This window comes from Zingiber officinale, chromosome 4B (assembly GCF_018446385.1).
Source record: "Zingiber officinale cultivar Zhangliang chromosome 4B, Zo_v1.1, whole genome shotgun sequence".
Lineage (NCBI taxonomy): Eukaryota > Viridiplantae > Streptophyta > Magnoliopsida > Zingiberales > Zingiberaceae > Zingiber > Zingiber officinale.
The window spans coordinates 119984247-120048133 of record NC_055993.1 but is presented as its reverse complement, the minus strand read 5'-3'; the positions used below and the strand labels follow the sequence as shown (position 1 = coordinate 120048133).

Here is a 63887-nt window from a genome sequence, read left to right as displayed (position 1 = left end):
CGTTCATCATGATCTCAAATGAGACCGATGGTATGCCCGTGGCCACCTTATTGAAGCATTGAATGTAGGCTCGGAGTGTTTCTTTCGATCCCTGCTTTATGGAGAAGAGGTTGATGCTTGTCTTCTGATAGCGTCGGCTGTTGGCGAACTGATGTAAGAAGGCAGCCTGAAAGTCTTTGAAGCTGCGTATATATTCGTCCGGCAGTCTTCGGAACTATCTTTGCGCCGACCTAGAGAGGGTTGTGAGGAAGACTCGATACTTCACCCCATCTGTGTACTGGTGAAGCGTGGTCACATTGTCAAACTTATCTAGATAATCATCTCGATCAGTCGACCCGTTGCATTCTCCGATCACCAATGGAGTATAATGCTTCGACAGTGCGTCTTGTAAAATTTCCTCAGAGAATTACCAATTGATCTGTTCGGGCAACGCGGTGCCTCGGGGTGCCTTGCCTTTTTGCGCGTCCCGAATGGGAGCGTCGTCCGAGGATGATCCCCTCTCTTGGTTCGCCTAGGCTATCTCTGAGGGGGTTTGGAATAGGGTGCGATGGAAGGGGATTGGTCGGGCAACGCTTCCCTTGGCGTGTCGATTGCCCCTTCTATTCTATTCCCATACAGAGAGTTGTTCCACTCGGTCTTCATGCCCCGCTCGTCCTACTGCCGACGTCGCGGGTTGCGGTGCTAGCTAATTAGCTAACGCTTGTTGTCGTTGCTCGATCATTTTTGCTGCTCGACCTTGCATGAGCATGTCGAGCTCTTCTTGGGTGAGCATCACGGTGGTTAGTCGTCCAGCGTCCTCCATCTTCTCAGCTCGGATACAGGCTACGTTCCCACAGACGACGCCAAATATGATCCTGTACTAAAGTCTGTGAGATGGATGCTGGGGATGTGGCGCTCCCTCTGACCTCCTGTGGACTTCACTCCGACCTGCAATATAACTGATGTCAGTGCTGAGCCAGAGAAGGGGTCCCCGGCGATGACCCTCCGACGCTCAAGTCAGTCTTCGACGACGACGAAGAAGAAGAAGAAGAAGAAGTAAGCGGAGCAACAAGAAGACTATAGCGCAATAGTAAAATATCGCATACTTCCGCTGATGATTGGACCCCCCCCCCTTTATATAGAGCTTCGGTAGCGCGCGTGCATGCTTCCCAAGGCGAGCACAAATCTCAAAGCTTTCCTTGAAAAGACTTGTCAGTAAAGTGTCCCTGACACAGTACCTTAACAGGCCGAGCATATATCTGAAGTGACAGTAGAAGCGTCCGTCGTACGATCCTCTGTCTGACCATGCCGCCTGTCAGCGGCACTAGCTCCCAAAAGGATGTTGAAAGATAGTCTGCTGTATTTGTTGCTTGGCCGAGCGGAAGGGTCGCTCGGCCAGAATTCCACTGTCGACGTGTTGTCTATTGTCTGGCCGAGCGGGATAGGCGCTCAACCGGAAGTCCACAGTCCACATGCTCGGCTGATGTTGAGTCTACTGCTAGGTCGAGCAGAGGAGTCGCTCAGCTCGGTTTCTGCATACTATTATCCCCTTTGTCGTCCTCTTATTTGAGCGTCGGGTGCTCGGCGCATGGACGAGCCAAAGGTGATACTGGATCAGGCCTTTATCTTCCCGATCAGGCGATGACTTCTGAGCATTGACCGCCTTGATTTTGTCCTCCACGTGGTAACTATCCTTCGAGGGGTGGGGCCTCTCCTCATCACCGCATCACATGCCTCCCCCTCAAGTCTAGTCGAAGGAGGCTGCAAGTCTGACTGACTGGACAAGATTGTGTATGAAGTTTCTCGCCCGATCGGCCCCCGTGGTCGGCTGGATGACTGCTATTTGTCGGTCGGCCTGTTGAAGATCGTCGATCGACCATAGGTATGCTCCCTTAAGTCGATCGGAACAACAGGCCTTCGTACTTGAGCTCCTTTTCTAGGGCTTCTCTGGGCAAGTATGATTCGGTTGACGTCATCTAGATTTATGGGAAATCATGTAAATCCCTGCGCATTAAGGATGAGTGCGCCCCCATGCCCTCCTTAAATGTCGACCCGTGGCAAAGCACCACGTGTCATGCTCGCTGCTGCTGCACGCCTGATGTGATAGGGCACTGATGTGACATTTGGCGATTTAAATTCAACGGTCCAATCGCTGCCTTGGCTTCTGTGACCTAAATCGGACAACTCCGATCGGTCGAACATGAAGCTTATAAGCCCGCTGTGTCGCTTCCTTCACCCAGTCTTCCTCGAGTGCTTCCAGCGACGTGTTCTTTATTCTCCAGTGATCCTATTTTTGTTCCTGTGCATCCTTCATTCCCCGGCAACCTTCTTCCTAGTAAGCTTCCTTCCAATCGCGACCGCCTTCATGCTTTTCAGCCTTTCTTTCTGTTCCGGTGGTATTCCAGCAACCTTTTTCTCCTTCGATCGCCTTTTTGTTTTTGCGATGGCGAGTTCTTCGTAGCCGTCTGACTCCGTCCCTTGGCTCTGGTACACGTCCATGGAGTCTAGGTTTGATGGAGGCGACACTTAGAGCTTGAGAGATGTTTTCCGAATTCCTTTCGATCTTCGGATCGTTCTACCTTCCCCCTCTGATCGATCCAATTCTCCGCCGACTGGTTGTATCTGTTTCTTCCGTAATCAGTTTATCGCCGATTTGCGATTTCCGATCCACCCCTTTATTCCAGCCGTTTGTAAGTATTTCCACATTTCCCTTCCTCAATTAGTGTTGAACTCCTTTCAGCTGCTGTGTGAAGTCATTGTCCTATTCCGTTTGCACGACATTCCACTTACCCCCTGGATCTTTCATTATTTTTATTACCCTAAATTGTCCGATCCGGGGACTTTTCTCTTCCAGTCTCGGGTCGGTTTAGTATTCTTTGACAAGATGCTGACCTCCAACAAGCACTGGAAAGAATATTTTTTCTTCATGCGTCTTTCTGAACGGTCAGACTTCTCGACCCACTGGCAGCTCGAAGTGGCGCCTCAACCTCCCTTGAAAAGCTACAAGAGCTTATCAGACTACCTGAACGCAGCTTCAATGTTGGTCGGTTAGAAGTACGACATCCACAAGTTGTTGTTGGAAGGCGTCCTTTATATCTTCAGCTTAAGTCTGATCCACACTTGACTACCGACCAGCCTTGGTATGAAGCTTCTTTAATTCTTCCTTTGATGCTAACTGATTTCTCTTTCTTTTTTGGAGCCGAAGTCATGTTGCATGTGCATCTATCAGGCAAGGCAAAACTTAAGGATGCCGCGATCAATGCGGCAATTATTGAAGAACTGGTGAGCCATGGCTTGTAGCCGGTCGGCTCACACAAAGAGCCCCAGGATGTTAGCGATGCGACGCCCATCTTGGTGAGCAGAGGCGAGGCCAGCCATGCGCCGAGCGGAGGGGTGGCCGTGGGATCACAACCTCCATCTAAGCGACGCCCGATCATTCTGGTTAAGGAGCCATCGGGCTCGACCTCCTTTGATGTACCACTGAACAGGCGCAAGAGGCGTTGAGCAGAGCCTGCATCACACTCCACTACTTTAGGTGCACGGTCTGCCATGTGGGTCAAAACTTCAACCCCGACTTCACTTCAAACGGCGGCCTCCGTGTCGTCTGATCGGACGCCCTACTTGGCTGATTTGCCATAGGGGGCTCTTGTCGCACCACCAGTGGCCTTCATGCCACCACCTTCGAAGCCCTCGAAGGTAAAAAAAGTCCTGCATCCGTCCGACATCCTCTTTTCGATCGTCCGATCGAGCAACCTCAGCTCAATCGGCCCCGAGGGCCAAGGCCACACAATGGCGATCCTTCATCTGCCCATCGAAGACTACAGCGAGCCGAGAGTCGCATCTCGAGCCCCCGAACACCAGATCATCATCCAGGAGTCGCTTGCTAAGATCTAGGAGGATGCACGAGCCCGTGCAGCGATGATGCCTCTAGGCGCGCTCGCGAACAGCCACACCCAGATGTCTACTAGGGTAAGTTTCACCTTACATTTGCATAATTCACTCCCAATCGGCACTTATGTTTGCCTGTTGTCTGTAGTATTGGGTAGAGAGTCTAGTCATGTGCCAAAGGCTTACGTTTTTGGAGGAGGAAGTAAAGCAACTAAAGGCATCGAGTGGCCAATCCTCCGTCGCTCAAGAAAAAACAGACGCCAAGGTGGCCAAGCTGCGCGCCGCTCTAGAGAAGAGCGACAAACTACTTGAGGCCAAATGGGCCAAGAGCGCCGGCCAGGCCACAATGCTGGAGCGGCTCAATAAATAAGTCACCAATTTTAACAATAAGATCGAGTCAGCAAACGCGTGGAAGAATCGGGCCATCGTAGACCTCGAGGAGAAGAATAAGGAGGCCCGGGCTCTTGCCCAGAAACTCAAGGAGGCCGAAGACTTTTTGGTAGCCGAGCGGAACAGCTAGTCGCCCGAAGAAGCGGCTGTCCGAGGTTGACTTGTGGCCAAAGACAATGAGTTGCCCGTCATGAAGGACAAGCTAGAGGGCTCCCGAGCAGCTTTAAAGATTTACCAAGACGCCGAGTCGAGTAGGTTTGAGACCAAGAAGCAAGCCTACATCCGCTTGGATATTTTCAATGATAAAATCGCCGATCGGGCACTCTGATTATTCGATATAGCGATCGACGGAATGATCGGCCAGCTCCGAGAAGGAGGTCATTTACTAGGTGCTCTGACCAGCAACATCATCAGCCGGGACAAGCTCAACGTGTCTCTGCCGGACGACGTCTTAGATTATATAGAGTGAGCTTAGCTTGAGCGATGTTGTACTCCTCCCTTTTTTGTAATCTTCCAAATATCAATGCACTACCGCCCGTTCAACGTTACTTTCTTATGTGTTCATCTTGTTAAAATACGCTCGCTCGGCGGTATTTTCACTACCCCTAAGCGGTATCTTTTCGGTCGGTGATTGAAAGCTATAGCAGAACAACCATGTCGGTCGGTCAACATATCTCGAGTTGCTAAAGTACCGGGTTTAACGTCGTTGTTCGACGGTTTGATGTAGACTCGCGTTTAATGTCGCCGCTCGATGATTCGATGTAGACCCACATTTAACGTTGCCACTCGACAATTCGATGTAGACCTGCGTTTAACGTCACCGCTCGACGATTTAATGTGGACTCGGGTTTAAGGTCGCCGCTCAACCGTTAGTGAAGCCCCAAGTTTAAGGTCACCGCTCGACCGTTGATGAAGACATGCGTTTAACGTTGCCGCTCGACGATTTGACAAAGACTCGGATTTAAAGTCGCCGCTCGACTGTTGATGAAGATGCGCGTTTAACGTCGCCACTTGACGATTTGACGAAGACTCGGGTTTAAGGTTGTCGCTCGACCATCAGTGGAGACAAGAGTTTAAGGTCGCCGCTCAACCGTCGGTGGAGACAAGGGTTTAACGTCGCCACTCAACGATTTGATGTAGACCCGCGTTTAATGTCGCTGATCGACGATTCGATGTAGACTCGGGTTTAAGGTCGCCGCTCGACCGTCGGTGGAGACAAGGGTTTAATGTCGCCGCTCGACAGTTTGATGTAGACTCGGGTTTAAGGTCATTGCTCGACTGTCAGTGGAGGCAAGGGTTTAACGTCGCCACTCGACGGTTTGATGTAGACTCGGATTTCAGGTCGCCGCTCGACCATTGATGAAGACACGCGTTTAACGTCGCCACTCGACGATTTGATGAATACTCGGGTTTAAGGTCGCCGCTCGACCATCGGTGCAGACAAGAGTTTAAGGTCGTCACTCGACTATCGATGGAGACAAGGGTTTAACGTCGCCGCTCGATGATTTGACGAAGACTCGGGTTTAGGGTCGCCGCTCAACCGTCGATGTGAGATGGATGCTGGAGATGTGGCGCTCCCGCTAACCTCCTGTGGACTTCGCTCTGACTTGCAACACAACTGACTTCAGTGCCGAGCTAGGGAAGGGGTCCTTGGCGATCACCCTTCGACGCTCAAATTAGTCTCCGATGAAGAAAAAGAAGAAGAAGAAGCAGTAAGCGGAGCAACAACAAGACTGTAGCGCAATAGTAAAATATTACATACCTCCGCTGATACTTGGACCCCTCTTTATATAGAACTTCGGTAACGCACGTGCATGCTTCCCAAGGTGAGCACGCATCAAAGTTTTTCCTGAAAAAACTTATCAGTAAAGTGTCCCGACATAGTACCTTAACAGGCCGAGTATATCTCTTAAGTGACAGTGGAAGCTTCCGTCATACGATCCCCTGTCTGACCATGCCGCCTGTTAGTGGCACTAGCTCCCAAAAGGATATCGAAAGATAGCCTGTTGTAGACCTGACCACGGTTCCGAACCGACGGTTCGGAACCGCCGGTTCGATGGTTCCAGGCAGGTCGACCCTTAACCTTAACCGCCCAAGACAATTACGGTTCATGGTTCAGAACCGCTGGTTCACGGTTCGTCACGATTCGCCAAAGTTCAAGATTAATATGTTAAAAAAAATTTAAAATTAAACATTAAAAATTAGAAATTAAAATTTATTGAAAAAAGGGCTTACACTTATTTAAGTTGCCTACGTATCCCTTTAGGGGAATCAAAGCCCACGTAGTTCTTTTACATTTTTATCCTTTTACATTTTCATTCACTTCCATTTCCTGTTCCTGTCGTATTTGTTCCTTCAGTATCAAAATCTTCAACTTCGTCAACTGAAAGTTGCATTCCTTGGATTCTTTTCTCCGCTCTGGTCCAATCGCCCAGTAATGCTTGGGCTTCCAATGAGTCGGGAGACAAAGTTGATCGTCGTCCATCTAATATGTTGCCGCCGGCACTGAACGTCTGCTCCACATCAACAGTTGACACTAGACAAGCTAAAATTTCTTTTGCGATCACGGAGAGAACGGGAAAGCTTTGAGCCTTCTGTGACCACCACTTTAAGATATCGAAGTTTTCGCTATCTGCTTCATTAAAATCAAAAGAAGTCGTAAAATAATTCTCAAGTTCCTGTGTGGAACTTGAGGATCCTCGTGGACGTTTTGTCCATTCTTTTAATAAGAGTTGTGCTTTTGTAAGTTTTAAATTACTACTAGTAGTTTGTTGAATTTCAGAAATATTAATTTGTGTTCCATATTTTGCATAATATTGATTATAAATATCATATAAATAAATTCTAACATTATATATAATATTAACTAGATCAGGAGAAGAAGAATCTTTAATTGGAATTAAAGCGTCATAATATAAAGTTAACATTTCTTGTAAAACTTCTAATTTAAATCTAGAATCTAAATAAATTTCAGGAATTAAATAAAAATAGTTTTCCCATTTAGTTTTCATAGCTAAGATGCAAGGAGATAAAGATTCATTATTAATATGTTCATTTAAAACTAATACTATATTAGAAAAATTTTCTAAAACTAATTAAGCAGTGGGATAATAAACACCGGAAAGTTGTTCGATTGCATCATTAAATACTTTTAAAATTTCACAAATACTACTACAAATATTCCATTGTTGTGAAAATAAATATATATTAGTATTAGTGTTTTGTGCAAAAATTGAACATAATAATTCTTTATATTGAAATGAATCTTGTAATAATTGGTATGTTGAATTCCAACGTGTTGGTACATCACGTGGAAATTTTTTAGGTCTCATTCCATTAATTTTACAAAACCTACCCCATTGTTTCATTATAGATGGATGAGACCATAAATAAGAAATTACAATTCTAATTGGTTTAATATAACTTTCTAAAATTTTTAAACAATCTTGAACACATAAATTTAAAACATGGCATACACAACGAATATGAAAAAATAAACCTCTAATAATAGGTTGACAAACAAATTTTAGATCATCTATACAAGCGGTATTAGAACTAGCATTATCTAATGATATTGAAAATATTTTATGAGTTAAACCATATTCTTCTAAAATTAAACATAATAATTGTGCGATATTATGAGCATTATGTGATTCATCAAAAACTCTATAAGCTAATAATCTTTTTTGGAGATTCCAAGAGTTATCGATCCAATGGCAAGTCACACCCATATACGAATGTGTTTGCCAATGATCACTCCAAATATCGGAACATAAAGAAACTTTATTATCTAATTTACTAAATTCATCAATTAAATTCTTTTTTCCTTGTTTTACTAATTTTTTAATTGTACGAGTAAGTGTAGTCCTAGGAACACGTTTAGCACATGGATTAAGAGATTCTTTACAAAAATCTTCAAATGTGCATTTAGATCCAAAACTAAAAGAAAGATGTTCTACGGAAATAAATTTAGCTAATGATTCTCTTAATTTATTATCCGAATATAAAAATAAACCGGAATCGGTACTACCGCTAGTTGAAGAAAATCTTGATAATTGTGTTTGAGAATGGTCGAATCCATATTCCGTCGGGTGCTTCATTTCTACATGTCGTTTCAACGACACATAGCCGTCGCCGGCTTGGAATTTGTAGGAAGCATTGCAGTGCTTACATTTTGCACGCATTTCTCCCGACGGAAGAGTGACCTTCTCAAAATGTTTAGTGAAAATAGAAGACTTTAGAGGAGGAAGTTCCCGAACCTTAGAAGTAATTGCATCAGTACTTCTTTGTGTTTCGGGTGTTGGATTCTGAAGATGCTCAATCTCATCATCGGTGGATTAAATGTTAGGGTCCTCCTACCGCGGATTCATTATTTGCTTTCCCTTCCGAGCTCGAGATGATGCACCTCCGCGGCCTCCTTCCATTGTAATTGAAAATTGAAAACGAAAACGTGTAGAGCTTAGAGAATACGAAATGAGATTAAGAGTAGAGAAGATGTGTGTGAAAAATGATGAAATGAGCTTTCTATTTATAGAGTTTTGATAGTAACAGGCACTAAATCATAGCCATTGATAAAAAGACGGTCAAATGATCCTAACTGTTGAAAAAAAATACCCAAAAAACCCTCCCAACGGCTACGAACCGCCGGTTAACCGGCGGTTCAAGCCTTTTAAAAAAAAAAAATTTGCGGCTGAACCGCCGGTTCAACCCGCCGGTTAACCGGCGGTTCGCCGATTTTACAACCAATGAATCGGAACCGGCCCGACAACTTGCCGGGCCAGTTCTGGTTCGACCCGGCGAACCGGGTCAACGGGCAACCGACCCGTTGACCCAGTTACGGGCCCGGTCCGGGCTAGACCCGGCCGGGGGTCGGGTCTAGCCTGTTGTGCTTGTTGCTTGGCCGAGCGGAATAGCCGCTCTGTCGAAATTCCACTATCCACGTGTTGTCTGTTGTCGGGCCGAGCATGATAGCCGCTTGGCCGGAATTCCGCTGTCTGTGTGTTGTCTGTTGCTGGGCCGAGCAGGATAGCGGATCGGTCGGAATTCCACTGTCCGCATGTTCTATTGCTAGGCCAAGCGGGATAGCCGCTCGACCGGAATTCCACTGTCCGCATGTTCTATTGTGTATGATGTTTTTCGTCCAATCGACCCCCGTGGTCGGCTGGGTGATTGCTATCTGTCGGTCAGCCTGCTGAAGATCATCAATCGACCATAGGTATGCTCCCTTAAGTCGATCGACACAACAGGCCTTCGCACTTGAGCTCCTTTTCTAGGGCTTCTCTGTCCAAGCATGATTCGGCTGACGTCACCCAGATTTCTAGGAAATCATGCAAATCCCTGCGCATTAAGGCTGAGCACGCCCCTATGCCTTCATTAAATGTTGACCCATGGCGAAACGCCACGTGTCACACCCTGCCGCCGCACACTTGATGCTCCAGGGCACTGATGTGATGTTTGGCGGTTTGAATTCAACAACCTGATCACTACCTTGGTTTCCATGACCTAGATCGGACGATTCCGGTCGGCCGAACCTGAAGCTTATAAGTTCGTCACGTCGCTTCCTTCGCATTCCTCCTCGAGTGCTTCCGGCGACTACCTGTTCCCATGTGTTCTTCGTTCTCCGGCGATCCTCTTTCTGTTCATGTGCATCCTTCGTTCCCGGCGACCTTCTTCCTAATAAGCTTCCTTCCAATCGCGACCGCCTTCATGCTTTTCGGCCTTTCTTTCTATTCCGGTGGTATTCCAGCAACCTTTTTCCTCCTTCGATCGCCTATTTATTTTTGCGATGGAGAGTTCTTCGCAGTCGTCTGCCTCTGTCCCTGGACTCTGGTACACATCCATGCAGTCTAGGTTCAATGGAGGCTACGCTGAGAGCTTGAGAGATGTTTTCCAAATTCCTTCCGATCATCAGATCATTCTGCCTTCCCCCTACGATCGATCCAATTCTTCGCCGATCAGCTGTATCTGTTTCTTTTGGGATCAGTTTACCGCCGGTCAACGATTTTTGATCCACCCCTTTATTCCATCTGTTTGTAAGTATTTCTGCATTACCCTTCCTCAATTAGTGTTGAACTCCTTTCGGCTACTGTGTGGAGTCATTGTCATATTCCGTTTGCACGACATTCCTCTTACCCCCCAGATCTTTCATTATTTTTATTACCCTAAATTGTCCGATCCGAGGACTTTCCTCTTCCAGTCTCGGGTCGGTTTAGTATTCTTTGATAAGATGTCGACCTCCAACAAGAACTGGAAAGAATATTTTTTCTTCATGCGTCTTTCCGAGCAGCCAGACTTCTCGACCCACTGACAGTTCGAAGTGGCGCCTTAGCCTCCCTTGAAAAGCTACAAGAGCCGATTGGACTACCTGAATGCAGCTTCGATGTTGGTCGGTCAAAAGTACAACATCCACAAGTTGCTGCTGGAAGGCATCCTTTATATCTTCGGCTTAAGTCCGATCCGCACTCGGTTGTCGACCAGCCTAGGTATGAAGCTTCTTTAATTCTTCCTTTGTTGCTAACTGATTTCTCTTTCTCTTTTGCAGTCGAAGTCATGTTGCACGCGCGTCTGTCAGGTAAGGCGAAGCTCAAGGATGTCGTGATCAATGTGGCGGCTATTGAAGAACTGGCGAGTCGCGGCCTGCAGCCGGTTGGCTCACACAAAGAGCCCCAGGATGAGAGCGATGTGATGGGCATCTTGGTGAGCAGAGGCGAGGCCAGCCATGCGCTGAGCGGAGGAGTGGCCATGGGATCACAACCTCCCTCCAAGCGACGTCCAATCATCTCGGTCGAGGAGCCATCGAGCTCGGCTTCCTATGATGTACCACTGAACAGGAACAAGAGGCGTCGAGCAGAACCTTCATCGCACTCCGCTACTTCGGGTGCGCGGTCTGCCTAGCGGGTCGAAACTTTGACACCGACTCCGCTTCAAACGGCGACCTCCGTGTCATCTGATCGGACGCTCTCCTTGGCTGATATGCCACAGGGGACTCTTGTCGCGCCGCCAGTGGCCTTCATGCCACCGCCTTCAAAGCCCTTGGAGGTTTAGAAGTCAGGCATCCATGTCTTGCCCCTCGGGTCGGGCGACCTCAGTGCAATCGGCCCTGAGCGGGCAACGCCACATAACGGTGATCCTACATCTGCCCACCGAAGAATATAGTGAGCCAAGCGTCGGGTCTCGAGCCCCCGAGCATCAAATCATCATCCAGGGGTCGCTCGCTAAGATCTGGGAGGACGCACGAGCTCGTGCGACGATGATGACTCCGAGCGCGCTCGCGAACAACCACACCCAGATGCCCACTGGGATAAGTTTCACCACTTACATAATTCACTCCCGATCGGTGCTTATGTTTGCTTGTTGTCCGCAGTACTGGTGGAGAGCCTGGCTATATGCCAAAGGCTCGCATTTTTGGAGGAGGAGGTTAAGAAGCTAAAGGCTTCGAGCGACCAATCCCCAGCCAAGCTGCAAGAAGTGGCCAAATTGAAGGCCGATCTGGAGAAGGGCACTAAGTTTCTTGAGGCCAAATGGGCCAAGAGCGCCGGGCAGACCACGATGTTGGAGCGGCTCAATAAATAGGTCGCCACTTTTGATAATAAAATCAAGTCAGCCAACACGCAAAAGAACCATACCATCACCGACCTTGAGGAGTAGAATAAGGAGGTTCGAGCTCTCGCCCAAAAACTTAAGAAAGCTGAGGACTTCCTGGTGGCCGAGCGGAACAGTCGATCGGCCAAAGAAGTGGCTCTCTGAGGTCAACTTGTGGCCAAAGATAATGAGTTGGCCACCGCGAATGACGATCTAGAGGGCTCTAGAGCGATTTTGAAGATTTACCCAGACGCCGAGTCGAGTAGGTTTGAGACCAGGAAGCAAGCCTATATTCGCTCGAATACTTTCAACGATAAAATCACCGATCGAGCACTCCAGCTATTCGATCTAGCGATTGACGGGACGATCGGCCAGCTCCGAGAAGGAGGTCATTTACCAGCTGCTCTGACCAGCAACATCATCAGCCGGGACAAGCTCACCGTGTCTCTGTCGGATGACGAATTAGATTACATAGAGTGAGCTTAGCTTGAGCGATGTTGTACTCCTTCGTTTTTTGTAATCTTCCAAGTATCAATGCACTACCGCCCGTTCAGTGTTACTTTCTTATGTGTTCTTCTATTAAAATATGCTCGCTCGGCGGTATTCTCACTACCCCGAAGTGGTATCTTTTCGGTCGGCGATGGAAAGCTATAGCAGAACAGTCGAGCCGGTCGGTCAACATATCTCGAGTTGCTAAAGTCCCGGGTTTAATGTCGCTGCTCGACGGTTTGATATAGACTCACATTTAACGTCGTCGCTCGATGATTCGATGTAGACCCGCGTTTAACGTCGTTGCTCAATGATTCGATGTAGACCCGCGTTTAACGTTGCCACTCGACGATTTAATGTGGACTTGGGTGTAAGGTCACTGCTCGACCGTTGGTGAAGACCTGAGTTTAAGATCGCCGCTCGACCGTTGATGAAGACACGCGTTTAACATCGCGCGCTCGATGATTTGACGAAGACTCGGGTTTAAGGTCGCCGCTTGACTGTTGATGAAGACACACATTTAACGTCACCACTCGACAATTTGACGAAGACTCGAGTTTAGAGTCACCTCTCGACCGTTGGTGAAGACCCGAATTTAAGGTCGCCGCTCAACCGTTGATGAAGACACGCGTTTAACGTCGCCGCTCGATGATTTGACGAACACTCGGGTTTAAGGTCGCCACTCGACCGTTGATGAAGACACGCATTTAACGTCGCCGCTCGACGATTTGACGAAGACTCGGGTTTAGGATCACTGCTCGATCGTTGGTGAAGACTCGAGTTTAAGGTCGCCGCTCGATCGTTGATGAAGACACGTATTTAACGTCGCCGCTCGACGATTTGACGAAAACTCGGGTTTAAGGTCGCCGTTCGACCGTCGGTAGAGACAAAAGTTTAAGGTCGCCGCTCGACCATCGGTGGAGACAAGGGTTTAACGTCGCCGCTCGACGATTTGATGAAGACTCGGGTTTAGGATCACCACTCGACCATCGGTGGAGATAAGAGTTTAAGGTCACCACTCGACCGTTAATGGAGACAAGAGTTTAAGGTCGCCACTCGACCGTCGATGGAGATAAGGGTTTAAGGTCGCTGCTCGACCGTCGATGGAGACAAGGGTTTAAGGTCGCCGCTCGACCGTTGGTGGAGACAAGGGTTTAACGTTGCTTCTCGACGGTTGATGAAGACAAGAGTTTAAGGTCGCCGCTCAACCGTCGGTGGATACAAGGGTTTAAGGTCGCCACTCAACCGTTGATGAAGACAAGGGTTTAAGGTCGCCACTCGACCGTCGGTGGAGACAAGGGTTTAAGGTGTCGCTCGACCGTTGATGGAGGCAAGGGTTTAACATTGTCGCTCGACGATTTGATGTAGATTCACATTTAACGTCGTCGCTCAACGGTTGGTGGAGACAAGGGTTTAAGGTCATCGCTCGACCGTCGGTAGAGACAAGGGTTTAAGGTCGCCGCTCAATCGTCGGTGGAAACAAGGGTTTAAAGTCGCCGCTCGACCGTTGATGAAGACACACGTTTAAGGTTGTCGCTCGACGATTTGATGAAGACTCAAGTTTAAGGTCGTCGCTCGACCGTCGGTGGAGACAAGGGTTTAAGGTCGCCATTCAACGATTTGATGTAGACCCCTGTTTAACGTCGTTGTTCGACGGTTCGATGTAGAATCGAGTTTAAGGTCGCCGCTGGACTGTCGGTGGAGACAAGAGTTTAATGTCGCTGCTCGATGGTTTGACAAAGACTCGAGTTTAAGGTCGTCGCTCAACCGTCGGTGAAGACAAGAGTTTAAGGTCGCCGTTCGATCATTGATGTAGACACGCGTTTAAAGTCACCGCTCGACCGTCGGTGGAAACAAGGGTTTAAGGTCACCGCTCGACCATTGATGAAGACACGCGTTTAACGTCGATGCTCAACGATTTGACGAAGACTCGGGTTTAAGGTCGCCGCTCGACCGTCCGTGGAGACAAGGGTTTAACGTCGTCGCTCGACGATTTGATGTAGACCTGCGATTAACATCGCCGCTAGACTGTTCGATGTAGACTTGGGTTTAAGGTCACCGCTCGACCATTGATGGAGACAAGAGTTTAAGGTCGCTGCTCGACCGTCGGTGGAGATAAGGGTTTAACGTTGCCGCTCGACGGTTTGACAAAGACTCGGAGTTAAGGTCGCCGCTCGATCGTCGGTGGAGACAAAAGTTTAAGGTCGCCGCTCGATCGTTGAAAAAGGTGTACTTCAAGAGGCCTTCACTTTTTATTCATAGTTTGTCATGCGTTCGGGAAACATACAAAAAATACATAGTATTCACTCGCACACCTCTCATCCAGCCTTGTAGGGTTGAAGATGATTTGCGCTCCACCACCGCTTTGCCTTCTTCTTAGATTACCAATTGGTCGTGATTAACATGGTGGCCTCCGTCTGACTCTAGTGGATTTTGGACTGCTCTTTTCTTCATAGACCCACCCCTGAAGCTCCTTGGTGACGGCGTTCACCTCCAAGCGTCGATTCTTCCGAGCGCTTCTCGCTTCAGACTTAACCATCTCAACATAGCATCGCCGAGTGGTCAGTTGGTCGCCTTTGACTTCACCCATTCGGTAGTTCATCGGGAACTTAATCTTTTGGCAGTACGTAGACACCACCGCCCGAAATTCATTGAGAGTTGGTTGGCCCAAGATGACGTTGTAGGTCGATGGTGCGTCCACTACGATGAAGTTCGTGGTCCTGGTTCTCTTTAATGGCTCTTCTCCGAGCGAGACGACCAATCAGACCTGTCCGAACGGCAGTACTTCATTGCCCGTGAAGTCGTACAACGGGATCATCATGGGCAATAACTTACTTCGATTAATTTGTAACTAATCGAACGTCTTCTTAAAATTAATGTTCACCGAACTCCCTGTATCAACAAAGTCCGGTGAATAGTATAATTAACGATTACCGCTCGGATGATCAGCGCGTCATTGTGAGGAATCTCTACTCTTTCCAAGTCGCTGGGGTCAAAGCTGATTTGGGGCCCTTCGGCCTTCTCCATGCTGCATCCCATAACGTGGATCTCTAACCGTCGAGCGTATGACTTCTTAGCTCGGTCAGAGTTGTCGCCGGTCGACCGTCCGGCGATCATGCATATTTCTCCTCAGGAAGAGTTGTTCCTGTTTTCTTCTTCCAGAGCGGAGTATCTGTTTCACTCGGCCGGGACTTGGGAGGGATCGGTGTCGTCACTCCACTGATGGTGATGGCGCTCGGACTCCCTTCTTTTTTCCTCTTGTCGTCTGGTCGATCGATGCCTTTGCCGCCGATCGGGAGAAGGAGATCAGCGACGATATCCGCGCGGAGCCAGTCGACTGATGATTGGTGCGGCAATCAAGCGTGTTGTGAGTCGACGTTTGGTGAAAGGAGCAGAACATGAGCGCCCATCCTTTGACTCTGGTCGTTTTTGGTCGTCCAAAGGCCACATGCTGTAAGGCATGTGTCCTAGCCTTCTGATATGTCCACGCTCCTTTGGCCCTTGGCCCCTTTGGCGATTAATGGCTGCTCGATGGTCTGCGCTCAGTCAGCATCGAAGGTTCGATTGACATCTCTTTTCTTCTAGCCACTTGGATTTTTTTTACATTTATATACTCGTTGGTCTTTTTGAGCATGTTATCAAAATCCATGAACGATTTTCTGATAAATGATCGGAAGAAATCTTCCTCGGCTCCCTTGACTATACTAACCCTAACAAACATTGGGCTATTGTGAAGAAACCAAACTTATATGTCATAGTTTTCGACTCACGCTTTATCGCATACCAACCTTGAGTTCAGTCTCGAGGTAATTAGTGATTCCCGTCAAGCAGTCATCACTCTGCTTCGAGATTTTCTCGACGACATCGGAGGAGGAGACGACCGCATCAGCGATGGTATAGAGGAGACCCTGCAGTCGGCCAAACAGCTCTCCGGCGAGCCCCTCGGTGGCCTCGAAGTCAGGAAGATGCGGAGAGAGTCCAGCTCTGACGTATAAGGATCCACGGAGGTAATCCGGAGAGGGGCGGCCACCGTCCAACCCAAAGAGGTCTAGACGGCGGCGGAGAGGGAGGAGGGACGGCGGCGGAGCACTGGAACGGAAGGAGAAGTGAGGTCGACTGACAAACTGTAGGTCTAAGGAGAAGACGAAAGCCATAGATGAGGAAGCTCCGCGAAACCCTCGCCGGCGGTGGAGGATGCGAGATAGCGAAGAGGGATGAGGTGCGCGAGATCGGGACGGAAGGCGCTGCAAGTGATATTTTTGTGGTGTGATGAGGACCAAAATGAGAGTCGAGTCTTGATCTTTCAAGAGCAAGCACGACTGACCACCGCGAAGTCAATAAAGCCTCCAAGCCGTTGATCTGGCAGATCTGAAGCTCCTGATGGGAATTGTAACTTTACATTTTTAAATGCATCAATAGCTAAATTTTGTATCATAATTTTTTTTGCAAATAGTGACGAAAAAGTAAAAATAATGGAGATGCGGGGTATCGATCCCCGTACCTCTCGCATGCTAAGCGAGCGCTCTACCATCTGAGCTACATCCCCGTTGTATTACAAACGATATTTTAAATTTTAATAAGTAAAATATATGTAATGGAGGTCCTGTCACCTGTGTCCTTTACCTTCTCTCTCTTCGCCTTCCAATTTACAGTTCAGGGCGGCAAGCATGGCCTTCAAGCTTACCATGGCCGATGCCCTTCTCCCTTCCCTCCCGCCCGTTTTATCCTCTTCCGAGCCCTGGCTTCCTCAACTCATCCCTCTTCTCTGCTCGTCTAAGCCCCTCCGCCTCTCCTCTTCCCTTTCCTCGTCGTCGATTTCTCTCAGCAAGAAGCCCCCTTTTCTTCCCCTCGTGACCCGGACCTCACGCTGGGATTTCCAGAAGGGGCTCGACTTGGGAGTCACACCTGTGCTCGAGGAATTAGCCGGAGAAGAAGAGGAGCAGACCGAGAAGCCTGGGACAATCGCCCAGGGTTTGGACGGGTTTGTAGAGAAACCAAAGGAGGAGGATCCTTACGCTACTCCACCGGACAAGATCAAGCTCTACGTCGGTAACCTCCCCTACAATGTGGACAGCCAGAAGCTCTCCCAGCTCTTCGAGAAGGCTGGCGCCGTTGAGGTCGCCGAGGTACGGAAAAAACTTTCCCTTCTTAGTGTTCGATGCACAAATTTGGGTTTTTTTCCTTCTTCTTCTTGCGCATTGTTCACTTTTCCTGCTCTGTATTTGCTTAGGGTTTTGATTGAAGTAATAACATCTGTATTTGCTTAGGTAATTTACAATCGGTTGACTGGCCAGAGTCGTGGCTTTGTATTTGTGACCATGAACACTGCTCAAAAAGCAGAGAAAGCTGTGAAAATGTTTAACAACTATATAAGTTGTCCAACTCAAGTCTAGGCTGTATATATTTTATGGAAAAAAAAAATCTCACTGTTGTTTTATACTACATGTCAAAGCATGTTTGTCTTGTCCATTGTGTTACAACTACTGGAACTTGGAAAGAGATGTTTGGTTTAGACGAATTGAGTCTGAGATACAGTAAGTGACCAACGTCAATCAAGATTGACAATGAATTAATCAAATTTTCCTCAAAAGAATGTCTAAACCGAGCAACACCAAAAAATAAACAAAAATTTCAAACACAAAATGACAGTAGTTACACTACTATGTCGTATGCAGTGTCTTGCAACAAGACCTCCATGGGAAGGCCAGCAGCAACGCTTTTCACCTTGATCAGTAGAGCATTATTCTAGTCTGGATTTCAGTACGGCAAAGAGGGCATGACTGAAGACTTGGGCCACAGGTGGAACATGTCTGCATGAAATCAAATTAAGCAAGAATAAGAATTAGAGGGGCGCAGTATTGATAATTTAGTGTGTAAATTGCATGAGTGCTGCTACAAGTGTTTACCTGGTGCCCACAGCCGAAGACCATGTCTTTTGGATTAGACAAACAAATTGGACAAATCGGGAAGAAGAAAAAGTGTAATGTATATGATAAGGTACATAATGGTAGGGTCTGGTCAAGGGGATGTGGTAGTCAGAAGTCAAGGAACGTGGTAGTCGGAAGTCAAGGAGGTGGGACAGCAGGGGGACCACTCGGGCCCGTCTCGGGTCTGAAGGCAGAAAGAAATCTCCCGATCAGGAAACCAGGATCGTGGCAAGAAGAGCGGTCAGGAATCATAAAAGCCGACAGAAGGGGTCCGACCAGTCTGTTCATCAGCATTCAACAGACTGACCATCCCTCTCGGTGGGGTTGGAACCATAAAAGCCGACAGAAGGGGCCCGACCAGTCTGTTCATCAGCACTCAACAGACCAACCAGGGTTGCTTCAATCATACCCGAATAGGATAGAAGGCACTACGCGACAATAGGTTAGAGAATTGTAACTACCTATCAGAGAATATTTGTTGTATGTAAGGGAATATTCCAGTGGTTGGGATCATCTGCTAGTAGAACCTTCCTCCAGTCTATAGGAGAAAGTCACGTGTCCTCCATCACTCAACAATTCCTAACACCCGACATCCTCTGACAGGGGTCAGTCTCCAGAAGGTACGTATTGCCATATAAAAAAGGGCGTCCTCTCCCTTGCGCAGGTACGCTCACTCACACACTTGCCTACTTTTCTTCTTTCTTCGTACATTATTTTTCTGGGAAAAAAGTACTTGACTTGAGCATCGGAGGACCTGCTCCAGGGACTTTTTCCCTAGTTCTTGGTCTCTAACATTCCGTGTGCTTATCTGAGTGTGTGCAGAGGTCTGATACCACCAGCGCAGGCTTAGCAGTTTTTCCAGGCCACGTGGGGGTATGTTCTCTGAAGTCCGTGTGACCACAACGTCATAGTTTCCTCCCCGTCAATACTAACGACACTTCATCCAATCTTCGTCTGACTCAGACTCCAGACAGGATCAGTATATATGTGAAGAAATTTATCAAAAGCTGCTTGTTCATGGCAGATACGCGCCAAAGAAGAACATAAATTATTACAAATCAATTCCATGAGGAAAATCCAGAAGCTAGAGAAACCTTACCCCTATATCCCCATGTCTATAGTCGCTTTATATCGAGAAGGTATCTCCATTAATGCTGCGAGAGAAAATGCCGCTTCTTTTCTTGCTAGAGGTATATTCTTTGCCATTATCTCAGTAAAATTGACAAACTGCCGGATAATGAAACTCAATTAAGAGTTATTTCGCAGAGAAACTGGACTTGTGCATGCTTACTTGAATTCAACTCTATTGGTCTTTTTACCTGGAAATTGTCATAGGAACGGACTGGTATGTTATCGTCAAATTCTTTCATCATGTCCCAAGGACCGTCTCCAACTCCAACTAAGAGTATTGACAATGGAAATTCACTGCAATCGTATGAAAAATGTTAATGCTTTAATTCAAAGAATAGAGCACCCAGTTTTCTCAAAAACCACCTGAGGATTGTTGTATCTAATAGTATACATATTCGAAGATGGAAATGATACAATGTTTTAGTATTTGATATAACAAGGAGCATAAACAAACCTTGCTCGGACAATAGCATCTATAGTTTTCTGCTCTTGAGAACCAAAGTGACCAAATTGGGTATCTACATTCCTTGTAACCTGCACGATCCAACCTTTTAGAGACTGAAATATTTTCAAATAAATCATATCAATAGGTCGTTCCACTCTACCAAAATTTTGTTATTGTACTAATCAAGCACCGTGAAGAAAGCATTCTCTCCAATAGAAATAGACACAGACATTAACCATAGCATGTTCATTTCTTATACTTTAAGGTTTAGGTTACAGAACAAAGAAAATTAGGGAAATATATACCTGTCCATCAGCAATTATCAATAAAACATGATGATTCTATCCGAAAGTCGATGAGATGAATACTGAGGATATGACACTTCCGCTGATCTTCTGTGGACTTCGTTTCGACCTGCAACACAACTGACGTCAGTACCGAGCCAGGGAAGGGGTCCCCGGTGATGACCCTTTGAAACTCAAATCAGTCTCCGACGAAGATGAAGAAGTAGTAAGCGGAGCAACAAGAAGACTGTAGCGCAACAGTAAAATATCGCATACCTTCGCTGATACTTGGACCCCTCTTTATATAGAGCTTCGGTAGCGCGCGTGCACGCTTCCTAAGGCAAGCACGCATCTCAAATCTTCCCCTGAAAAGACTTATCGATAAAGTGTCCCTGACACAGTACCTTAATAGGCCGAGCATATCTCTGAAGTGACAGTGGAAACTTCCGTCGTACGACCCCCTGTCTGACCATGTCGCCTGTCAGCGGCACTAACTCCCAAAAGGATGTCGAAAGATAGTCTGTTGTGTCTGTTGCTTGGCCAAGCGGAATAACTGCTCGGTCGGAATTTCACTGTCCACGTGTTATCTGTTGTCGGGCCGAGCAGGATAGCCGCTTCGTCGGAATTCCGCCGTCCGTGTGTTGTCTGTTGCCGGGCAGAGCAGGATAGCCGCTCGACCGAAATTTTACTGTCCGCATGTTCTGTTGCTTGGTCGAGTGGGATAGTCGCTCGGCCGAAAGTCCACTGTCCGCATACTCGGCTGATGTCGAATCTGCTGCTAGGTCGAGCGGAAGAGCCGCTAGGCCCGATTTCTGCATAGTGCTCCCTTTGTCGTCCTCTTATTTGAGCGTCGGGTGCTCGACTCATGGTCGAGTCAAAGGTGATATCAGATCAGACCTTTCTCTTCCCGATCGAGACATTAGCAAATGACTTCTAAGCGTTAACCGTCTTGACTTTGATCTTCACGTGATAACCATCCTTAAAAGAATGAGACTCCTCCTCCTCATGGCATCAGATATAATTATAATTATATATATATATATATATATATATATATATATATATATATATAGAACTCTTTCTTAATTTATCTATCAAGTATATTAAAGTATAACTTGTACGCTTGTTCCTCTAAATATTTAACCATTATATTACATCAATAGCTATTAATAAAATTAACATATATATCTAATACCAACTAAAAAAAATTGATACAATTTAGAATAACTAGTATAAATATAGTTGTTATAATTATAGGGTTGAAGTTATTTTGATTAAATTAAAGTGATATAATAATAATATTATTATTATTATTATTATGTAGTATTTTTAAATAAAATGAATTAAAAATGTTTAAGTTCATTTATTTTAATATATTATATTAATTATAATAGAAGTTATTATATATTATAATAAGAGAAAATTACATTTTCTGTAACTTGCATCTTTTTCAATTTTAATCCTGTTATGAGTTAATTTAAGTTCTTAGTCCTGTAACTTGTAATATTTTTCAATTTCAGTCTTTTTTGCTCCAAAATTGAAAATTTTCAATGGAAAATGTCTAATTTGTAGTTGGAATATAAAAAACACATGGGTCATAAAAAATCAAAATCCTCAAATTCAATTTACAACTCATTATTTTCCGTTGAAAAATTTTAATTTTAGAGGAAAAAGGATTGAAATTGGAAAATATTACAAGTTACAGGATTAAAAATGTAAATTGACTCATAACAGTATTAAAATTGAAAAAAATATAAATTATAGGACTAAAAACATAATTTTCTCTTATAATAATTATAATCATAACTATTATAATAATATCTTAAAATAAATAAATATTTTTTATAAAATATGATGATAATTATTTTTTATGAATGTTTGGTAATTTTAAATAACAATTTTGATGAAAATAATTAAAAACTCATGTTCAATGCACCTTAATTTGATTTATTCACTCACATGGCAACATCTATGACTTTAAGATAAAACTAATGATAATATACGGCTTCATATTTTGAGTTTAGTCTTCCTCCACAATATCCATGGCAGGTTGACTTGAGCATTGCCTTGATTAGGAAGCAATTAATTAACATCAATCTTGAAGTCTCTCTCTAGATATATTTTTCAAAAGTACACGTGTAAAAAAAGGGTTAATTATCTACTTAATCAACTTACCCTTTCCCAACTTAAACTCATCGATTCTACATTAATTTGGTTTAAGTTAAATGTTTGTTTAATTAACTATAATTATATATATTTAAATATAAATCATGAATATTTGAGATTAGATATGTTATTGTTATAAGTGAATATTTAAATGAGTTCTAGTAATAAATATCTAAACAGATATATGTTGCAATAAAAATTAAAAATGTAATCACTCGGTTCCTTTACTAAATAATTTTTAAAAATATAAAGTTTAAGTCGGCTTGATTCGTTTACACTTTACAATCGTTGGTAGTCCCCAGTTAAAACACGGTTAAAACCGAGATTAGTCGTTAATTACTCACTCCTATCCGCGCGGGCCTGTTCACTCACCAGCTCACTCCAACCGACTGTCGTCCAATCAGTTCAGTGGTCCCCATAGTAGGCCCCACACTCCCTGCGCGCACGAGCGGCGCGAGCTACGACGATAACAGCGTCCAATAAAAAAAAATTATTATTACGATTTGAGGCAATGACGCACACGGGACGAGAGCCTAGGAAAGTACCGAAACACCTTTGATCTTCTCCTCCATTTACTGTCGTCCTCTCTGTCATATCGGCCATCAAATTTGACGATTCTGGAATTCCAACGGCGAAGATTCGCCTGTGATGGTGCCGTAGAGATGCAGGTAAACTGGTAATTTTGCAGAACTTGAGGACGACGTTTGATGGCGTGTTTAACCTTCTCGCCTTGAAGCTTTTTCCCGTGGAAGTTTAATGAGATTCGCCTTCGAATGCTTCTCGTCTCTTCTCTTTTTCTCCAGCCCTCTTTCTCCACCTCGGCGTCGCTGTCTCCTCCTCCCTCCCTCTCCGATCTCCTTCGGTGACGAGATCCGACTCGTTTCTCTTGGAGTTTCATCGATTCCTATTGGGGAATTGTCCCGATGCGTTTGTGAATCGTCGCTCTTCGACGGGATTTGAGTTGTTCGTGCAGAAATCGGTCCGCGACTGGGGGAATTTTTTTATCGGGGCGCTGTCTTTCTTCCGGATTTAGGAAGAAGAGATGAGGGGCGTCAATAATAGCGTGGAGACTGTGAATGCGGCGGCGGCGGCGGTTGTCGCTGCTGAGAGCCGTGTCCAGCAAGTGACCGTTCCGGTTGGTTTCTGCGTTCTCTTTGCTATTTTTCTCCCCTATTTCGTTCTATGACTTTGATATGGTTATTGATGTTGGGTTTCCTTTGTAGTTTCGTCGGGTTAGAACTTAGATCTGTAATGGTTACAGTAGTTTTGACTTTTTAGATATTTCCTAGGGCACACAGGAGATCTGGGCAATGGTTCTGTTGCCATGAGTTTTTTGAATTTATTCTGTTTAATTTTATGTTTTCTCAAGTAGTTAATGACTTCAAATCAGGCGAGCTACAAGGCAATCGTGTGAAGATTTTATTTCAACTCTGTGAATTTCTTGTGGGTGTTTAGTTAGTACTGTTTGATCATGATAAGCTTTTGGAACTACCTAGCAGTTCAAAGCAAAGTGAACCCAAGTTGAGCTTTGCATATTCTTTCTCTCTGTGTGTTACATCCCTCATTCATCATTTTTACACAAATTATGAGTTCGATATGTGCTTTGAATATCTGAATTGGGCTTATCTGTTTCTTTCACATTAGTTAAACTGGAAATAAAGAGTGAGCGCTTGATGAGGATGTCTTGGATCATCATGTGCCTCCTAGACTAAAAAAGAAAAGTAAATATAAATTATGGTATTATTTGTTATACTTTATGGATATTGAGAATTGGACTGTCAAGAGACAATTCGTTCTAAAATATTATCGGATGGAAGTGGTAAAATAGATGTTTGACATTATTATATATATATATATATATATATAGTCCTAAGCAATTAGTACCTCTGGTTGATGATAAAATGAAGAAAAGCAGTCTGAAGATGAAAGTGGCAAATGGATGCTTGAGGTTATTAAAAAGTTGAATAAAATAATTTTTAGTCTTAACAATTAGTATCTCCAGTGGATGATAAAATGAAGAAATTAAAGAAGTCTGAAGAGGGAAGTGGTAAAATAGATGCTTGAAATTATCTAAAAAATAACATAAAAGAATATTATTGCTCAAAAGCAACTAGTATCTCCAGTGGATGATAGTGAAGAAAATAGATTGACACGATATGAAAATGTTCAAAGGTGACCAATAAATTCTCCAATTAGACGAATTCAATTAATATTAGAGTTGAGGATGCAAAGGTGGAGGCAAACCATATAAGACTTTAGGTTTTGTAATAAAAAAATGAGTTGGTTGATTTGACCATCACTAGTGGCATAAGTTTAGATAGTTTTATAATTAATCCATGCAACTGACCTCGAAATATTTAGGATTAACATGACTTGGATGATATATAGTTAAATAGCATTCATAATAGTAAACCTTAAAAAGAACTTTCTCCTTTTTCTTATTAGCTTATTAGTTTCCATGGAACATGATATATGGTCTTAACTTGGTTAAGGTTGGATAAACCTGGATTGAAGCTTTACAGAGATGTTTTTGTAAACAAATTAGACTACTTTGGTAACAAGAAGGTAGAGTCATAAGCATTCTTAAGTTGCAATAAGCATTCTGGGAGCTTGAAATAGATATGTTGAACATGATGCTGTCTGATATGCCATTTTAGGTCATCAGATCAACTTCATGGCATAGTCAAAATATTCTCAATGATTATGGGCTGCATTATAATCATTTTTTTCTCAAGGATTTGGCTGTATTATTTCTTGAGGTGTTGGATTTACTTAGGCAGGACACATGCATAGATATTAGAAATTGTAATCAAATTGATAGTGATTAGTGACTGCCAAGCAGTAAAATTTAAATGATTATTATTTTTAAATATTAACAAGAGTATGTGATTGCAGTGGTGATACACTTTTCGAAGACCTAGTTAGGGCTAATATGTTTGATTAGTAATGGATCAATCATTTTGCAATTCTAATTCAGATTTTGAAATCATGTGAACTTTAAAGAAATAGTCCAGATCACAACATTAAAGACAAAATAGATAGGAGAAAATAAAATAGATTGTTGTTATTTATTCCAGGCCTAATATTTTTTTTCCTCCCACCTACTTGACTATCATGTACCTTTTTTCTTCCTTTCCAGTGGCAGCTTCAGCTTCAGTCAATTCTATCAAACATAAGTTTCACTACCACAATTTTATATAGCCTAGTTAAACATCTGTTTCCTATTTTAAGTTCACTCAAACCCTCTTAGTTGCAATTGTTCTATTTGCTCATTTCTTGTGGTATCAAGGGCCATTCCAAGTAAAGCAGTTTTGATTTCATTTGCCTATTGGCTTGTAGGTTTGACATTCAGTGGACAATTATTTCAAGGATTTCTGAAAGGAGTAGACACAAAATATGCCTCTATAGTAGTGCAATTTAATGTTCTTTTAATTATCTTGCTTTGTAACAATTAAGGTAACTCTGCACAATGCTATATCACTAGTGAAAGAGTATTAGTGAGTATTAATGCATAGATATATTATGCCTGCTATTTTAGGTCAAATTATTTGTGATTTCTGTAAACATGATGAATTTTATGGGTAGTAAACCATGTTGCTTCACACAAACATATTGAGATATGCTGTTCAGTTTCCTACTAGTTCAATAATTATTGTTTGAGCTTCAAGAGCAATTAATATTTGATTATCGACTGACAATTGACATTATTGCTTAGTTTTTGTTTATCCAACTTAAATGAATAAAATATGCAGTTACTTGCAATTTTAAGCAAACTCGAATTTGACCCAAAACTATAAGTATAATCAGGTATCCAAACTCAACTTAAAAGGGTTGATATCCACCGATTCCCAGTTATCACCTTATTGGTTCCCATTGCTATCCCTATTTTCCACCATGGGAATTCCTCGAATAAATTACTCGGACACCATTTCTACAGGGATTACACAACCTACATTCTCTGAGCAATGAAAGAGGGAACCTCGTGCTCAAGCATCCGACTAGCAGTACAAAGTTTTTGCATTATCTGTTAACTTTTTTTGTCCAAGTAAAAAATGATTATACCTATATACAACAAGCGAGTTTTGTTTGTTATTTGCATGCAAAATTCATGAGTTTCCTGGTGTTTGCTAATAGTGGCTCATAAGATCTCTACATTCACAGCTGATTTCTGTTTTTTTTTTCCTTTCAATTCCAGAGAAGAAGATGGACTGCCTGGCTCAGTGTGTATTGGTGTTTTGGATCACATAGAAATGAGAAGCGCATCAGTCATGCTGCCCTTGTCCCTGAACCTGCATTTCCTCGGTCTGACACTCCTGCAATTGAGAACCCAAATCATCCACCTGAAGTGAGGCTTCCATTTATTGCACCACCTTCTTCTCCAGCTTCCTTTCTACCGTCAGGAACTCCCTCTGCCATGCAATCACCTGCAGCTCCTATCTCTTTCTCTGCGCTCTCAACAAGAACCTACTCTCCAAGTGGTCCAACTTCCATCTTTGCCATTGGGCCTTATGCAAACGAGACACAATTGGTGTCACCCCCTGTCTTTTCCACTTTCACGACTGAACCTTCCACGGCTCCCTTTACACCCCCACCAGAGCCTTTGCATCTGACCACCCCTTCTTCGCCTGAGGTACCATTTGCCAAATTGCTGACTTCTTCATTTGATGCAAATTGCAACAAAACCAAGTCCTATGAGTTCCCAACCTATCAACTTTACCCTGGAAGCCCAATAGGTCGCCTTATATCACCGAGTTCAGTATGTTCTGGTCCTTCTTCACCTTTCCCTGATCCTGATCACCACTCAGCTGACATATCTTTCCAATCATTCCCTATTGGTGAACCACCGAAAGTCTTAAGTTCTGAAGTGGATGCTGCAAGAAAGCTTATACCTAGACACACTCGAATTGGCGGATCACTTTTGGATGGTCATATATCAGCAGCTGAACCAGTAGTGGAATCTGCTGTTATGCCTAAGAACAACGAACACACAATGGATCATAGAGTCTCATTTGATTTGACCGCTGAAGAGTTCACTCGCTGTTTAGAAAAGAAGGTAGCAATCTCTAGTGAAGGGACTTCTGAAACCTTTACTGCAAGAACTGATGGAGCTCTACCAATTAATGAAGGAGATAACAATAGGAGAATCGGCATTGATGACACCTACCATGACTTGCCCGAAAAAGTGCAATCTTCTCTCAATCTACCACCATCTAAAGAATTCAAATTTGACAACTCAGAGGGGGTTTCAGAAGCACCTAATGTTGGTTCTGATTGGTGGGCCAACGAGAAGGTTGTCGGTGCAACATCTGAGCATCGGAAGAGTTGGGCTTTTATGCCAATGATACAGCCAGGGGTGAGCTGATTCTCCATTTTACTTGTATTTTATGTAAATCCAAGGGAGGAGCTTTTGGCATCGATAGAAATGTCAGAATCAAAAGCATATGTGAATATTTTTTCTTAGATACACAACGAAGCACACTAGTAGTGTTTGACTGCCAGATTTAATACAGGAGATCATCAGCATTGCACCCGACAGGCAATAAAGAGAAGATCTTGATGTCTCTTTACATGAACAACTGTGATACATTAATTGTTTTCTTTGCTGATTAAATAATCAGGAAACAAGTGTTGTTTATAACATATCTTTGTTCTAGAAACACAGGTTCTGCTTCAGAACTCACTCCTCTAGGAACTTCACTACCCTGCTTCTGATCTTGATGTATCGCCAGCCTGCTACTTGTTTGACTGCTGATGTTTTCCTATCCTTCAGGTACATCGTCTCTTTGCAGGTAATGAGGTCTAGGTGTATCTTCTTCGACTGTTTTTCGGTTGGCTTTTCTGTATAGAGTGCTTCTTTGTAAATGTTCAAACTGGCTTGATTGAATTTGTAACTAAAATTGAAATTGATCTCAGTTGTGATTCAATCTAAGTTGGATTAGACGTCTCTGAAGGAGAGCCTTATCATAAACATGCACTTATCATAGAGCTGCCATAGGATTGTAGTTTGGTCAATAAATTTTTAGATATTCTTATTGTGAATTCATGAGCAAGTATCGAATCTGGACAACAATTTTTTTTTAAACATGTATTTATATTTTATATTTTTTAAAAACAATTAAATTGAGTCAATAAAAGGGATATTTGGTGTAATGGTAAAACTGTTATTGTATAATTTAGATACCGTGGAAACCATCTCTTTTAATGCCGTATAAGGCGCAACGTAAAGTAAAGTTGCGTATGTAGTTCAATCCTTGAGTTTTATATATCAGGAACAAAAATGGAATTTGACCCTCTTCTGCAATTAAAAAAAAAAATCCTGCAGGCCCAAAAAACATATAATTATAAAAAGAACAAGTCAATCGCTTACCGTTTTGGTCACAGCGGCGTCATCTTCCTCCAACCGTCGTCTATCTCGAGCGCAAGGTCCGCAGCCATTCTCACCACATCGGCGCTATCGCGGAGGTAGACCTCAACGAGTGCGAGCCATTGGACATGCTCGGCTGCTCCAGATCCGCATCCCCCACCTGGATTGATACTTCTTCGGCCCTCCGCGCCGCATCCACTGGGTTCTAGAAATGGAAGACCACCGGGAAAGGCCATCCACGCCATTCGCACGGCCGGCCGCCTAGTCGAAATGGATGAGGCGTGATTGCCCAGGCTGGTATTTCAGTCTTACATTTCGATTAGGGATCACGGGGTAGCAGCATCATCTCGTTCTTTCGCCATTGTCGATTTCAAATCTTTTTCATTGTCAAATAACTGATGAGGCGCTTGTGGCATGCAGGATCTTGAGGAAGAGATGGAAGAGGAAGCAGTTGACGGTGCGGTTCTGATGCCAGATGGTGGGGAAGATGAGCTCAATCGGAATCAGGGAACAACACTATTTGCAATTCAGCAACGTTTGTCAGGTGATTGTTCTCTTTGTCCTCGGAATTCATTGTTGGCCACTCTCTTGGGCTTAACTTTGGTTTGAAGTTTGCATATTGATTCTGCTTTCGCCTAGCAGCCTTGAGTAGCATGCCACTGCTGGAGCTTGCATATGCTATTCTATGACAAATTCATTAGATTATTGTAATGATAATATAGTATCTAGCAGAACAATTTGGATGCACTATTAGTATAATGAAATTTGCCTATGCTTCGATCGACTAACATTGTTGTTTGGTAGTGTCATAACCTGCTAGCCTAGAACACTTAAGTTCAAGTTGGCAGTTAGTCCACTCATCGCTTATAAAACTGACTAATTCACAATTCACCATGTGAGATTGAACTAGGGTGCTTCAATCATGCGTAAAGTTTGTCTTTCTCCATTAAAATTCATAGCTTTGAATCATTCCAATGTTGGCTATACCATTAACTTGGGAAGCTCAATCCTTAAGCTTAATCTAAGTTTATAAAGATTATCTATTAGTCCACAACTGAGCTTATAAGTTTCTTTGTTAATCCACATCATGTGACACTGAATTATGGTGTTACGGGTATTGAATGCATTTTATGTAGATCTTCCTGTAACTTCTGAGTTACTTTACTGCTATCAGGTTGCAGCTACTGATACTATAGTCAGTGCAATAGTTGTTCGTATGTTTGTGGATTGGTCTAATTTGCCTTGCCGAAATTTTCCTTTGTCAATTCATATTCTACAATGACTTGCCAAAAGTTTAACACAATTCGATATTTTCTATTTTCTCTTAGCTTCCATTGTTCTTTAATCCCATTCCGCTAGAAACCTAAGATATTGTTGCATCTTCAGACTTGCTAATTACAAACTGATTAGACGAATATAATTTGTAGTTATATGCATATCCTTTGTTCCTCATCAACTTCTTTTATCTCTTTTACGACATTATTGAGCTAATTATAGAGGTTTACTGAATTACACAAGGATTGTTTGAATCATGTTTACAACAATTTAACAGTGGTAAAATTGAAACCTATTTTAGAATAGAAAGACAACAAATTAGGTTAAGTTGCTTCAAGATTTAGTTTTTCTCCTCCTTGTACAAACTGCTTAACCCAACAGAAAAAGTTATGAGTAACATATGCCATCATGGTTTTACTTCATAACATTAGTTAAGCTTATGATTGATTATGTTAACAATTAGTAGTTAATTCTGGATCAATGTCTTTTCTAAAAGAATCTGAGAAAATCAATGTTTTTAAATATGCTTCATACTTGAGACAGTTTGGTGTTTTCCATTGAACTAATTCCAGGATGAAAATTGGGAGAATTGGCAAGCAAATTCTTCCAATTTTGTCGCAGAATCTGATTGTAAGGACTACAATAGCTTCCGAAAAGAGGTGGCAGTTTCATTGGATGATGTGTTTACCGACCCCAATGCTACAGATTGGGTGTATTTATGAACTAGGACCGTCGACTACGATAACTCTCATTGATGATGGTGTTGCTCACGGTCATAGCTAGAAAAGAGACCTCTTGGTGGCTTCACTCTCTCATTGTCATCTGAGCAAAGAATGAACACATGGAGTTGAACCATCAATGAAGATGAAGTAACTGGAAACAGAGGCAAGTCGAGGAGCTCTCTACATCATGCCATTGTTGGGTCTTCCTTGCAACTCAGATTCTATCCACTCTCCAACCCTGCTGTAGAGGTAAAAGGCTTCAACCTCAAATACTTGTCGGCCGGGGTTAGTTTCTTACTTTTGCTATTGGATTTATAGTTTCTTCTTTCATTTCTCATATACTGTCAGAGATAATCATGTTTCACTGGTAGTAGTTTGTTGCTCCTCTCTTTCAGCTTGATTGCCCTCATCAGGACCCTTAACTGCTGAACTTGAGCTCGAACGTTTTGAGCTCATTCTCCTCGTAGCTTTGGCACAAAGAACGCACTAGGTGAGCTATAATTTATTGTCTCGGTCTCTCTCAAAATATTTGGATTTAGTATTAATTATTATTTTGATAAATAAAACTGCCACATTAAGTGCACTGCAATAGCAAGCGAGAACACAAGGAAAATGAACCAAGTTTTTGTTTATTTTGCCCCGAGTCAAGCAGAAGAGGCGACTTAGAAGTCGTCGCCACCATCGTAATAATCGTCGTCGGCGAGGTTGTCCTCCACCCTATCCGTGACATCGTCCGCGATCTTGTCCTCGACGTAGTCCACCCCCTCGGCGATAGCCAGTCCCCCGAGCAGCCCCGCCGCCGCCCCCACAGCCAGCCCCGTCCCCATCCCCATCTTTGACTTGCTCTTCTGCTGATCCTGCCCGTAGCCCACCGGCGGAGCCCCGTAGTCGTATCCGTACCCTCCCGCCGCCGGAGGAGCGCCGTACCCTCCCGCCGCCACCGGTGGAGCGCCGTATGGGTACCCAGTCGGCGGTTGGGCGTAGGGCGCGGAGGCGCCGTAGGAAGGCGGCGCGTATCCGTACCCGGGGCCGGAGCGCGAGTACTCCCTGGGCGGAGGCGCGGCGTAGGGGTCGTAGTAGCGGGCCGACTCCTTGACAGCCACCGTCACCTCGAGCTTGCCCTGGGGGCGGCCGGATGGGCGCTTCAGCTTCAGCTTCTTCGTCAGCTTCGCTCCGACGCCGACCTCGTCGAGGACCTCCACGAGTCGGAGGCGGGCGGATCCGACCAGCGGCTTAACACCCTCGCCGCCGCCCGCGTGGACCACGTCCAGGTAGAGCGCGGCGTCCTCGAGACGAACGCCCGGGGGCAGCGGCAGCGTGAGCTTCTCGTCCCAGATCGGATCATCCTCGTCGCCGGCAGTGGCCACGCGGGTGGAACTCTTGGCGGCGGGATCGATCCAGGCGACGACGTAGGGACGGAGATCGCCGTTGCGCCAGTTGACGTTCTTGAGATTGCGGCCGGAGGCGACGGTGAGTTCGACCTCATAGCGTGATCCCATGGTTGCAGATCTAGAGTTGTGTGGAAGGACGGATCGGAAGGGATAGGAAGGAAAGGAAATTTATACAGGAGATATTGGCGATTGCCACCAATCAGTAAGAAAATCACAGAAATGCCAATCCATTTGGTGGCGGTGGCGTAATAATGGAAGTATAAAAAGGGTGGAGAATAAAGACCAGCAAGAAAAAAAAACAAGAGATAAATAAGCGAATATTCTGGTCAGTTCTGTTTACTAGGACGCGGTCTGAACGCGATTAGTCAAGGCCCAGATTAGGCCCAATTAAATTACTTTACGAAAGTTCTAGAACATGTTTTTCCCTCCTCGCCAGATGACGCCTCCTTGGATTCCTCTACCTCTTCTAGGCGTTAACACGACTTAACTCAACTTCTTAATACAAAATCCTAAAATAATATAACATTAACTACACTAATTAACTTACTTATGGAGTTAAATAAAGCAAGCAATGGGATCAGTTTTTAGAAGTTGTTAAATTTTTAAGAGTTTATTTTGGGAAGATATGTACTTTTTAAGTCTAAATATAGAATCATTTTTATCCATTAAATGTTTTAAACTAATTTTCAGTTTTATTTAGGTTGAATTCTATATGAGCAGTTTTGTGTTTCATCATCAAGTTATTTATTAACTTGATTAAAGTTTAGTTACTCTTAAGGTTATTTTTAGAAGATATAATTAATTATTGTTACCAATTTATAACACAATTAGCCTTCCCCATTTTAATAAGTTGGTTGTTGGATTTATTAAAGTATTATTCGAAAACCAGACAGAATTGAAGAAATTAATATTTTTTCTAAATTATAAAATATACATTTGTCTTGAACTTCTTCTTAAGTAATTAGAAATATTTGCTTTCTTCACTAACTTGCCAAATGTTAATTTCAGCTTGTAATAGGCCTTTTTGTATGCTGAGAAAGTAAACTATGAAATCTATTGCAGATGTAGAAGATGGATTCCATCTTTGATTAGTGTACTAAATAATAAATTGTTATAATTATTTTGATAAATTAATCTTTAATTAGATTAATTTAATTTAACCTTTTTCTATCTTATATGTGTTTATTGTTTAAGTGAGTTGAGTCATCATCCATGTACTAGTCACTTCCATATTTGATTGAATGGGTGAAGCAAATCAGATGATCCAAATGGATTGAGTGGGTTGGACGAGTTACATTGTAGGTAGTCTAGATAGGATGGGCAAATTGAGCAAACCAAACTAATCAAGAGGCTAGGTAGTTTAGATGTACCAGTGTACCAGGCGAATCTTTCTAATTATCTGGAGGAATATCTATCATTGTGCATATTGAATATTTACTCTGTGTTCAAACAAAAGACTACAATCCCAGACTTGAAAATTCACAAGTCAATTCCACAATTCAATTTATAGTCTATATATTAACTATCAAACACATTATAAGAGTAGTTTAAGGCGCATTCACTCAAACCTGAATTTGCAACTTCGTGTAGACGGAGTTGTGCCCGTATAAATGGTCGTTCCATCTTTTGCCACTCCTACTTTGAGCTAATAACTGATGTGAAATAAGGAATGTGGATACCCCTCTTTTCTAGTCAAATAACTAACTAAGCCTGCAACTTCTGCTAGCTTAAAACTTTTAGATAAGTTAGGAGTGACCATAAAAAAAGCAACTAGCATAAACCTCAATTAGCAATCTCCTTTTCAAGCAACAACCCTAATACCTTTTGAACTAAGAGATTTAGCTTTATGAAAATGTAGCTATACCTCCTTTTATATTATTATTATTCTTTTTAACTTTTTTGCCTTTTGTTGACTAGTACAGCATCAATTATGGTGCTTGTATTTCAACCCAAGACTAGGCCAACACTGTTCTACTTTGTAACAACTTGAGATTAAGAATGCAAGAGATGGAAGAAAATAGGAATGGAAGGAATAGTCCACTTAACTGTATACTTTGCACTAATTAAATCTAGCAATGTGTTTTGCTCAAAACAAAGGATTATGTGTTGGTGCGGGAAGCATCCGACGATCGAACCCAAGTTTTGATAATAGCAAAGAGATTTAAAGTTAGGATTCCTTGTTATCTAACGTGCTTAAATGAGGTTTCAGGAAAGTCCTAACTGCGGTTAGGCAGGTGAAAAACCCTAGGGGGCGGTAACCCTAGGTCCTAGGGGGTGGTAACCTTAGGTGAAGGAAAATCCTAAGGGATGGTAACCTTAGGTCCTAGGGGGCGGTAACCCTAGGTGAAGGAAAACCCTAAGGGGCGGCAACCTTAGGTCCTAGGGGGTGATAACCCTAGGTGGAGGAAAACCCTAAGGGGCAGCAACCTTAGGTCCTAGGGGTGGTAACCCTAGGCGGAGGAAAATCCTAAGGGGAGGTAACCTTAGGTCCTAGGGGGTGGTAACCCTAGGTGGAGAAAAACCCTAGGGGGTGGTAACCCTAGGTCATAGGGGGTGGTAACCCTAGGAAGAAAGTCCAGTCAGTCTGGACCCGACTGGCATAAGGTAATCTCTCCTGAGGGGAGTAGGTGAGGACGCGTTCCCCGTAGAGGGAACAGTAGGCGTCGGGTCGACCTAGGGTTTCCGGTCGGAGATCCGAAGTCAGACCCGGACAGTCCGACGATTGTCAAATACTGCTTTTACTATATTTTATGTGTGCTAACTTTGTCTTGCAAGGTATGCGTGTGTTTTGTGAACTAACATGCTTTGCAGGGACAAATGAGCAAGGCCAGCCTCGGATGAACAGTGTCCGAGGCGCCTCCATGCTCCATGGAGGCGCCTCGGGTGCAAAGGAGCTAAAGTTTGCGCGGTAGAGCTGGAGGCGCCTTGGACTAATATGGAGGCACCTTGGACCGCAACTTGGAGGCGCCTTGGACCAGCTTAGAGGCGCCTTCAAGTGGATCAGAGGAAAAGGATTCAGCGCTGATCCACGCGGCTGACTCGGCTGCTTTGAGGTGCCTCGGAAGGGCTTTGAGGCGCCTCCAACACTGTTTAAAAGGGGTATTCGAGCAGCAGGTTGAAACAACGAATTCAAAGCTTTCCTTCTCCTGCTCAAGAATTGCTTTCGAAGTGCTGTAGCGACATCCCGACGACCCGGAGCTTCAGTTTCGATTTTGTTGTTGTCGATATAAAGTTTATTTCAGTTCATAATTGTATTTAGTTTGTAATACTTTTCGAGATTATAGTTGTTGCCCAACGTAAACGCTCAACGAGCGTGGGCCTTGGAGTAGGAGTCGTCACAGGCTCCGAACCAAGTAAACAGCTTGTGTTCGTGTGTTGCTTTCTTTACTATTTCCGCTGCATTTATTCGAACGTTTTTCCGATTACGAAACGCGTGAAAGCCACGAGCGCTATTCACCCCCTCCCCTAGCGCGATCTCGATCCAACATTATGTTCTTTCATTGCTTATCCATCAACTTAGCTTTATCGAAAGGGAGATAAACATAAAATATTACGATGCAATCATAGTTTAAATTCTGGTACCGTGTTGGATGGTATGGTCAAAACATATCGTTCCAATAAGTTACCAAAACTCAAAACTACTTGGCACAAACAATTTATCTTGTGTTGTTGTGTCAATCATGTCAATGAGTATTGTGTCATACTAACATTTGACATCTCTTTGAGATGCTATATTTTAGTTTTTGTTATGCAATATAATGTTAAAATTATACCATTTCATATATAGAGTTGGGAATATAGATTCGTTTTCTTTGTATTCTTCCTTTTCATCTACTTCCTACTTTTCTATTCAGTTAAAGTCTGAAACTCCGACGTGACTCGAGATATTAAACCTTGGATGCAACCATGTTACGTTTAATTGGATGACAATTTTTTGTTCCCAAAAGCTTAAGATGCATGTCAAGTTTGATTTCGTTAATGGTTACCAACAATATACTTGATTTTTTATGGTAGTTGCATACTAATGTTTCTAGATCCACCTTGCTTTAGGTCTTCTACTCAAAATTACATCAGAAAACAAAACATAGCTGTAGTCTAGATATCGCGCCAGCAATTTTAATATCCCTTACTTTATCTTGGAGTTTTACTCTTCGATAACCTTAATATGCTGCAAGAGGAGATTACTTCAGAAACGAGGATATTTGCCTTTAGCATTATCCTTGAAGTTAGAACTTGTTTTGGATCTTACAACCTGTATGAGCATTTAACTAAAAAGTAATAGCTAGTAGGTTATTTGTTTGTTAAAGTGGATACTCAATAGCATCTACTACTTTAGTAGCTAATTGAAATTTTAAGCACCTTTTTCCAGACTCCAACCATATAAAAAACCTTGCTCATCATGATTCCTAGTTAAGGTGTCGAATCCAGATGTTTATCCTAATTTGCCAATCTTAGCACTACTACCATTCTCCATTATGAAGGCAGTGAGCTTAAAAAAACTCGTAAGTCTCTTATTTCTGCCTAGGTATACTGCTATTGTACATTGGCAAGCCTCATCAAGTATTGCATAGCAGTAGGACCAAGAAAAGCTTCTTCCGAGTTTCGTGAGCTTGTGACGCAACTCAAATTTGATGAATCAAAACTGAAGATGATGCTTCATGAGTTGGCCTCTCATGCACAATGAAGATGGCCAAATGCTACTGACTGGAGGTCCTCCATTTCGAGATATGACGATCTCCTTGCATTTGCCTCTATGTCGAGTGAGGCCATGGCACTCGAGGAATCGTCTTCGGTGAAGGAGGTCTGATCACTGTCCATGTATGAAAGTTGGTCGTAATGCTGAGTAGACGGGAAGTTGTTTGAATTGACTACTCCGTTGTCGAAGTACAGCATCCCTTCTTGATGTGCATAAGCACCTGAAATTAAAGGCTGCATCATCCTCTCTTCTCCACTCAGATTGAAGCCCTGTCCTGGTTGATAAGATGGTCGCTTCTGATTCAATTTCTCATCGTCAAGTCGACTTCGGGAAGTCAATAAGTATCCACTGGCTAAACCTTGAGCAATTTGAGCCTTCAAGGAAGCTAGTTGTGCTTCCAGTGTCACTACCTACAAACAAGGAAACATATTATTAGCACCTACAATCTTGAATCTTTATTAGAAAAGCAGGAGAAAAAAAGATAGATGTCGATAAGAAATTATGTCATTTCGATGTTCCGTAGGACTTAATATATATTGATGTTTCATAGTACACATGCAAATGCATTCATGCATTTTCAATTTTCTCAACTGCACAACTTAACAAAGTTAGTTGTTGCATGCCTGGAAAGTGATTTTGTGTGTACTAGAGTACTAAATGTTTGAGAATTGTATGTTCTAATTGGTACTCACTTGTTGTTGCAGTGCAAATATGTGAGCGACACAGCCATAAATGGGATCTTGAATCCTAGCTTGAGCCTCATAGGAGATGGTAAGCGCAGCTTCCGACCTGTCTGAGACCGGGAGGTGCATGAGGAGCTTTGAGGCATTGCTCGCTCCGAAGACCTTGTGAATAGCTGCAAAATGAGCAGCACTCTGTTCATGGCAGAAGTATGGGGCAAAGACACACCCTCTCATGCATTTCCTCCTCAAAAATTTGCATGCGCCGCAAGGAGAGCCAAAGCCTGTCATCCTTGAGTTCAGAAGCCTTCGATGTCTTAGCCTATGTAGTGAATCATCATCTCCTTTTAAACACTAGAATGTCGAATAATTTATTCGCATTGGTCTCCTTAATGGCCTGCATTAGGCCATCTCATTTCACCTGCAATTCCATACTTTTTTCAGATTCCGTTCAATGAGGACAAAGAAGCTCACAGCGACTCAACCTGATTACAGTTCTCTTCGGAATTCTTCCTTCTGGTGAGTTTAGACTTGTCTTCTATGATTGTAAATCATGTTTCGAGTTGATTATATTACTCACATAGAATTCAATCAGGAAAAGGCCAAAAACTCAAAAGAACCTTTGTTCTCCATGCTGAATGGGATGGTGTGCTTATGCTGATTGATTGCTTTCAATCAATTTAGTGTCTGGCAAGGCATAAGGACAATCACAATGCTATCCTATCATCTCATGGCCTGCTTCAGTAAACTCCAACTGATCCTAATTCCTGTTGAAGGATCGAGACATCAAGAGTTGGTGAAATATGATTATCATCCTAAAGAGTAGATATGTTCTTCCTATTTCATAACAAACAGGTCAATGGTAACTCAATCCTTAAACATCCCTACAGTCACAATATCAAGAACAGTACTGAAAATCATGGTTTGAAATCTCTTATCATGCCAGGTGAAATAGTCAAAATTGAAACTCAATACCACTAGGCATCAAGGTTAAGTCTCAAGTCATGCCATAGTTTCAATCTTTGACTTATTCCAGTATCATACTGACTCTCCGATGTATGATGTCGGTGATAAATTGGAAGTTGAAGGAGGAAGGAGATGAAGTAAAAGAATGATACATTGTCTGTGTTGAGAGGTATCGAGTTTTGGTCGTTTACTAGAATAATATATTTCGATCATGTCGCCAAGCATGATATAAGATTTAAAGCCATGACATGTTCAATATCTCCTTCCTATGTTTCATCTTCAACTCCAATCTATTTCAGTATCGTTCCAGTCAAATAATAAAATTTTAACACGGTTCGAGGTTTTGAACCTTGCTGAAAATTAAGATCACACTTTTCATCGTACTCTTTGCACACCCAAACTATATTTAGGTTTAAACCTTTGTTTGTGTGTTTGTTTTTTCATTTGAGCACTGAACCCATAGAAGGGCAGACTCAGTGTTTATGGCTGGGTCTACAAGCCCTTGCCATGCCGGTTTTCATGGCATATTTCTCCCTGGAAGCCATTGTTTTGTGTTTGCCACTGTTCTGATGATCACCATTTTGTTTGCCACTCGACTAAATGTGGAGGCATGCCAAAGCTGCTTAAAACTTTTAAGTGATGGCAAAGGCAAAGGCAAATGCCCAATATAATAAGAGTTGTGTGGATTATTATTGTGGCTGTGACACAAGTAGGAGGGGGCACAGAGAAAGCACTTGAAAAAGATAGGTGTTAACTTTGGAGATGCCTAGTCTTTTTTTAAAGGCTAAAGAGCATCTAAACTGCTTCCACATTTCTCTTGTCAACATGTAAAGTTAAGTTGCATTTAGGGTCGTAAACAAGGCAAGTTGAGTAAGTTTATGATGTTCAAGTTTGTTTGATAAGATAATCGAGTCAAACTGAATCAAATTTAAAATGAATCAAACTATTGAAATAGTTGTTCAAGCTGACTTGATTTTTTTTTAACAAATTTGAACTTGGTTCATTTAGATGTTATCGAGTTTTCAGTTCAAGTTTAATTATTTGAAAATGTTATAGTTTTAAGTTTTTTGATTGATTATTAAACTTGATAATACAAACTTATTTGTTCATCTTTATTTATTTAGCATGTTGATGAGAGTTATGTTGATGAGAGTTTTATTGATGAATATATTTTACAAATTTTGTTCGTGAATATTGTTCATGAACATTGTTCACAAACAATTCAAAATCCATGTTCATTGTAGCAAAGGTGGTAACCCCTACTTCGGGGGCCCCTCCAGGACTGTCTCATGCGATCTGAAAGAAAGATAAATCATGAGAAGTATCGTCTAACACAGTGACCATTTGCATGGGATCGAGTAATCTACAATACATTTCGCACACAGCGAAAAATTGACCACATGACTTATTGCAGCAACACCATCATAATTCATATTCACGAACATTAACGAGCTAAACACGTATAATTTAACAAGTTGTTCAAGCCATTTAATTAACTTTGTGTATTAAACGAACATAAACAAACTCAAGTCAAACACTTGCTTATGAATATTTGGTTCAATTACAGTCTAGTTATATTTAAACATCAAAGCATTTCTTGCAATTAACAATAACCCCTAATTATCAAAATCATAAAAAGAGGATCCTCTTTGTTTTTTAAAATGTATTTTTTGCCTATTAACAATACTGCTGTTCACCCTTTTTTTTGTTTTTATTTTTTATTTTTTTTTGACAGCAAAAGTTAAAATCATTACCTCAGCGGCCCCTCCAGGGTACCCCTATTGTATAGAAGGGAGATAAATCACGAAGAATTTTGTCCAACAATAACAGCGCATGTAAGGTGGGGGGCATTCTGTTGCATCTGCTGGAAATCAATCCAGACCTATTGACAGTAATTAAACCAAATGCAACAGCGCATGGGGCTTTGTTTTTTATTTTTGTTTAAACCATTGATTCATGAATCATATGAGTTGAGCCTGAAGCAGTACTTTACCGTGGCAACTGATGACATGCTCAACAACATTCTTCTGCTGAATGAATGCTTCTGCTTTTCTTTCAGCTCAGTGACAGAGGAGCGTTAGGGTTCATGAACCATTTCCTTGGTGAAAGGACAGATACCAAACTTCGAAAGGAGCATGCAATGCAATGCAATCCCATCAAAAGTGTTGAATTGATTGGCCTGCAGAGTTCACCAATGCCTGCAGCTTTTCCAAGTCCCAAGTAAGTTCCCATCCACTCCCCCTGTGCATTCTCCTCGCTGAATACAGCATGAGCTTTACCATCAAATGACAAATTGATTCTTCTTTTTAGGCGAAAACTAATCGGGAAAAAAAAAACAAAGATCATCCCTTTTATTTATTAGAATCTTATTTTTTATTTATTATTAAAATAGTATTTTGCTCATGTTTTCTTATAAAAGATTTTCAGGTGCACGAAGTTTTCGTTATACGAGATCCCGGGGAGATTAATTATACACAGTCTTATTTTATTTTTTACAAAAGTTATTTTCATGATTCGAACTTGTGATCTTTTGGTCACATGATAACAACTTTATCGTTGCACGGCTCTCCTTCCTCATATTTACTTATAAAAGTATTTTTATTTGTATAGATATTATAACTATATAATCATAGTACTACAACTACATAACAATTATAATTTCATAATTGATATAATACAGTATTGACTAATATTAATCAAAAATAAATTTTATATTAATGTTCATATTATAGTAATTATAAATTTTAATTACTATAGTATAATATTATTATGTGTTGACCAGAATTGAAATGACCATACTGTAAACCTTATAATTTCATAGTTAGTACAATAACATCTAACAAAGATATTTTTTTAAAAATATATTGAGGCGGGATGAAATATTATTTTAATAAAAAAAATGTCATTTCACCATTCTAATAAAAAAAGGTTTTTTTTTTAAATTTTTGCCTAAAAATATGTACATTTTTTAATAAACAAAAATAGATATTTTTCTTTATAATGACACTGACAGATTGCACAGGGAAAGCAGATTAGGGTTGGCCTTTCCTTGCTCCGAAGAGAAGCCATGTAGGATTAGGGGGGCCCTTCAAACTGGGAGAAACCAGAGGAAGTGGGGGTGGGAAGAGGGTTGGGGAGGAGGGAGACATGGCCAAGAGGAAGTATAGATAGACAAAGGAATCAAACAAAACAAAAGGCCTTCTTATTTTAATTTGGGTTACATAATAATTTAGGTGTACGGTTTGCATCATTAAGGTTAGGTGCTCTAATAATTTGAAGTTATCATCATCCTCATTATTGACGTTCGACTTGCTTAATTAAATTATCATCTTTTAGGGTTTTTGTACTTGTTGATAAACCTCTGTGTGAGTCAGATCCACCTAAGACTTCAAAATGAGTTTGGTAATAGGCTTGAGGTGTCGTTTAGATGTGCGTCGACATGGATGAAAATAAACAATTGATTTGAGGAAACCAATTATACAAAGAGTTACAATTTTGAGGATTACATTTGATTTAGGGTTTAACATCTATGATGCTATATCACAAGTAAATGTGCAAAATTTTCATAAGCACTTGGCATGAATACTCAAACTCATTTATTTGGTTCATCTCATAATCATAATGAACTCTTACCCAAATTTCTCAACTTTGAAAATCATCTCATAGGAAGCCAATAGTTGATGACGATCGACGCTTCATTGATAACTCTTATCAAATTAAAGAGATATCAATTGTTCACATTGTAAAAAGATTTTAACATTGTTCCTAAGCAAGTCGATCTTTGGTGTGTAACCCAAGAAAGAGGAGTGTCATTTGAGTCCACCTTGTCCATACATTCACTAGAACCGCAACATGAGAGTGCCAAGCTAAACACTTGCGCGAATAGGTTCCTAATATTGTATTAGCTTGCAAAATGTCAATAATCATGTATTTAGAGGATGGATAAATGGGAGTCAAGACCTTAGAAGGAGAAATAGAGAGAATATTGAAATTATAAAAAAATGAGCATATGATAAGTGTTTATTTATATAAAAAAAAACTCTTACTTTCTTTCCACCCCTTTTATTGCACTAATCCAATCTAACAAATAAGTAGTAAAATTTTGAAAACAATGCTTGTTCCTAGAATGATAAAGTTCCTAACAAGTTTGTAGTTTACACAAACATAAATCAGGACCAGTTGCAATAGAGAACTAGTGACTTAATCAATTAGAAATTGATTTACAGAGGACACCAAATTTCATTGTCTTTGTATATGCGCATTCACATGTTGGCCAAGGAGACACACAAAATCTCATACTTCACCTGATTCTAGGGTTTAATCTTTGTCTTCTTCCTCTCGACCACTTTGCATTCTTGTTTCATTGTCCGAATTCGAACAAGCCAAAATGACCTCCTTAAACACTGCATAACAATCAGTATTTCTAAAACCAGAGTAGACCTCTTGGTTTAAGTAGGGAACTAGACACTAGCCTGACTTGGTCGCATAGTTTGATAGCTTTGTATGGTCATCTTCGACAAATTCTAGTAAGAAATGATTAATTAATGTTTCTGTTTTTTTATGTTTGATGAGATGTGGACATAGTGTCTTATAATATTTCTAAGACAAAGTTTCTAACACTATACCAGATGATTCTTAGTTGTTTAATTAGTATATATGTGTTCTAGAGCTTACATAATGGTCGTTGATGGCATCAGTCTTCAGCATTTGAGGTGGGCTGGCACTTTGTTGTGGTCCATCCGTCCATGTATAATAGGAGACAGACGAACCCTACAAATAGATCAAAGATTTGCAATTAGAAGAAAGATCAACAATTGATTGCACACGAGCCAAGATGGTATATCTGATCTGGTCGGAGATCCAGGGATGAGTTAACTCCTTGATGTATCTGCGGTCCAACTCTTTTGGTAGGTCGGATGCGCATCAAGTCGGCTTTTGTCGGGTCAGTTTCTGTTGGGTTAATTTCTATTGGATCGGCTACTGTCGGGTCAGCTTCTGTCAGGTTTGACTATTTGTTGGGTTGGCAGATGTCAAGCCGAGCAACACAAGGACTCCGGTGAAGATCTATCATGATGACAACGGAAAGGGTTGAAAAAGGAGTTAGAAGGGAGGTCAAGTGTATCTTGGCGAGATCCCTCCGACACTCCAGCTAAAATCTGAAAGAGATGACGATAACAAAATGAAAGTTGTAAATATTTTTCTCACAAATATGTCTCTTTCAGCGCTACCTCCCTTACCTTGGGTTGCCACATGAGGTTTTCGGATCGAAATTCGGCGTGTCCGAGCATGCTTTCCCTATGCCTTGGTCACCTGCACTAATGGCTAGTAGCCGCCCGTAATTTACCTCCTCCGTATTAACCTAGTGATGGATTGACGGGGGCACTGAGACGAACGAATCACCTTTTTACTATATTATATAGGGAGCAAAAAGACAAATAGGATTATCGTACCTCTTTCCTCTTCACTATTGTAACTGTCGTGTCCCTTTGAGCTATTACAGCTACTGTATCCCTTCGTGCTATTGTAATTGTCATGTCTCGCCAAAGCTCTGGGTGATTGGACCTAACTCAGACACGGGTTGGGCTCAGCCCTAAGTCGACCGACTTGACTCGAGTTCAATCATGAGTTGGCTGACTCAACCTGAGCGCATTGATTAAGTCCTAAGCCTGGTTGACTGGGACAGTTGGTCCGACTGGACTTGAGTTCGTCTTAAACTGATTTGGATCCGTGCTGACTGGGTCCTAGGCCAACCATATGGCCCTTGGTATCTCCGCCACATCAGTGTCCAAAATGCCTCCGTTCGTAGTAGAATTGCTTCTATGATTTTTGGATCGCAAGGAAGAAATTGAATTACCTTACTCTTTGCTCGTGCACAGAAGTGAATACAATAGAACCAGATGCGAGTCCTTAGGATAGCGAGTGATGTCTCTAAATGTTTAGACATTTGGCATTTCAACTTTATGTATGTTCTTGAACATTTATCTTACCTCCTCCGTGTTCGCCTTTTACCACAATTGAACATCTATCTCATCCTAACCTTCTACGAAGATAAGTCGAGGTTCACTTATATCTTTCCTATTTATGTAGCTGCATCAATCAACAAGCATATCGATCGTCACTCTGATCACTATAGTCATGACGATGAAATCTAGGAGGCATGCATCGGAGAACTAGCCTGTGCACCAACTTGGGGTGAAGCATTCTGGAGTAAAGAGGCTTCAACATTAGTAAGTGTTGGTAACGACGACTTCCAGATTAAGTATATACGCAAATACGAGCTACATAGAATGCAGATGTAACAAGTCAAAAACACAATGTTTATGTGGGTTCGAATCGAGCCAAGTTATGGAGAGTTCTTTAGACATGTATTGTATGAATTTAGTTAAGATTTTGATATTTACTAACAATGGCAGCACAAGTCATTTAAACCAGTTGATAATGCGAGTTTTAGAAAAGCTGGATCAAGGCAGAGCTCATTTAAACCAAAATACTATTTAGATATAACCTAAATACTTTTTCTGAAATTAAAAAAAGTGTTAGACATGATTTGAACTGAATGATTACTTCAGAGGTGAGTTAAAGATTGATTAAATTGAATTAAATGATGCTGATACAGGAGGTTACGAGTGGATGCAAAGGTGACATGAAAGTCAAAGTTAAAATGATCTGACAGTCAAATCAAAATGAGACGACAATCAAGATGCCACCCTCATTAGGGCTTAGCTCCTCACTTGGCGCCAAGGCCTTCGATATAAAGACAGTGGTCGGTTGGCACAAAGGTTGATCGAAATTATGACTTACACAACATAACTCTGTTATATATCTTGTCGGCCCAAAGGCCGGCCAAGCATATCTAATTTTAGTGTTCGTTCTCAATATATGGCTAAACGTCTCTGAAACCGGACTAACTTAATAGACCTGTCTCTTCGTTCAATGCCAAGACATAGAGACTAAACCAAAACGGCTCAAGAGTGGATTGAGCATATGGGGTTCAATTCCTCACTTCCGCAATATTACTTTCCATTTAGATTCAATCCTACAGTACAGTACAACCTTCAGTATAAATCAGACCGTCACTAGGTCGGTCGTACTTATGAGTTCAAGCGCCTTATTATCCAATAGTCAGTCTCCCATCATATGACCTGACTGTCCTAGAGTTGACCGGATCTGCAAGACTTGGTTTCTCATTACTTATCAGATCTCAGCATGAACCTACGAGCATATTGCCGACCGGACTTATGGTCGGTTGGACTTATATGATTTCAACTCCGACCATAAGGTAATTCTCATTACAAATCCAGTCGAACATATAGATGATCGGGATACCTCATTCGTCCAAGTATCTGGCTAGGCTATATTTCAGGAGACGACATTGTTAGGGAATCGCAATAGATTGTTAGAATGATATCTATTTGCCAGAGAATATTCTTTGGCTATAACAATGCATTCGATAGAACTTTCTTACGAAGGTGATTATACAACTTCTATCATTATTGCGGAGGTAATATAAAGAGGGGGTTCTCTCCGCTAAGGAGGTATGTTTTTTACAGACTACTGCACAACATTACTCTTTACTACACTCACTCAATTTTACTGTAGTTGTTTTCCACTTTACGCTAGGTTATCTACTAACTTGAGCATCTAAGGGCTTATGTAGGGACCCTTTCCCTGATTTTTCTCCTAAAGTTCTGTTGAGTCTTTTGAGTGTGTACAGAAAGGAGTCGAAAGGAGCGCTAGGTGTCATCACCTCTCCCTAGTGAAGTCTTCTCTAAGTTAACGTCAGAGCCACCTGCTAGTGCGTCATCTCCGTAATTTTCAGACATGATCATACACTAAATTGAGAAGTTCAATTTATTCAAAAATTTAGTTTAAGAAAAATATGTTGCTTTAGCTATTCGGTTTGGTCTTGATTTTGAAATTTCAAAAATTGATTAAACTGAATCGACAACTACTAATCAACTGAGGTTATGTATCGGTATTTAAAGAAAAGTTTCTAATATTTGAATTCCTAATTCGACTATCCAATAACAATTGACTAAGGTCTAACAGCAATTAACTGCTAAAAAAGATCAATTAATTCGATAACTGATTGAACTAAATGATTTTTTATCGATTCGTGCCAAATTCGTTCGGTTTGATTTGTAAAAAAAAAAAAAATCAATTTATCCCATTTCAATTTGGTCGTTTTTGTTATTGATAAATTGCTCACCTATTTTGACATAACAAAAGATAGTCAGACATCAAAATTTTTGTTTAACTAAAAAAATATCTTATATTTTGTTTTTGCTAAATTTACTCTCTTTTTTTTTTACATATGGTCTGTGTTAAGTGAAATTATTTTCGGGTTAAAATATGCTGAGTTAAGATAAGATGAAAAAGGTCAGCAAAGAGTTAAATTGGAATCTCTAAAAATTATATGAGATTTTTTGACCGTGAAGTTTATGACAGAGCTATATGTTGGACGATCTACTACTCTGAATTGAAATTATAAATTAAATCAAATTTATCTGTTGAATTAATCTTAGCTAATTTTAAGTTACTAAATAGGAAAAAAAGAATTGTTTGGGATAGCTAAGTTGGTCGGAACCATAGTACAGGCTCCCAAGTCCAGAATCCAAGTACAAACTCCGAGTATAGACTCCATATTGGATACGATTTTGCAAACCAAAATCTTAGTGTCATCGATCGTTGAAAGTCAAGTTTGACTTCAAAATCGAAATCTATGTTTCACGTAGATAAATCTGGATTATTAATTTGCTCAAAACTGATTACGAGTTTTGAGATAAATCTGAACTATTAATTTGCTCAAAATCGATTACGGGTGAATGAGAAATTAATTGTTCAAAGATGTGGTGAAATTAACATTAAGGAAAAAGATGGGGTTTTAGTTCCACATCGTTAACCGGCGAGAGTCAGTGTTTCCTTATATGTGTTGCTTTGTTAATATTGTAAATACAAAAGCATAGGTGCTCTCTACCCTTGGGCAAGTCCGCACGCAATGGACATTTTGTTAGCGCACTTTGCACTTTGCACCGCGATGAGCATTGAGGAGCTTTAATTTATGCTCCACGTGGCATGTCAGGTGACGAGATAGTGCCTATGTGGCACATGACTGTGTAGAGAGCAATGACTGGATTGGGCGAGCAGATGGTGACCGTAGGATCAAAGATGAATATAGATTGCAGGTAGATGCGATCTAGAGCGTCGGATTCTAATTTGGCGTTGAAGGGGAATACTTGATCTGAAGCGTCGGATTAAATGTTGCAATCTGACAGCTGAGATCAAGATGAGATCTGAAAGAGTTATAACTCTTCCGATCAAGGGACGAGATCATATCAGAATCTGAAGAGTTATATATCTTCAAATCTTATGGTTGAGATTAAAAAACATCTGAAGAGATATATCTCTTCAGATCTGATGGTTGAGATCAAAAGACCTTTAAAGGGTTATACCCTTTCAAAATAAACGGTCCAAATCAGTCCAAACTAAGGATTACTTACCTCTTCACCCAATATAAATAGATCCCTCTCCTTCTTGGAAATTATTCATTCGAAAAGTATTTGCATTCAAACCATTCTTCCATCTCTTGCATAAGAAGAGTCCAAAAAGCTTACAAGAAGGTTTGTTGATCTCGAAATTTGAAGTGCTACTATTTTGAAATGTCGTCGTTGTATCTTGGAAACGAATTGCTGCTACTCGTGAGCACTGTAGCGGAGCAATATCATTTTACGGAGATAGTGTCGAACACTAGCCTCGACGACAACTCAGTTTGCTTCCTCCCAACAACAATCTCCTAGAAGTCCCGACAATCAACTAAAATTGACTATGTCAAATACCGAGGAGCAAATCCAGAGGTTCGAGGATCTCACACTCCCGAGTACAGACTTCTGAGTATAGGTTCCCGACTTGAGAATCCCGACTAGAGAGTCCAGTCCAAACTGGAGGCTCCCGACTTGAGAGTTCTAACGGAAGCTCCCAACTTGAGAGTCCTAAGTGGAGAAAAGAAGACAAGCAGTTTCTTTAAAACAGATTCATCCTCTTTCAGCTGTGCTTTAAAGTTATGATGGACGTCTATTTTCCAAGATACAACGACAGAACCACATATACAACTAAACACTGGTTGTTCATTGCGAAATGAGAAAGTACCTGATTGCTATCATGATCAAATAATCGAGCGAAAATGCTCGTTTACGGAAACGAAGGTTGAAGAAAGTCTTTGCTATTAGCTTTGTGTCTCTTACTCTTGATCACAACCTCCTTATCTAGGAATTTAGATCCTTGTAGTATTCAATAGCTGAATTAAAGTCTTTTACTGTCTATTAATCTGTCCAGCTTAAACGGTTGAAGGTTACAGATTCTTCATTAATCATCGATTAATGCATCAGTTGCATTTGAACAATAAGCAAAATATTCAGGTGGTAAAATATTGGTTCATTAACTTGGGTAATTTTGCCCCAACTAGTCTGGTATTCAACGCGTGTAAGTCATGCTCACACACGAGTCAATTTGGTGCAATGCAATCCGGACCCTGGATTTGTATACCCTTGTACACTCACACGTGAGAAAGAGTCTCTCCTCATATATTTATTCACATCATCAATGCATGTATGATACGGTGAATAAGGTAGGGCCCCCAAAATTGAGGTCAAGTCAAGATGACCAGCTTAGGTAGAGGCTAAAGACAAGGAGGATCACAATTAGGGCCAACACGATCACATGGTGTGGTTGAGTAGTCCAGCAAATCAGACATTTATTCCTATCAGATATCGGGTCCCACCAGCCCAATGAAATCCTAGGTCGATAAGATCAGGCTCCCTGTCTGAGCAGACATTTTGCCAACCGAACTCCTTGGTCGGGCAGATACCTAGTCTTTAAGAGGCCAAATCCTCAAGATCTCCAATGCTCTTTGGCCGATCAAACTCTAGGTCCGAGCAGGTCGGCCCTAGAGCCGGTCAGATCTATGGGGTCCAATTCCCCACTTCCCCTAGGTATAACTCCCTGTCCGAGCATACTTTATGCCAATCGGACTCCCTGGCCGAGCAGATACCTAGTGTTCAAGAGGCTAAGTCCTCAAGATGTCCAATGCTCTTTGGCTGATCAGACTCCAGGTTCGAGCTAGTCAACCCCAGAGCTTGTTGGATCTACGAGGCTCAATTCTCCACTTCCCCTGGACATAGCTCCCTGCCCAAATGGACCTTATGCTGACCCAATTCCCTGGCCTAAGCAAGAGCAACTCTATCGATCGAGACAAAGCCTCCTGAGCAGTCCTAGAGGGCCTCATCATGTAAAGTAATTACAAAGTAAAATACTCCGCCTATATTTAATACAATTTCATTGAATGTAAAGAAGATAAAATAAAGATAGCTTCTAATTGCAATTAATACAATGTTATTAAATAAAGGCAGATGGGAGACCACTTAAAAAGATATATGAAGTGTAAAGGTGGTTGCAATTAATACAATGTTATTAAATAAGGGAAGATGGGAGACCATTAAAAAGATATATGAAGTGCAAGAATCCCTAGCGCCCTTCTAACCCTCTAGGTTATTTTTTTCATCTTTAGAATCTGAGGGTATGGTTAATATACTTGTGAGCTCATTGGCAAGTTGTCTTCAATAGTCTCAACACAAGATCAATGTGCAATAAGAAAAACCAACTATAGTACCTTTAAATTTTTAATATGGACTAAACTCATACACTAACAAAGTTCCTTCCTTTTTATTTTTTCATTCACTTTTCTAACACTAGATGTTTTTTAATAAAATTAAATACTCTTCTTATGATTCTAAGGAGCTCGTGATATAATTTTTGGTTTAAATTTATTGTTTTGCTCCCCTAAAATCTTGTAGCGAAAAAAGCATATTTTTTAAAATAAGAATAGTTATTTTATTTTCAATAAATTTCCATAGAATAGTCATTTCTATATCTTGTCAAAAAATAATTATAGAATACCAATTCTTAAAAAATTAATGATTCTTTAATCATCATTCTAATAAATACAATTGATATAAAATGAACTAACAATATGTATTCCACATTTTGGCTTATGAAATGGAATAAATAAATCTTTTTATTCTTATATATAATTTATAAGAATATTATAGTAATAGATGATAAATACATTTCCTATTGATCTCACTAATATAATTGTAAAATCTACTTAACCATGAGTTTGAGTTGTGCCTCTTACAATAATGGACTTGATACGATCCAACCCTTCAATGAAATCATGTATTGATAGTATTTTCATGCACCAAACTATTTCTTTAAGATGATAAATACATTTGCATAATTATAAAATCTATTCCGTAAGAGAATAGCATTTCATTCAACAGATATGTTAAGCAATCATGGGTGCATTATCTAACCAGAGGCGTGTTAAAAATAAATCTGACCTTTCAATTCGATCCGAATTGATTCAAAAAATATCCGATTCAAATTAAGAACTTTTTAAATTTGGATTAGAGATTTTTGAATCAGATTTATATTGACTCAGATTGATCCGAATTTAGAGTTTAATAGATTTTTAAGATTTACATTAAATTTTATTTTGATAATTAAGATATGTCATATTTATCAATATAATAATAATAATAATAATAATAATAGAGTATTAAAATAAAAAAATTATTAAAAAATAATAATAAAATTATTTTTAATCACATTATTCAAATTTAATGATTTCAAGTTATATTTTAAGAAAAAAAAAACTCATCCGGACCCAAAATGACACCCCTCTAGCCCACCCAATTCAAGTTGTTGAACCTTCTTAGACCCAAAACGACACCCCTCTTGCCCACCCAATTCAAGTTGTTGAACCTTCTTAGTGCATCGATTAGACAATTGAAATAGGTTGAGACAACTAGACAAATTAGGCAAACCAACTGAATCAACTAAGAGTCCTAGTTCTATTCAATCTCGTTCATGTTTAACTCCATGTTCATGTTTCAACTACACACAGGATTTGGAATTATTATTCAATTGGAAAAATATAATAACTTAATATTCTTGTTTGGTTCGGCAAGAATACAACATAACGTCCAGGCTAGTTTAAATATATAAGGGAATGGCTAATTTAATGCTACGCAGCCTCGAGTTATACATGACAGTGAATATTAATGACGATAATCGTAGGATAATCTCTGAATAAAACATTAATTAAGATAATACTGTGTTTTTTTTCCCTTGCTGTATCAGTTGAACTCGGTCTTGCTCTTCAAGTGCTGCTTGAATTCCATGATGTCGCCCTCCCACCTGGTGGCAGCTTGATTCTCGCAGACCCAGATCTCCTTGGCCACCTGGTTGATCAATCTGAAATCGTGACTCACCAGAACCAGACCCCCGTCCCACTCATTCAGAGCCTCCGCTAGCGAATCGATAGTCTCGATATCCAGGTGGTTTGTGGGTTCATCAAGGAGCAGCAGATGAGGTAGCCTCCAGGCCAGCCAGGCAAAGATCACCCTGCTCCTCTGACCGTCCGACAAGTTTTTCATGGGCATCACCTGTGCTTTCCCTGACAGTCCAAACTTACCTATGGCGGCCCTCATCCGCTCTTCCTCATTGCCTGGGTACTCCTTCATCATGTATTGGAGTGCCGGCATATCTAGATCCAGTTTTTCAGCCAGATGCTGATGAAACTGCGCGATCCTGAGATGATTGTGCCGTCGCACCATTCCATCTGTAGGAGCGATATCCCCAGTCATTAACTTCAGCAATGTGCTCTTGCCAGCACCATTAGGCCCTACCAGAGCAATTCTTGAATCTAGATCCACCCCAAAATCAAGGTTCTTGTAGATGAGGGGGGTATCTGGAGTGTAGCCGAAAGTCACGCCGACAAACTGTAGGACAGGTGGGGGGAGTTTGCCGACATCTGTGAAGCGAAAGACTAACACTTTGTCCTTCACCACTTTCTCCATAAGTCCACCGCGCTCCATCTTAGCTAGGGTTTTCTCCTTGCTCTGAGCTTGGCGAGCCAATTTCGCGGAACCATGTCCAAAGCGAGCAATGTACTCTTTCATCGATGAAATCTGATCCTGCTCCCATTTGTACTGCTTCATCTGATTTTCTTCCAGCTCGGAGCGAGTTTGGACATACTGATCGTAGTTACCGGAGTACAGCTTAAGCTTCTTGCTTTGCATGTGTATGATGTTGGTGCAGACTCCATTGAGAAAATCCTGAGAATGCGACACCACAACGAGGATTCGATCAAACTTCTTTAAAGTCTCTTCTAACCAAACGCATGCTTCCAGGTCTGCAGAGGAAAACAAGAATGAGGAAAACATATATAAATTGTGGTTGAAAAAAAAGCCAAAATAAATAGGTAAGAAATGAGAATTATATTTGACAGTTTCAAATAAAGCAGTCCTCATTCAAGTTTGTTAAAAAAACTATTTTCTTCATCATAATTTCATCAGTATAATTAACGCGCTAACTAAAACTTATATATTACATGTGGCAAGAGGGTGATTTGCTCACCCCCAACACCCCCGCCAATCCGTCCCTAGGCCAATACGGAGGAGGTAAATCACGGGTGACTACTAGTTATCAGTGCAAGTGGCCAAGACATGGGGGATGGCATGCTTGGAGGTACCGAGTTTCGACCCTAAGACCTCATGCGGCAACACCCCATGTCTCAACCATCGCACCGCCTCGAAAGGGGGGGGGGGCAAAATTTCTATATTACATGTATTTATGAAAGTTGGTTTAAATTTAAAATCAAGATATAGAGATTCAGAACTTCACAGCAGCTCATCCATGTTTGAAAATATTTGGATTGAAACCATGAATAACAGTTATGTCTATGATGCAAAAGAATATGATGTTAATACTTTACCAAGATGATTTGTCGGTTCGTCAAGCAAAAGTATTGTTGGATTCATAAAGAGTGCCCTAGCTAATGCAATCCGCATGCGCCAGCCACCAGAGAAATCTCGGGTTTTCTTTGCTTGCATTTGTTTATTAAATCCAAGACCATACAGAATCTCAGCAGCACGCTTCTCAGCAGTTGATGCATCAAGAGCTTCCAATCGCTCATAGATGAGATCCAAAGCTTCTCCTCCACCGCCGTCCTGCAGGAAATCACCCTCAGCCTCAGCAGTCATGTAAAATTTAGAATAAACTTATTATGGCAGTGCTAAGTGTGACACGATAGTTGTTCCACAACAAACCTCAGCAGCCAGTATTTCAACTTCTTTCTCCAACCTCAATCTTTCTTCATCACAGCAAATCACAGCCTCCAATGAGGACATGTCTGAAGCTTCAATTTCCCTCGAAAGGTGGTATATATCCATATGCTCAGGAATAGGGAGCTCCCTGCATCCAATAGATGCAAGAAGAGTCGACTTCCCACAACCATTCAGTCCTAGCAAACCATAGCGCCTATAGATGCAACACATTAGATAAAAGAGAAAATAAAATATTAAAAATTGAATTGCCAATCACAAAATAAAATATTGCTCAACAATACCTTCCATAGTTGAGTTCCAACTCAGAATCTACAATCAGATCATGCCCATGAAAAGTTAATGACAAGGATTCAATCTGGAGTGAACCATAAAAATGTTGTCAGAATAATATTACTCGGTATGAATGAAAAAGAAATCTAATACGTTGTACAAAAAGATTTACAACTGGAAAAAAAAAATGTTATCGTGTTTATCAGTCCCTAGATATTGGATCGGTCAGTTTCTGGGGTCATAATTCCCGTTTACATCTAGGTGAGTCATAAAACAACTAACGTATAAGAAGAAATAATCATGAAAAAACAGATACCTTGAAGCTTTAAGCAAAAGCCATCTTTTCTTGGAAGAAATAATCATGAAAAAGGAACACAAATGAAAACAAAAGGATATATCCTTTAGAGGACTACTACGGACACTTCTGATTCTAACCAATCAAATGTAAAATGAAATATGTTCTTTAAGATATGCACTTTAGCATTTTCTGAAGAAACTTCAGAAAAGAAACCCAGAAATCATCTGGACATAGTTGATAGTCTGAAAAATCAACATATTAAATAAAGAATGATCCCCCTTTGATCCTAAAAGCAATTTGCATTTTAAAAGTAATTTCCTATGTCCCTAAGCCCGTGAATAGTTGTGGCGAGTACAAAGCAGAAACTGAAACCCATCATATTCCTTTTCAAATCAATTTTTGTTCAGATTGAAATTCAAATGTATGCTCATTGTCGTGTAAACATATACTGCAACTCAGAGGAAATGAAACTACAAGTATCAAAATCATGTAGACCGAATACAAAACCCTCTAAATTCACAAAAAAAAAAAATGCTTCGTCAATACAGAGGATGCATAAAGATAATCTAATATTTGTCATACAGGGAAACAGAATCCTTGAGCAACAAATTTACTGATCGACGTTGTGTTAACAAAAAAAAATGGCTTGAAACTCTCAAATAACTCGCATTGCCAAAGCAATTGCGCCGAATAACTCATATGAGAAATCAATCCGCCTAACCGATCCAACGTCACTACGAAATCAAACGAACGAACGAACCCTATAATTGATTTACCAGTTCAATCTTCAAAGCTAACATTTTTTTATCGCCTTCGACTAAACCTAATCTTAACAAATATAAACAAAAGGGAACGAGGAAGAAAATAACTTACATGGATATCTCTGGATTGGGGATGCGAAGCAAGCACTCCAGTACACGTGCGATCCGAGATCTGGAGCGCCCCAACTCCATCGGCGACCTTCGAAACCCCGTTGGCCACCTCGGACACCTTCGATGAGGCCGCCGCAGACTTCCCTCCCCTCTTCGCCGCCGCTGCAGCCTTCTTGGCCGCCGCCTTCTTCTTGCTCGCGTCAGACACCATTCTGCTGCCTAAGAACCACCGCAGAAGGATGAACCGGACGCCGAATCCGACCGATCCAAGAGCAAGATAAAGAGACGAGGACGGATCGGAGAAGGGAGCGGAGGGGCTTAGTATACAGTAGTTCCCGGCGGCCTCTTTCGCTAGGGTTTCGCCTTCCCTTTCTCCTGAGAGAAAAGAGCGAGTTCGTAAGAGACCTAATACAGAAAGGACGTTGACGTATTTATAGGCGTCTTCTCGCTCGCATCGTGGTAGCATGCGGACTAGTTCGAAGTCTTGAATCCACCGTCCACGTGGGATTTGGGGACCGTCTGTTGCGAATCTAGACGTCGATCGTATACATTTGACCCGGTCACAAGGCGGCTTGAGTTATCCGGAACCGGCAATATGAACGGTTCAGATATCGTCTGATCGCTTTTGAGAGTCACGTCCTAATGTTCTATTAGCACTTACGTGGCCCAATTTCCTACTTAAAACAGCCCAATTCCCTGATTAAAAGGCCCGTTAGATAAATAATTATGTGGCTGGGTTTGCTTGGCTCACTAATCATATTTCTTAAAGCAGGGTTTCCTGGATCATTTTTCGTGGTCTGTAAATGTGCCACTCGTATTTATGATTTGATCACGATCGTGATCCGATCGTAAATGGTTGCGATTCCTTCCTGGGTTCATCGTCCCCATTAGGTTATAGTTTTTGTTCGGAGCTGGCAGCCGGATGCCGCCCGGAGGACACTCTCGCTCAGCGCAAGGGCGGATCTAGGCGAGGGCTGGAGTGGGCTGAAGCCCTCGCTAAGATCTATCGGAGTTAGACGAAGGCGGATCCACCGCCTTGAGAGGAGAGGGATGTCAGGGTGGCAGCGGGTGTGAAGGGGTCGCCCCAAAGGATGAGGCCGACATCGATTCGCAGGTGGCGACGTAGTAGGCTGTGAGAGTGTTGAGGAGAGGAAGACGGGCTTCAGAGTAGCTGTTGATGAGGACGGTGAGTCGATCTGGGCAGATCTAGAAGGGATCAGAGGTCGCAGGCGTCGAAGTAGGATTCGAAAGAGAAGAGTAGCGGCGAGACATTAGAAAACAGCAAATTAAGGAAAAGGAAAAGCAGCTTCCACCCCCATCGAGTTCGTTTGGTTAGTGGCGGTGCATTAGAATTAAAACTTACGTTACCCCTAATTCCTCGTTAAGGAAATTATAAATTCCACACACAATGTGTCAAATGTTCATCTAGTTGTCATTAAATCACAATGTGTCACACATCTAGACTAGTTTCAACTCATCAAGTTACACGTTAGGCTTTTATATAGCATCTATTTAGTTTAGGGTTTATTAAATTAACATAATTAATATTTGTTTATCAAATTTAGCATAGCATCAAATTTATCAAATGATCAGTACTTGAGTGTGCAACAACTCATTCAGTCCCGAGTTCGGATCACATAGGACATCTTACTGACCTAAGACGGTGGTATTATAATATATTCTTTGTGCTCCTTATTTCCCTACCTATTAGAAAACAAAATAAAACTAGTTAGTTGGATTCGTTTCCATTTTTCGCCTCTCTTCTCTTCCCGTAACAGAATGGAAGATGAGTGAATGAATGACAGTCTAGTCGTATTCATTAAAAAGGATATTTTTTCAACAATTGAAATATTACAGTGTTTTCAAAAGATGAAAAATCAAGATGCAATTACCTCAATTTTTGTATCCGATGACCACCTAATATGTCACCAAGTGTTAACCAATACTTTAATAAGCAATAGTTTAATAGTAATTTTGTAATTTATTAATTTAGTATTTTTATCCTTTTATGATGTCCAATTAAATTTTTTATTATTAAATATATTTATTGTTGTAAAATAAATTTTGTTAGCCCTCGTTAAAAATTATCTCTGGATCCGCCCCTGGCTCAGCGCCTAGTAACCTGACCACTTATCCACCCCTGAAGGGCTTCGGGCAACCTTCGACCCTCCGCACAGAACAAAAACTATAACCTGGTGGGGACGATAAACCCAGAAAGGGATCACAATCATTTACGATCGGATCGCGACTATGATCCGATCGTAAATGCGAGTGACACATCCCCTGGACCACAAAAAAGTTGTCCAGGAGATCTCTACTCATATTTCTTAGGGTCCTAAACCAGAGGTCAGATCCTCTGGTCCAGAATTTTCTGGACCAGAAGAGGTCCTGTCCATTCATTGGCTGAATGGACTGGACACCACCTATTAAACAGTTGGAATCCAGTTCATTCAGCCAATAAATAAATAGGGGACTAAGACTGATCCAAAAATCCTGGACTAAGGATCCCTACCCAATCATTCAAACTTTGTAATTTTCAAGTTTATTTGATAACGATACTACGTAATAATTTATGATGGGCAGTCCGAATTAAGCCTATAATGCGAAGGAAGATTGGACTTGGTATATGGGCCTTGTAAGAACAAGGATTCCCGAAGATAAGGTACTTAGGAATAGTTCGGAGTCCTACAGCGCTGAGAATTGTATTCGGAGTTATAAGGGTATTACCTAAAAATGGCTAGGCTGCACTGGCTATAGATGATCTAGGGAGGAGGTATGTTAATTCTCTCTTTCACTTAAGTGTAGGAGGGTTCTTACCGGGATAAGACCGGCTTCCCCGACTGTGTCTTGATCTTGGGCACGAAATCACACTATTTGATAGTGAGAACACAAGAAGCAATCATCCACCAACATACAAGGAGCATTGGCTACAAGCATCCAAACTCTACGGGATCAAAAAAACACAAGTGCTAAAGCAAACTAAACTAAGCCTAAAATGAATAAACTCGTCCAAATAATTATTCAAGTTATAAAATTTTAAAAGTTATTTGATTGTTTAAAATTTTGATTAATTAGTGCGTTTATATTATAAACTTGTTTATTTATTTATTTATTTATAAATTTTAATAAATAATTATTAATGAATATAACAACAATTCAAAATCTTTATTCATAAAACATCAATAAACATAACGCATATTTATTTTATTTAATAAATTATTCAAATTCGTTTTTAATTTAAAATATAAATAAATGTTTTAATGAATATCAAATTTACTTTGGTTCATTTACCTGCTTAATATTTATTAGCTTGTTTAAATCTTCGTTATAATTAAAAAAATATATATTTAGCGACATCATTTTTCTAAAAAAGGAAAAAGGAAAAAGGATTGTAAACTGGCGCCTCATCTCTGTTTTCTGCTGCGAAGAGATTGATGCCCCCATGCCGCTTCCGGCCGTCCGCCGCCGCCCTTTCCGGCGACCTACCCCTCCTACAATGTTTGCGCCGCAACGACCTCCCGGAAGCCCGTTGCATCCTCGAAAGCTCTGCCCACGATCCCACCGCCGTCGTCCGCTGGACCGCCGCCATCTCCCGCTTCGCCCGCGCTGGCTTCCTCCCGGAGGCCGTCGCTCTCTTCGACCTCATGCCCCGCCGCAACGTCGTCACTTGGAACGCCCTTATCTCCGCTCACCTATACGCCGGATCCGCTACCGCCGCCCTTGACGTCTTCTACAGGATGCCGTCCCGCAACGTTGTCTCCTACACTTCCGCCCTCTGCGCGCTCGCCCGCGACGGGCGGATCGAGGAAGCCCGTGCGCTCTTCTCCGCCATGCCAGAACGAAACGTGATCTCCTACAACGCCATGCTCTCCGCTCTGGTCCGGACCGGGGACCTCGCGAGCGCCCGCAATCTATTCGACGAAATGCCCCACCGAAACGCCGCCTCCGGAAACGCGCTACTCGCCGGGTACGCCGAGAGGGGGCGCATGCCGGAAGCCCGAAGCCTGTTCGAGGAGATGGTGGAGCAGGGTTCCTCCAACGTGGTGTCGTGGACGTCGGTGATCTCCGGGTACGGCCGAGAGGGGAAGATTTGGGAAGCGTACGATCTGTTCCGGGGGATGATTCCCGAGCGCAATGTGGTATGCTGGACGGCGATGATCGGAGGATTCGCGTGGAATGGGTTCCACCACGAGGCGGTGGCGCTGTTCTTAGAGATGAAGCGGACGGCGGACGGTGTGAAGCCCAACGAGGAGACGATGCTCTCGTTGATCTACGCCTGCGCCGGGCTGGGTTTCCCCCTCCTGGGGAAGCAGGTTCACGCGCACTTGCTGGTGCAGGGGACGGGCGAGGAGGACTTCGGCGACGGGAGGTTGACGAAGGGTTTGATCCATATGTACTCTCGGTTCGGGCACATGGACTGTGCGCGCCACCTGTTCGACGGCGGGGCTGACGCTCGCGACGCCGTCTGCTGGAACTCGATGATCGAGGGGTACGCTCGGATCGGGCGACTGGAAGAAGTTCGGCGCCTGTTCGACGAAATCGCCGTCGATACCAGACGGATGTCGTGGATCACGATGATGGTGACGTGGACGACAGTGATCTCGGCGTACTTCAACGCCGGGGAAGTGGAGGAGGCGCGGAGGCTGTTCGACAGAATGCCGCAGCGCGACGCCACCGCGTGGACCGCCCTGATCTCGGGCCTCGTCCGTAACGAGCGGATGGAGGAGGCATTTGCGGCTCTGGCGGAGTCGCGCGCCGACGGGTTCGCCCCGGGGGACTACGCGCTCGCCTCGCTGCTGGGGGCCGTTGGATCTGTTGCCCGCCTGGAGATCGGCGAGCAGGTGCACGGGCTGGTGACGAAGGTGAATCCGGCGGCCGATCCGGTGCTCCGTAATGCCCTCGTCTCGATGTACGCAAAGAGCGGCGACATGGATGGCGCGCGGCGGGCGTTCGAGGAGCTGCCGGCGAAGCACGACGTGGTGTCTTGGAACGCGATAGTGATGGGGCTGGCGCACCATGGGCGGGCGGCGGAGGCGCTGCGGCTATTCGAGGCGATGCGAGGGAAAGCGGAGCCGGACGCGGTCACGTGCCTGGGGGCCCTGACGGCCTGCGACCACGCCGGGATGGTGGACCGGGCGGAGGAGGTGCTGCGGTTCATGGCGGAGCAAGAGATCCCGGCTGGGCCGGAACACCTGGCGTGCGTGGTGGGGATGCTGGTCCGTGCCGGGCGGTTCGATGCGGCGGAACAGCTCGCCTCAGCGGCGCCGGCGGCGGAGGCGTGGGGGTTGTTGTTGGGCACGTGCTTTATCGCGAGCGAGAAGACCGTTGGTGGGACAGCCACGAGGAGGCTTCTGTGGATGGGCCCACTAAATCCTTCGGCTCACAAATCTTCCGGCCACGTATACGGTGAGATCGAAACACAGGAAGATAACGAGGCGTGGCGTAAGGGGCTGAGGAAAAGGCCTGGCTGCAGCTGGGTAGGAGGGAGAGGTAATGTACACGTGTTCGTCTGTGGAGATCGATCGCATCCACGGACAGCCGAGATTTATAGCCTCATGAACCAGATTACCTGCGAGATTAGGAACAGTTGGGATGATTAACAATGCTTTACAAGCATTGTAAAAGAAAACTTATATGTGATTATTAATTTTAACCAAACAATTGCATTTTGTTTATAATATATAACAGTTTTAACTGAAAGTGCTATAACATTTGGACTTGTCGATGATTTACATTTCAGCCCACTTTAATGAGCATGTTGTTTTTCAAAAATAATATTCAATTCATGTTTGTCTGCTTGAACTTTAAGGCAACTAGGCGAGAGTAGTAGTTCTAACGCGCTGCATAAACAATCTTCGCCTCTTCTTCGTTGAATCTCTAAAATTTTCAACTTGGGATGACAGTGATACCTCGGATTATAGTTTGTAAAATCACGATCCGGATCATAGGATCGTACGATCCTACGATCCGAAAATTCAAAATCGATCCAAGATCGTGCAGAATCATTTTTACAGTAGGATCGTAACAGGATCGGTAGGATCGGAACAGAATCGGTGGGATAAGAAGAGGATTGGAGCCGAATCAGAGCAGGATCAGTGGAAGCTTTGAGAGGTCATAACTTTTGACTCGGATTGAACCACGGGGCCTATAATATATCAAATCAAAGCTCGTTCAGAGATCTTTAATAAATTTCAAAGTTTATCCTTAACCATCCTATTTCAAATCCAAAAAATATCATTTAAATCCTTTTCGAATGCCTAAAAAATTTTATCTTTTTTTTCATCTTATTAGGGTTTTAAATTATTTAAACAAATGTTTAATTATTTTTGAGTTAATTTTTTTTATCAATAATATTCTATCATTTCCTTTCTCCAAAATAATGAGTTTTTGGATGCCTATTGTTTAGTATTTTATGGCATTAACCAATCTTTAGAAAATTATTTCCGACGTTCATATTTTAATCAAAGGATTCAATAGCTTCTGTTATATACGTCAGGTGCTTTGTTAACCTTTAAATTGAATTATCTTATAAATCAAGAAAATATTTTCGACATTGAATGTATTATTATTATTGTGTTAATAGAAATTTTATATTATTTCATTTTATGGTATGAAAATATAAATATTATTACTATACGAGAATGATAGTTGAATTACAAGTTAATTTAAATTTGTACATGTAGTAATGTAATTTGAGGTATTGAGTATATATATATACAAAATTAGTAAGTTATTTATATATAAATGAGTTTTTAGGTATTTTTTCTAATTATTAATTATGTATGATAAGATTTTAAAGGTTTTTGATAGGATCGTACGATTCTACGATCCGATCCTGACTGATCCGATCCTGATCCTAAATCGATTCTTCGTAGAATCGCGATTCTACAAACTATGCGGCCCGGAATATCGATCCTACTAGAGAATGATTAGAATGAATGATAGGCAAATTTACATGTGCAATCACATAATTGTTTCCCAAGTATTCGACGTAGCTTTCTTCGTCGGCTTGAACTTCGGACTTCCTCCTCCAACTCGAACACCCGAGTTTCTTGCCCTACTCGAACTAAATTCCCCCTCAACTTCGGCCCCTGAGTTCTACACTTTGGAATAAGGTTACTCCCAAAGGACATATATTGATCTACCTAGTGAATGTAAACGTTCCGGTTCTACATTCCGTCAACCAAGAAGTGTGGTTATTCCTAACGTCACACTTAATTTCACCCGTAGTTCAATCATCGATAGTATGCTTTACATAGGAATTATTTTTGATTGTTTGGAAATGTACACTGTTTCTTACCACCACACCAAGTGGCAAAAAGGCGAAATGCACTCAAAACCTATGAGACCTACTCAGATGGGTCTAGTGGCTAGCGCATGAGGTGTTGTCACAATGAGGTATGTGGTTCGAATCTCGATAAAGCCGAGGTAAATACCTCCCTTATGTGCTAGTCACTATTCCAAAGACTAGTAGCCGCCCGTGATTTATCTCCTCCGTGTTAGCCTTAGGACAGACTGGAAGGGGCGCTCGGGCCGAACGTATTCACCTTTTGTAAAAAAAAAAAAAAAAAAAAAAAAAAAAGGCGAAATACAATTAATTTTTTTTTTTCTCTTACAACCACGACAAAAGGCGAAATGCAATTATTTTTTATTTTTTTTTTCTCTTACAACCACACCAAGCTCATGGGGCAGCAGCCTAGACTTATAAAGGCTAAATAAACACCCTCTAATGTTCTCTTATTTGCGTAGGCCGGGTCAGAGCTTCCAGCTTTGACAATCTTCAACTTGGAGTCCTGTTCATCTTCTACATCAATATCTGTTTTGGTATCAAATTTACGCAGCATAGGGCACTAGTAAAATAAACTAGTTGCAGCCGTTTATGTACGTCGGTTCAGGTTTTGAAACCCTACTTTTTTTTTACCTTTTTAACAACAATTCAGGTGTCTAGATTTCACCCTTGATTAATTTTAAAAGTAGACCGTCTTTTTTCCTATTTCACTTTCCGAATAAATTCACAATATAATTCATGCATATTGAGTGATCGATTTTTAGAATATTAATTCCTATTAACATTCGAATTCATCCTCTTATTTAATTTATTCTCTTAGATATTTTACCATTGCACTAATTAAGCAAATGGAGGGCTTTGAAACCCTATTCTTCTCCATTGTTAGGTGGGTGTTTGTTTCTTACAGGTGGCATGGTTTAGCTACTCTGTCCCGTATTCTATCTTATTTCTATGTCCCTTGTGGAACAAGCTACATTCAAGTGTGAAGCAATGGATTCTTTTGCCATATAAACTGACTTAGCTTACAAAGGACACTCAGATGGAGACTTACACACTACTTTTAATTTCTTGCTTAGATTTTTTATTTTTGTATTTATTATTTAATAATAATAATAATAATAATAATAATTATTATTATTATTATTATTTTTATGATTGATGAGTCAAAGGATCTCTTTTAACTTGTTTGTTGTTTCCTTCACGGAAGGTGCAGTCAGTCTCAGCTCCAACTAACAACTACCATGCTTATCATTTTGATATCTACTTTCTTTTTTTTTATTATTATTATTTTTTATGTATCCTCTTACTGATATATCTCTTTAAAACGACATTCTTTTTTTTATTTATATTGTCAAAAAGTACTCCTCTTTTACAATTTATCAAAACGTACAATACGTCACTTATAATTTTGATATAAAAATATCACTTTATATTCTATATATTTTGAAGTGATTTTTTACCTGCTTGTTGGAGCAACATTAATAAAAAAAATTATTATAAAATGGTGCAATTTTTTTTTTTTTTGACAATTTAGGTGTTCAAATTTCGCCTCATTAATTTTAAAGATACACCCTTTTCCCTTCTAGTTCGTCTTCTTGGT

General features: G+C 41.8%; 6 protein-coding genes, 1 long non-coding RNA gene and 1 other non-coding gene across 9 annotated transcripts; 4 read left to right on the top strand and 4 right to left on the bottom strand.

The window, feature by feature from the left end:
* Positions 1-16800: 16800 nt before the first annotated feature.
* On the bottom strand, positions 16801-16873 carry TRNAA-AGC. Its single transcript has one exon. It is a non-coding gene; the product is annotated as a tRNA-Ala (tRNA).
* A 92-nt stretch (positions 16874-16965) lies between these two features.
* LOC121976278 (31 kDa ribonucleoprotein, chloroplastic-like) lies at positions 16966-19394 on the top strand. 2 transcript variants are annotated; one of them, XR_006110590.1, is made up of 3 exons: positions 16966-17453; positions 18003-19127; positions 19218-19394. XR_006110590.1 is itself a non-coding variant. In XM_042528374.1 (2 exons), the coding sequence occupies exons 1-2, from the start codon at positions 16995-16997 to the stop codon at positions 18054-18056; spliced, it is 513 nt and encodes a 170-aa protein (XP_042384308.1). In that variant the 5' UTR covers positions 16966-16994; the 3' UTR covers positions 18057-19343. The 2 variants fall into 2 exon arrangements, 1 of the variants encoding a protein (XP_042384308.1); XM_042528374.1 differs by having other exon boundaries at positions 18003-19343.
* A 3636-nt stretch (positions 19395-23030) lies between these two features.
* LOC121976274 lies at positions 23031-28192 on the top strand. Its single transcript, XM_042528371.1, has 2 exons — positions 23031-23415; positions 26476-28192. The coding sequence occupies exons 1-2, from the start codon at positions 23323-23325 to the stop codon at positions 27640-27642; spliced, it is 1260 nt and encodes a 419-aa protein (XP_042384305.1). The 5' UTR covers positions 23031-23322; the 3' UTR covers positions 27643-28192.
* A 2807-nt stretch (positions 28193-30999) lies between these two features.
* LOC121976277 lies at positions 31000-43694 on the top strand. The gene is made up of 7 exons (XR_006110589.1): positions 31000-31131; positions 37433-37734; positions 37853-37927; positions 40110-40214; positions 40434-40594; positions 43042-43316; positions 43402-43694. It is a non-coding gene; the product is annotated as an uncharacterized LOC121976277 (long non-coding RNA).
* On the bottom strand, positions 31176-32252 carry LOC121976275 (protein SRC2-like). The gene has a single exon (XM_042528372.1). The coding sequence runs from the start codon at positions 32138-32140 to the stop codon at positions 31304-31306; it is 837 nt and encodes a 278-aa protein (XP_042384306.1). The 5' UTR covers positions 32141-32252; the 3' UTR covers positions 31176-31303.
* On the bottom strand, positions 36376-37699 carry LOC121976276 (LOB domain-containing protein CRL1-like). The gene is made up of 2 exons (XM_042528373.1): positions 37421-37699; positions 36376-37138 (listed from the first exon to the last, which is right to left on the bottom strand). Exons 1-2 carry the CDS (start codon positions 37697-37699, stop codon positions 36704-36706), a joined length of 714 nt encoding a protein of 237 aa, XP_042384307.1. The 3' UTR covers positions 36376-36703.
* A 7661-nt stretch (positions 43695-51355) lies between the features above and the next one.
* Positions 51356-55404, bottom strand: LOC121976273 (ABC transporter F family member 1-like). Its single transcript, XM_042528370.1, has 5 exons — positions 55001-55404; positions 53841-53914; positions 53542-53752; positions 53208-53442; positions 51356-52625 (listed from the first exon to the last, which is right to left on the bottom strand). Exons 1-5 carry the CDS (start codon positions 55208-55210, stop codon positions 51568-51570), a joined length of 1788 nt encoding a protein of 595 aa, XP_042384304.1. The 5' UTR covers positions 55211-55404; the 3' UTR covers positions 51356-51567.
* Positions 55405-58347: 2943 nt separating this feature from the next.
* Positions 58348-60738, top strand: LOC121976272 (pentatricopeptide repeat-containing protein At1g32415, mitochondrial-like). The gene has a single exon (XM_042528369.1). It carries the CDS (start codon positions 58434-58436, stop codon positions 60597-60599), a length of 2166 nt encoding a protein of 721 aa, XP_042384303.1. The 5' UTR covers positions 58348-58433; the 3' UTR covers positions 60600-60738.
* The last annotated feature ends 3149 nt before the right edge of the window (positions 60739-63887 follow it).

Bases quoted from the DNA above. Each gene is read 5' to 3' on its own strand.
- LOC121976276 (XM_042528373.1), bottom strand. From the start codon at position 37,699: ATGACAGGCTTTGGCTCTCCTTGCGGCGCATGCAAATTTTTGAGGAGG. The intron at 37,139-37,420 runs GTGAGTACCAAT...CCTTGTTTGTAG, and splicing joins TATTTGCACTGCAACAACAA to GTAGTGACACTGGAAGCACA.
- LOC121976278 (XM_042528374.1), top strand. From the start codon at position 16,995: ATGGCCTTCAAGCTTACCATGGCCGATGCCCTTCTCCCTTCCCTCCCG. The intron at 17,454-18,002 runs GTACGGAAAAAA...TGTCGTATGCAG, and splicing joins GCGCCGTTGAGGTCGCCGAG to TGTCTTGCAACAAGACCTCC.
- LOC121976275 (XM_042528372.1), bottom strand. From the start codon at position 32,140: ATGGGATCACGCTATGAGGTCGAACTCACCGTCGCCTCCGGCCGCAAT.
- LOC121976273 (XM_042528370.1), bottom strand. From the start codon at position 55,210: ATGGTGTCTGACGCGAGCAAGAAGAAGGCGGCGGCCAAGAAGGCTGCA. The intron at 53,753-53,840 runs GTATTGTTGAGC...TTGCATCTATAG, and splicing joins TTGGAACTCAACTATGGAAG to GCGCTATGGTTTGCTAGGAC. The intron at 53,443-53,541 runs GTTTGTTGTGGA...GATTTCCTGCAG, and splicing joins TTGAAATACTGGCTGCTGAG to GACGGCGGTGGAGGAGAAGC.
- LOC121976274 (XM_042528371.1), top strand. From the start codon at position 23,323: ATGAGGGGCGTCAATAATAGCGTGGAGACTGTGAATGCGGCGGCGGCG. The intron at 23,416-26,475 runs GTTGGTTTCTGC...TTTCAATTCCAG, and splicing joins TCCAGCAAGTGACCGTTCCG to AGAAGAAGATGGACTGCCTG.
- LOC121976272 (XM_042528369.1), top strand. From the start codon at position 58,434: ATGCCCCCATGCCGCTTCCGGCCGTCCGCCGCCGCCCTTTCCGGCGAC.